The sequence below is a fragment of the Canis lupus genome, chromosome 3 (genome assembly GCF_048164855.1).
Source record: "Canis lupus baileyi chromosome 3, mCanLup2.hap1, whole genome shotgun sequence".
NCBI lineage: Eukaryota > Metazoa > Chordata > Mammalia > Carnivora > Canidae > Canis > Canis lupus.
Genome location: NC_132840.1, coordinates 48,245,813 through 48,317,749, shown reverse-complemented (window position 1 = coordinate 48,317,749; position 71,937 = coordinate 48,245,813). Strand labels below are relative to the sequence as shown.

Sequence of the window (71,937 nt, the reverse complement as noted above, 5' to 3'; positions counted from 1 at the left end):
TTTCACTCATATATGTGGAATTTAAGAAACAAAACAAATGATCATAGTGGGAAAAAAAGAGGCAAACCAAGAAACAGACTCTTAACTATAGAGAATAAACTGATGGTTACCAGAGGGGAGCCCAGTGGGGGGGCGATGGGTTAAACGGGTGATGGGGATTAAGGAGGAACTTGTTGTGACAAGCACCAGGTGTTGTATGTAAGTATTGAATCACTAAATTGTACACCTGAAACTAATATTACACTGTATGTTAACTAATTGGAATTGAAATAAAATTTTTTTAAAAAGTAAAGGCACCCAAATTAATAAGGAAGAAGTAAGACTGCTAAAATAAACTGCTAAAACTGATAAATGAATTCAGTAAAGTTGCAGACACACACACAAAAATCAAGGTACAGAAATCCATTGCATTTCTACATTATACACCAATAATGAAGCAGCAGAAAAAGAAATTAAGAAAACAATCTCATTTACAATTGCATCCAAAATAATAGGATATCTAAGAATAAAACTAACCAGAGGTGAAATGCCTGTACTCTGAAAATTATAAAACACTGATGAAAGAAATTGCATGTGACCCAAAGAAAAGGGAAGACATTCCATGCTCATGGATTGGAAGAACAAATATTGTTAAAATGTTGATACTTTCCAAAGCAATCTACACATTTAATGCAATCCCTGTCAAAATACCGACAGCATTTTTCACAAAACTAGAACAGGGGATCCCTGGGTGGCTCAGCGGTTTAGCACCTGCCTTTGGCCCAGGGCATGATCCTGGAGTCCCAGGATTGAGTCCCACGTTGGGCTCCCTGCATGGAGTCTGCTTCTCCCTCTGCCTGCCTCTCTCTCTCTCTGTGTCTCTCATGAATAAATAAATAAAATCTTAAAAAAAAACCTAGAAAAAAACAATTCTAAAACATGTATGGAACCACAAAAGACCCCGAATAGCCAAAGCAATCTCAAAAAGAAAAGAAAGGCTGGAGGCATCACAATTCTGGACTTCAAGCTATATTACAAAGTTGTAGTGATTAAAACAGTATGGTGTTGGCACAAAAATAGACACATAGATGAATAGAGCAGAAGAGATGACCCATAAATAAGCCCACAATTAAATGTTTAATGAATCTTTGACAAAGGGTAAAAGGATTATCCAGTAGGAAAAAGACAGTCCCTTCAACAAATGGTATTAGAAAAACTAGACAGCAACATGCAAAAGAATGAAACTAGGCCACTTTCTTATAACATTCACAAAAATAAAGTCAAAATGGATTAAATGCCTAAGTGTGAGACCCGAAACCATAAAAATCCTAGAAGAGAAAACAGGCAGTAATCTCTTTGACATCAGCTGCCACAACTTTTTTCTAGATATGTTTCCTGAGTCAAGGAAAACAAAAGCAAAAACAAAACAAAACAAAACTTGGAAACCATCAATAACATTAAAAAGTAACCTATAGGACGGGAGAAGATATTTGCAAATGACATATCCACTAAAGGGTTAGTGTGCAAAACATAGAAAGAACTTATAAAACTCAACGCACGAAACCCAAATAATCCAACTGAACTCCATGCCTTTTAAAGAAGCTGAGAGAAGAAAGAGAGCAAAAATATATTTATCACTTTTGTCATAATGAACTTCTATTTATCTTTTCTGCTTATCTTCATTTGTTCTTGTAAATTCAAGTTACCATCTGTAGTCATTTCCTTTTGCCACTCACATCTGTTAGAATCAAAAACAAATGGTGACCAGCCTTGAAAATCCCCTGAGCAGACAAAACCACTTCAGTCATACAAACAAAGCTTAATTTAGCTTATTATGCAAGACTAACTTGACCAGGGTCACTTCTTGCTAATGCCTCTGGAAATCATAAGTAAAACGTCAACAGTTTCCCAAGATTGATATGAGGTAACCACACTGACCAATTCCCTATCATTTAAGAAAATTCTAATTTTAAGGGCACCTAGGTTGGCTCAATGGTTGAGCGTCTATGTTTGGCTGAGGTCATGATCCCAGGGTCCTGGGATTGAGTCCCACATCGATCTCCCTGCAGGGAGCCTGCTTCTCCCTCTGCCTGTGTCTCTGCCTCTCTCTGTGTCTCCCACGAACAAATAAATAAAATCTTTTTTTAAAAATTCTAATTTTATAACCAATCATTGGAAGAACAAAGCACTCCTTTCTCACTATATAAGCTGCTTTATCACCTGAGCCTCATTCCATCTTTTGGTCTGTGTGCACCTGGCTTACAAACTGTCTTTTGGTGTGTGCACAATAAACATTTGCTCATTACTACTCCGGTGATTCATGGTTTTACTTCTGATGTTTCTGAACTTTTGACGCATTTGCCAATAACTGATGGCAAACATATCACATTTTTATATGTTATACGCCCAAGAGTATATTATATACATATATACAACTGCTTTATACAGTTGCTCTCTAAATAAGCTAAGACGTGAAAGGAGAAAAATGTGCGTTTATACTAATATAACTACATAATCACCTTTACTTTTGCTCTTTGCTTTTTCATGTGGATCTGAATTTACTATTTGGGATCACTTGCTTTCAACCTAAAGAATTTCCTTTAGAATTTCTTGTAAGTTTAGTCTGCTAATAACAAATTCTTAGTTTTTGTTTATATAGTAATGTCTTATTTCAGTCTCACTTTTGTAAGAAGCTTTTATATATATAGGGTTCATGGTTGACAGTTGTTTTCTTACACACTTTGAATGTTATCCCACTGCTTTCTAGTATTGTTTCCCCGGAAGAAGTTAGCTGCTAATCTTCTTGAGGTTCTCCTATATGTGATGTGTCTTTTTTCTCTTGCTGCTTTCAAGATTTTCTCTGTCTTTTGCTTTCAACATTTTTACAACAATATGTCTGTTTGCAGACCTCTTTTCATTTATCCTACTTTGAGTTTGTTGAGTCTACTGAATGTGGTTCCCTCCCCTCTCCCAAGAAATTTGGGGAGTTTTAGCCATCATTTCTCAAACAAGTTTTTAAAAATCCTCTTTCTCTTTCTCCTCTCTTCTGGTATTCCCATTATGTGTATGCTGATGTACTTAACAGTGTCCCACAGTTTTCTGAGGGTCTGTTTATTTTTCTTCTTTCTCTTCTCTTCTTCCTCCTCCTTCTTCTTTAAGATTTATTTATTTTATTAGGGGTGGTAGTGGAAGGGGAAGGGCAGAGAGAGAGGGAGAAACTCAGACTCTGCTGAGTGTGGAGCCTTGGCGCAGGGTCTATCCTAAAACCCTGAGATCATGACCCTGAGATCAGCTGAAACCAAGAGTTGGCACTGAATTGACTCAGCCACCCAGGCACCCCTCTTCTTTCTTTTTTCCCCTCTCTGTTCTTTGGAATGCACAATCTCTATGGACCTACATTCAAGTTCACAAATCTGCCAGTTCAAATATACTGTTGAGCAACCCTAGTGAATTTTTAATTTCAGTTATCGTCCTTTAAATGCTAGGGTATCCATTTGATCCCTTTTTTTTAAACAATTTATATCTCTTTGTTTATGTTCTCTATTTGATAAAGTACTGTTATTGTGCCTTCCTTTACTTCTTGAACATATGTATAATGACTTACTTGAAGGCTTTATCTGTTAAAACCAACATCTGGTCTTATCCACTGGCAGTTTCTGTGCCTGCTTTTTTTATTCTCCTGGTATATGGGTCACACTTTCCAGTTTCTTTGCATGTCTCATAATATGTTTTTTTACCCTGAACATTTTGGATAATATATTGTAGCAACTCTGGGTGCTGGTCCTTTTGCTGGGCATGTTATTGTTATTTGCTTGTTTTTTCATTTAGTGGCTGGCTGGATCATTTTTGTAGACTCTATTTCCATCCCTGCAGTGTTAAGCTTGTGATGTTGCTTCTCAAGGGGCACAGTCTTGGACATTCTTGCTCCCAGACACCTTGGAATGACACTGGTTTGGGCAGGGCTCTCTTTGTCTCTTTTCCTAACTACATCCAGCTGTTAAAGTGCACTAATTGAGTGCTGATTCTTCTATTGTTTCAATAATAACCTGAGGTCATAAATTGCTCCACAGACCAAACCCATCAAATTCCCACTCCTTCAATGCATATTTGTGAAAGTCAGTGTTGGAGATCTGTCTGACCCCAGGTGGACTCCTCCCAGCTCTCTCATTCCTTGGTTCTCTTGGACAAACCTTCCAGCTTACAGTTTAGCTTATATATCCAGTGATTTTACCCATCTCCTTCCAATTGCCTTTCACCACTTCATCCACTGCTGGGAGCCCCCTCAGCCTTGCACTTCACATTCTATTGCAGTGAAGTCAATTATTCTGGGAAGAGCTTAGAATTTTTCTGCTTTATGGCCTGATTCTCCCCGTAGGCAAAAATCTCTGAGCCCGGGTCTGGAGCTTAGAGTGAAGGCAATAACTCACATATGTCTAAGTGACATCCCCACAGGATGCACTGAGCATTCAGTGAAAGGCCAGGGGCAGGATGAGGGTTAGGGTAGGGAGTAGACTTGAGTCTTCTTGGCTTGCCTCTCCAAATGTGGAAGCACCACCTTACAAACTCAGATAATGATAATCAGGACCTGATATTCTTGGTGGCACTGAGCCCAAGGTAGAGCTTCTGTCCCATCAGTGGGGCGGAAGGAAGAAAGGAGCCCCCATCTCTTGGCCACACTTGCATAGAATGCGGTTTCAAAGCAGGTAGCTGGGGATAAGAGGAGAAAGTCTGGGTCTTGCCTTTTGGAAACATAGCCTTCTGATTGGAAGCTGGGGTTAGAAGGAGCCCTGTGTTGTTGGCTGACCCAATCTAGAGTGGGTTTTCCATTTTACTGAGCTGGGACAGCATAGGAAGTGAGGGAGTCCTGATTCAAACACCACTAACACTTAGCATTCTTACTGAACTCTAGCAGATTTTCTTGAACCATTTTTTTTTCATTTTCTCTATATCCCTAGACCATTTCTAAAGACTTCAAATGGCTGTGCTTTTACAATTTTCACTAGCTTCACTAGAAAGTGGGTTCACAGAGTTCCTTACACTATCATGTCTGTTACTTCACTCTTCACATACCTTTTCTCCTTTTTGTTCTGAGAAATGCTTTATGCTGCTTTCTTATGGAACCAAACCACACACCTCTTGCTCTCATACCCCTTCAACTGGTGGGTTATCTGTGACTGTCACCCATACACTAGCCAGTGTGTCCTGGCTGGAGTTCATCAAATGACTGTTCCCTACAGTGGGGACAACCCAAACCCTATGATCCTGGAAAATACACAGGGATCCATATGAATTTTACAGTCTGCCTTTCCATTTTTGCAAAGAAGACCAATGAAATTTTGAAAGAAATTGCATTGGATCAACATCCTATTAGGGAGTAAGGTCATCTTAACATTAAGTGTTCCACTCCATGATTCCACTCCATTTATTAGGTCTTCTTTAATTTCTTTCAGAAACATTTAATACTTTTTTTTTAATTTTTATTTATTTATGATAGTCACAGAGAGAGAGAGAGAGGCAGAGACACAGGCAGAGGGAGAAGCAGGCTCCATGCACCGGGAGCCCGACGTGGGATTCGATCCCGGGTCTCCAGGATCGCGCCCTGGGCCAAAGGCAGGCGCCAAACCGCTGCGCCACCCAGGGATCCCAACATTTAATACTTTTTAGTGTATGAGTTTTGCACCTCCCTGGTTAAATTTATTCCTTTTTAAAAATTTATTCCTATATATTTCATTCTTTCTAATATTATTGCAAGTGCAGTTGTTTTCTTAACTAATTTCTTTTGAGGATTATTTCTTGTTAGCGTATAGAAATACAACTGACTTTTCTTTGTTGACCTTGTACTTGTATTATACATCTTTGTTATATTTATTAGATTTAATAGTCTTTCTGTGAATTCACTAAGTTTTTCTATAAATAAGTTCATGTTATCTGCAAGTAGCAATAATTTTACCTATTACTTTCCTATATGGATAGTTATAATTTATTGAACTTACCTAATTGCTCTGTCTAGAACCTCCCAATAGAACATTGAAAGGAGTGGCAAAAATAAGTATATTTGTCTTGTTCCTGATCTTAGAGGAAAAGCTTTCTTTCTTTCAGCTTGATTATGTTAGTTTTGGGTTTTTCATTAATGCCTGTATCAGGTGGAGGGTATTCCTTTCTATTATAGTTTGTGGCATGTTTTTATCATGAAAGTGTGTTGGAGTTTATCAAATGTGTTTTTGCATCAATTGAAATGACCATATTTTTAAAACCTTCATTCTATTAATATGGTGTATTACATGGATTAATTTTCATATGTGAACCACCCTTGCATTTCTGGGATAAATATCACTGGTCACAATATATAGTTCTATTAATGTGCTGCTGGATTTGGTTTGCTAGTTTTTTGGTGAGTACTTTTTGCATCTATATTCATAAGGGATATTTGCTTGCAGTTTTATTTTCTTATGATGCCTTTGTATCAGATTATCATAAAATGAGGATGTGTTTCCTAATACCCTATGTTATTCAAAGAATTTGAGAAAAATTGGTGTCAATTCCCCTATAATTTTTTGGTTTTATTCAACAAAGCAGCCACTGGATCTTGGACTCCTCTGTCCATTAACATAGATTTATTTTTTTAAAGATTTTATTTATTTATTCATGAGAGACACACACAGAGAGAGAGAGAGAGAGAGAAGAGAGAGAGGCAGTGACACAGGCAGAGGGAGAAGCAAGCTCCCCGTGGAGAGCCTTATGTGGGACTCGATCCCAGATCCTGAGATCATGCCCTGGGCCAAAGGCAGATGCTCAACCGCTGAGCCACCCAGGCGTCCCAACATAGATTTCTTAAAAAAAAAAAAAAAAATTAAATTAAATTTGCCAACATGCAGTATATCACATTAATATAAATTTCTTTTTTTTTTTAATATAAATTTCTAACTTGTTTTATACATCTGTCTCTTAAATCATCCAGGAAAAAAAAAGATAAACCAAAATACAATCATTGCTTTTTATTTTACCCCTTTTTTTTAACCTTCCCCAGTGTTATTTTTTTCTTCAAATGACTTTGAGTTAGTCTAATTTCCTTTTTTTTCTTCAGACTGAAGGACTCATAGCATTTCTTGTGGGGCTGTCTACTAGTGACAAACTCCTTCACGTTTTGTTTACCTGAGAATGCCTTAATTTCTCCTTTTTGAAGGATATTTTTTACCAGATGTGGAATTCTTGGTTGACACATTTTACTTTCAGCACTTTAAATGTCTTTCCACTGCCCTTTGGTTTCTGTGGTCTCTGATGAGAAATTAAACGTCAATATTATTGAGGATCTTTCCCACGTGATGGATGAGTCACTTTCTCTTGCTGCTCTACAGATTTACTCTTTGGCTTTGGCTTTTGACAGTTTGATTATAATATATCTTAGTGTGGATTTCTTTGAGTTTATCCTTCTCAGAATTTGTTAAGATTCTAAGATGTGTAGATTTATGGGGTTTACTAAATTTGTGAGTTTGGCCACTGTTTCTTCACATATTTTCTCTGCTCCTTTCTCCCTTTCTTCTTCTGGGAATCCCATTGTTTGTACATTGGTGCTTGCGAGTCTCTTAGGGCTCTGTTCATTTCTCTTCATTCTTTTTCTTTCTGCACCTCAAACTGGATAATTTCAATTGAACTATCAAGTTCACTGATTCTTTCTCCTGCCTGAAAGGAGAAACTTGATATTGAAATTATATCAATAATTGATAATTGAAATATTAAACTTGATATTGAAATACTATACTAAATTTTTAAAAAATATTTTATCTATTTATTTAGTTATTTGAGAGAGAGAGAGAGAGAGAGATAGCAAGAGAGAGCACAAGCAGTGGGGAGAGGGAGAAGCAGGCTCCCCACTGAGCAGGGAACCTGACTCAGGGCTCAATTCCAGGACCCTGAAATCATGACCTGGGACCCAGGTGTCCCAGTAAATCTTTTTTAAAGTAGGCTCCACACCCCTCATGAAGCCCAGTGCAGGACTTGAAGTCATGACATTGAAATCAAGATCTGAGATGGGATCAAGAGTCAGATACTTAACCAGCTGACCCAACCAGCTGCCCCTGTATTGAATTTTTAGATTTAAATTATTGTACTTTCATGTCCAAAATTTCTAGTCCTTTTTAAAATGTTTATTCATTTATTGATATTCTCTATTTATTATTTCTTTTATATTTTTTGTCCTTGATTTCATTTAGCCCTTTGAACATATTTAAGACAAATAATCTAAAATCTTTGTCTAGTAAGTCCAATGTTTGTGCTTCCTCAAAGACAATTTCTGTTAAAAAAAAATTTCTTGGGGATCCCTGGGTGGCTCAGTGATTTGGTGCCTGCCTTTGGCCCAGGGCGTGATCCTGGAGTCCCGGGGTCGAGTTCCGCGTCGGGCTCCTGGCATGGAGCCTGCTTCTCCTTCTGCTTGTGTCTCTGAGGCAGAAAGAGAAGCAGGCTTCCTGTGGGGAGCCCGATGTAGGACTCAATCCCAGGATCCTGGGATCACACCCTGAGCCCAAGGTGGGCGCCCAGCCACTGAGCCACCCAGGCATCCTTGTTATATGCAGTTTTTGACATGTCTATTCCTTTAACTTTGTGGTCAGTTAGTTGGTTGACAGGGATTTCCTTAAACATATGGAGAGAAATGAGGAGAAAGAAAACACTTTCCCTGTGTTTAACAGATTGGCTCTGTGTTGAGGCACTCTTTCAAAGCTTAGCCAGGCTGTCTACAATTCTGACTTAGTCTTTACTTCTTAACGGTAAGCCTAAAGATCAACTAGAAGTGATATGGTTTTCTCAGATCTTTCCTGAGTCACTCAAAGCCATCATTACCCCAAATATCTGACTGCCCATCTTTTCCTCCCACCCTTCTGGTATTAAGTATTATCCTGTGCTGTAGGCAGCAGCAATTTGTTCACTTGTATTTCAATGTTTTTGAGGGATACCCTTCTGTATAATCACTTGCATACCCTTAGAGAGTTCTAAGTTAGGGATATAAAGGCAAGCCTCTTCAGACATGTCAAAATTTATTTAGAAGACAAGCACAATTTATTTAGAAGATTTTTGTGGACTGAATTTCAGGCCCCTAAAATACATATATTAAATTCTTAGACACATGATGTGATGAGCACTGGATGTTATACACAACTGATAAATTATTGAAAATTACACCTGAAGCTAATGATGTTATATGTTAGCAAATTGAATTTAAATTTAAAAATAATAAATAAATAAACAAATAAATAAATACATTCTTAGCCCCTAGTGCCTCAGAATATGACTGTAATTGGAGATAGAGTCTTTAAAGGATAAGACTAAATGAGGTGTGGAGGCAGAGGCAGCTAACCCAATATGATTGGTATCCATATAGTAAGAGGAGATTAGGAAGGTAAAATACCATAAAACTGTCTTACCATATTTCAGGAAACTTCTCCTATTTAAGCCATTGTTTTGTTGTGCTAGGCCTTTGACTATTTTCCACAGTCCAGCAAAGTTGGTTTTGACTACTTCTGCCCACTTGTTGTTTGTTGGTAGGTTGGGTTGGTATGTCTATAGAGGGATCAGCCCCTGGAGGCTCTTAAACTGTCATTTTCTTTCCTGGTTCTGCTAATTTTCCTCATTGTTTTTCTTTTTTCTTCATCAGAGTGGATAATTTCAAGTGACCGGTCTTCAAGTCTGCTGGTTCTTTTATACTCAAACTGGAGTTGAATTCACTCTGGTGAATTTTTAATTTCAGTTATTGTACTATTTAGCTCCAAAATTTCTATGTGAATCTTGTGTGTGTGTGTGAATCTTTTTTTAAAGAAAAAATTTTATTTAAATTCCAGTTAGTTAACATACAGTGTAATATTAGTTTCATATGTACGATATGGTGATTCAACACTTCCATACATCACCCCAAATCATCACCACAAATGCCCTCCTTAATCCTCATCACCTATTTATCCCTTCCCACCACCCACCTCCCCTCTGGTAACCACCAGTTGATTGTCCATAGTTAAGAGCCTGTTTCTTGATTTGCCTCTCTCCTTCTCCCCTCTGCTCATTTGTTTCTTAAATTACATGTATGAGTGAAATCATATAGTATTTGTCTTTCTCTGGTTGACTTATTTTGCTGAACATAATACTAACTCCATCCACATCATTATAAATGGCAAGATTTCATTCTTTTTTATGACTGAGTAATATTACATTACATATATATATACATCTTCTTCATCCATTCATCAGTAGGTGGATACTTGGGATGTTTCCATAATTTGGCTATTGTAAATAATGCTGCTATAAACATCTGAGTGCATGTATCTCTTTGAATTAATATTTTTGTATTCTTTAAGTAGATACCCAGTTGTTTAATTGCTGACTTGTAAGGTAATCTTTGAGAAAGCAGGACAAAATATCCAATGGGAAAAGGAATGTCTCTTCAATAAATAGTGTTGGGGAAACTGGACAGCTACAAGTAAAAGAATGAAACCAGACCACTTTCTTACTCTAAAATAAATTCAAGGGGATCCCTGGGTGGCTCAGCGGTTTAGCGCCTTTAATAATTTCTACCTCTTTATTGATATTTTCTACTTCTTGAGACATTACTTTCCTGGTTTCCTTTTATTCTTTTTCAATGGTTTCTTTTAGCTCTTTGAGCATATTTAAGACAATTTATTTGAAGGCTTTTTATAGTTAGGTCCAATATCTGTGTTTCTTCAATAATAATTTATTTTTTCCTATAAAACCATCATACTTTCTTAGATCTTTGTAATTTTTTGCTGATCATTAGACATTTGACTATTACAGTAGGTAACTCTGGAAATCAGATTTTCCCCATCCTCAGGATTTGTTCTTGCTGTTGTTACATGTTATAGTTGATTGTTTTGTTTAATAACTTTTCAAATTATTTTTGTAAACATTGTATTTTTTTGTCACATGTGGTCAATGAAATCTCTTTCCTTTAGCTCAGTTAATTGTCAGCTAGTGATTTGACAGATATTTCCTCTAATCTCTGCATCCAACACAAGCCTTAACACTGTGTTTGTTATCACTGTGTGATGTATTTATTCCCTGCCTTGTGACGTGCAGTTGGGACCATATAGAAGAGCAAGCTGAAGGGAAGTCACCTATGGGGAAGTCACTGTGAACACTGCTCAGCGTCGTGTGGTGTAAGACTGTTGTTTGTGACATATGTTGAAACACTTTACAGAAACCAGGGGCATGATTGACTCAGTAGTGATGACTTTGTGAAAACTTTTCTTTGGCAGTGTATGCTGTGTGTACACCATTTTTAGTGATGTATGTTGAAGCTGCATTCAACAAGAAGCGAGTGCTCTTTTTCTGTGCAGTGACATCTTTTTGAAACACTTTACTTAGCACTGTATCATGCATGTATACTTTCTTTAGTGACATATGTTGAAACATTATGTTTTATGGAGCATACTATGCCTCATGTGAAAACGTTTAGCCTTGTGTGTTGTATGTTATCTTGTCTATAGTGACATATGTTTAAAATCTAAGTTTAGCAGACCTAGAGATGTATGGTTTGATGAGTATTAGGATGTCTGTGTTTAGCACTGTGTGATGCACCAATTTTTTCTTTTTGACACCTGTTGAAACCTTGTGTTTAACAGGCCTACTTATGTAATTAATTGAATAACACGTTAAGTGTGTGACCAAATGAATATAATGATATCACTTTTTAACACTGTGCCTAGTGCTGTGTTATGCATGTACTAGTTTCTTTATTGATGTATATTGGAATATCTAACAGAGCTAGGTGAACAACTGATTTAATGTAGAGACCTCTCTGTGAAAACTTTGTTAGCACTGTGTAAAGAATGTACTCATTTCTTTTGTGTCATATATTGAGCCTCTGTGTTACCAGAAGTAGGTGTATGTGTGATTCAGTTTAGTGACATCTCTGACAACCACTGTGTTTAGGTTTGTATGTGTAACACACTCCTGTTTTGTGACATGCATTAAGAATTTGTGATTAACAGAGTTAGGTGCATGACTGATTCAGCATAATGATTTGTCTATGAAGTATTGTCTAGCCCTTGTGGTATATGCATGCATTTCTTCATTGACAAACTTCATTTAAACAAAATAGGTGGGGGTGATTGATTTAGTGTCGTGAGACCTCTGGATGATTTTTGTCTAGCACTTGTGTCATGCACATATTTTTTATTTGGTAACCTATTTCTAAACTCTGGGTTTTACAGGACTAATTTCATGGTTGATCCAGTAATGTGATGTCTGTGAAAAATCATGTTTGGCAATATGTGGCACATGCATTTCTTTCTTTTATGACATATTTCTGACCTCTGGTTTCAAAGCTCTGTGTGCATGATTGAGCGATGTCTGAAGCACTGTGGTTAGCAATCAATGGTGTATCTGTTTCTTTAGTGACATGTTGAAATGAGGTTTATTAGTTGTAGGTGCGTGATAGATTATGTTCAGCAATGCCTTTGTTTCACACAGAATTTCAACATATGTCACTAAAGAAAGGGGTGCTTGCACATTACAGTACTATACACACTCTTTCAAAGAGACCTCACTCTACTGACTCAATCATGCTCTTGGTAGAGTTAAATCAGAGTTTAAAAATATGTGATGGGGCACCCGGGGGTGGGGGTGGGGTGGTTCAGTTGGTGAAGTGTCTGCCTTCGGCTCAAGTCATAATCTCAGGGTCCTGGGATAAAGCCCTGCGTTTGGCTCCCTGCTCAGTGGGGAGTCTGCTTCTTCCTCTGCTCCTCCCCCCCACCCACCCCTGACTCATGTTCTTTCTCTCTCAAATAAATAAATAAAATGGTTTAAAAAAATAAAACATTTGTCACTAAAATCAGGGTATGTGGACCACAAAGTGCTAAAGAGTATTACAAACACACATTTCTATACGGACTCAAGCAACCTCAGTTAAATTGCTGCTTCAAGGGGTACCTGGGTGGCTCAGTCAGTTAAGCATCTGCCTTCAACTCAGGTCATGATTCCAGAGACCTGAGATCGAGCCCTGCATAGACCCCCACATCAATCCCCACATTGGGCTTCCTGCTTGGCAGGGAGTTTGCTTCTCCTTCTACCCCTCCCCCGGTCATGTTCTCACTTGCTCTCTGAAATAAATAAATAAATAAAATCTTTTTTTAAAAATGCACCTTCAGGGGATCCCTGGGTGGATCGGTGGTTTGGCGCCTGCCTTTGGCCCAGGACATGGTCCTGGGGTCCCGGGATCAGGTCCCACATCGGGCTCCCTGCATGGAGCCTGATTCTCCCTCTCCTCTCTCTCTCTCTTTCTCATGAATAAATAAATGAAATCTTAAAAAAAATGCACCTTCAGGGATTCCTGGGTGGCTTAGCAGTTGAGAGTTTACCTTTGGCTCAGGGAGTGATCCCGGGGTCCTGTACTGGACTCCTTGCAGGAGCCTGCTTTTCCCTCTGCCTATGTCTCTGCCTTCTCTCTGTGTGTCTGTCATGAATAAATAAAATCTTTTTTAAAAAATGCACCTTTAACATAGGTCATTAAAAAGTAGTACTTGCGTCACATATTCCTAAACAGTGTTTCATACAGACACAGATCATCCATGGAGAGCTGTGAAATGTGAGTTTCAATATATGACACTAAAGAAAGAATTCTTTGCAACCACTCAGTACTAAACACTATGTGTCACAGAGCACCATACTGAATCAATCATGTATCAAGGTAGACTAAACACAGTGTTTCAACTTATGTCACTAAAGATAAAATTATATGCACCACATAGTGTCGGCACCATATGGACTCAATATGGTGATTCCATATTGATTCTATATCAGTATCAGTGCTAATATATGCACTGAGCTCTTTTAACACAGAGTTTCATTATGTCGCCCTAAAGAAAGAAGCCCACATACCACAAAAGGCTAAACTCAGAGATATCATATGTTAAGTAAATAATAACACAGAGCTATGTTAATACAACACACAACAACTGTTTATAAAGAAAGGACTTCAAGCCCCACAGTCTTAAGCATAAAGTTATTCACAAAGATGCTGCTGTACGGTGGAAAACATGTACTTGATGTGTAAAAGCAGAGTTTTATTATATGTTATCAAAGAAAGGAACACATGCACCATATAATCCTACACACAGTGTGACATAAGTATATCACTGTACTGAACCAATCACATTCCCAGTTCTAATAACACAGAATTTCAACATTTTTCAATAAAGAATGAGCACAGTTCTACACAGCAAAGGAAATCATCAGTGAAATGAAGAAGCAACCTGACAAATAGGAGAAAGTATTTGCAAACCACTCTTATCTGATAAGGGGTTAAAATCCAATATATGTAAGGAATTCGTACAACTCAACAGAAAAAAAAAATCAAATCAATTTTTAAAAAATGGGCAAAGGATCAGAATAGACATTTTCCCAAAGAAGATATACAGATGGCCAATAGGTACATGAAAACGTGCTCAACATCACTAATCATCAGGGAAATGCAAATCAAACCCCCAATGAGATACCACTTCATACCTGTTAGAATGGCTAGAATCAAAAAGACAAGATATAAGTGTTGATGAAGATGTAGAGAAAAGGGAAACCTTGTACACTGTTGGTAGGAATGTTGATTGGTGCAGCTGCTATGGAAAACAGTATGGAGGCTCCTCAAAAAATTAAAAATAGAAAATACCATATGATCCAGCAATTCTACTTCTGGATATTTATTTGAAGGAAACAAACCACTAACTCAAAAAGATATCTGTGTACTCATGTTCATTGAGACATTATTTATAATAGCCAAGATATGGAAACAACCTAAGTGTCCACTGATGGATGAATGGATAAAGAAAATGTCACACACACACACACACACACACACACACACACACTGGAGTATTATTAAGCAATAACAAAGGAAATCTTGCCATTTCCAACAACATAGATGGACCTTGAGGGCATTATTATTTTTTTGCTTTTTAAAACTTTATTTCAACATAACTATGCTTACAGAAATATACTCATATTGGTTAATAGAATGCAATTTAAGTTTAACTTATCCTACAAAATTTGGCCCAGAAACTTGGTACTTGGTTTAAGCTTAAAAAAAAAAAAAAAAAAAAAAGATTTGCAATCTGGTTTCTTTTTCATATATTACAAATATATATATAAAATATTCTCCCATCAAATACTGCTAAAGCAGGCAGCAAGAAGCTTGAGAAGTTAACCATTGGTTTCTCTGAAAAATAACATGATTGCACTGTAAAAGTTTATAAAATTGAGGGCATTATTCTAAGTGGTGTAGATCGGAGAAAGCCAAATACTGTGTGATCTCACTTATATGCGGAATCCTAAAATACACATACAAACACACACAACAAAAAAACAAAACCTGAGCCTGTAGACACAGAGAACAGATTGATAATTGCCATGGTAGGAAATGGGTGGTAGGAAATGGACAAAATGGGGGAAGGTGGTCATCTGTACAGTTCCCTATTAAAAACAAATAAGCCTTGGAGATGTCATGTGCAGCATGGTAACTATAGTTAATGTACTGTGTTGTATATTTGGAAGTTGCTAAGAGAATAGATCTTAAAAATTCTCATCACAAGAAAAACATCGTAACTGTGAGGTATTGGATGTTAACTAGATTCATTGTGGTGGTAATTTCACAATATATATAAATATAGAATCATTATGTTTCAGGTATAATGTCACATGTTAATTATATCTCAATTTTTATTTTTTTAAAAAAGATTTTATTTATTTGAGAGAGAGAGAGAGCAAAAGAGAGAGCATGGGGCGGGGGGTAGGGGGGCAGAGGGAGAAGTAAACTTCTTGCTGAGCAGGGAGCCTGATGTGGGGCTTGATCCTGAGACTCCGGATCATGACCTGAACGAATTGGAGGCAGGTGCTTAACCGACTGAGCCACCCAGGCACCCCTATATCTCAATTTTTAAAAAGACTTTATTTATTCATTCATGAGAGACACATAGAGAGAGACAGAGATGCAGGCAGAGGGAGAAGCAGGGTCCCTGCAGGGAGCCCGATGCGGAACTCGATCCCAAGACCCTGGGAAGACAACGTGAGCTGAAGGCAGACGCTCAACCACTGAGCCACCTAGGGGCCCCTATATTTCAATTTTTAAAAAAGAACCAAAAACAAGAGAATAAGCAGAGGCAGCACACAGTGCTAAATACAGTGCTTTACCAAAACTGTACTGATTCAATCATGCACCCTGTTCTGTTAGATGCAGAGTTGTTTTTTTTAAAGATTTTATTTATTTATGAGAGACACAAAGAGAGAGAGAGAGAGAGAGAGAGAGAAGCAGGCTCCATGCAGGGAGCCCGATGTGGGACTCGATCCCGGGACTCCAGGGGAGTCCTGGGCTGAAGGCAGGCGCTAAACCACTGAGCCACCCAGGCTGCCCTAGATGCAGAGTTTTATTGCTTATGTAGTCTCATACTACATACTAAGTAAGAGTATTTAGTTAGATGTTACTAAAAACAGAGTAACCCACCACTCTCTGCAAAATACAATGTTTTACACATCTACCTCTCCTGAAACAATCATGGGAATAGGTAAACAGTGTGTCAACATACATCACTAAAGAAAGTTGGACCTGCATGATACAGTATCAAACAGGGTTTGTAAGAGACATCATTAGGCTGAATTTATTACAAAGGTAGCTTGTTGAACACAGGTTTCAACACATGGCCTGAAGCAAAAGAGTACATATGCTAAACGTTTTGCGTGACATCACTGTTCTGAGTCGACCATGCACCTAGCTCCCATGAGTATAGTTTCCACACACATCGGTAAGAGAGGAAGGAGCACCCGCACCACCCAGGGCTAACCAGAACCTCACAGAGATATCACGACCCTAAGTCAATCTCTCACAAAGCTCTTTCAAACACTGAGGGCCAACATGTATCACAAGTGACAAAATACATGAATCACACCATGTTAAACACCGTGGATATCACTATATTTTAATCATTTATGCACATAGTCCTTCAAACACAGGGCATCGGAATTTATTACAAAAAATGGAGTGCATGCACAACTACATGCTAATGTCACTAAAGAGGAGTAAATGATGCAGAAATTCTTTTTTAAAAAATATTTTGTTTCTTTATTTGAGAGAGAGAGCAAGAGAGTGCAAGCAGAGGGAGGACCAGAGGAGGAAGGAGAGGGAGGGGGAGAGAGGGGGAAAGAATCTCAGGCAGATTCTGTGCTCAGGGTAGAGCCCCATGTGGGCTCAGTCTCATGACGCTGAGATCATGACCCCAGCCAAAACCAAGAGTTGGACTCTCAACCAACTGAACCACCCAGGCAGCCCTGATGCATAAATTCTTAATCACAATGGTTCAAAGAGATGTCACCATGACAAAGAAAACATGCACCTCATTCTGGCAAGGCAGAGTTTCTACAGATGGCACCCAATAAAGAGGGCATGTATGGCAGAGAACTGTGTCATAGTCTTCTCTGTACTGAATCAAGTCACACATAGAGTTTCGATAAATGGCAATAAAGATGTGAGTACACACACTAGGTCACACACATTGTTTTCCACAGACATCTATGTATGGAATCAGTCACCACCTACCATAGTTATATGAAGAGTTTCAACACATGTCACTAGATCAAGCAAATCAATCTACACAGGGCTCAACAGAATGCACCAATGGAGGGGCAGCTGGGTGGTTCAATGGTTGAGTATCTGCCTTTGGCTTAGGGCGTGATCCTGGGGTCTTGGGATCGAGTCCTATATCAGACTCCCCAGAGGGAGCCTGCTTCTCCCTCTGCCTTTGTCTCTGCCTCTCTCTGTGTCTCTCTGTCTCTCATATCATGAATAAATAAATAAATAAATAAATAAATAAATAAATAAATAAAAATCTAAAATAATGCAGCATGCAGACATTATACACGGAATCATTCAGGCACCCAGCTCTGTTATAAAAAGTTTCCACTTAGGTCACTAAAGAAAGGAGTATTTGCACCATACAGTGCAAAACACACTTTCCACAGAGATGTCACTCTAAGGTATAAATCACATACTTTGGGCTGTTATTCCAGTGTCAACATCTGTCACTTGGTGACATGCCCCACCTACTGCTGAGCAGTTTCTCACAGAGACTTCACTTTCCAGAATCAATCATGTACCAAAGCTATTTTTAAAACACTTTAAGCACATGCTGCAAAGGTACACATCCAACATACAATGCTAAACACAGCAGGTGTGTCCATGATTCAGTACAGAGCCATCTCTGTGACACACTGTGATTAGTGCTATGTGGCACGTGAGCTTTTCTTTAGTGACATATGTTGAAACTCTGTATGTACAAGACAGAGGCATGAATCATTCAGTTTGGTGATGCCTCTGTGAAATACTGCATTTAGAACAGCATGGTGCATCTGCTCCTTTCCCGTGACTTGCTGAAACTCTCTTTTTAGCAAAAATAGGTGTGTGATGAATTTAGCATACTGAGGTCACTGTAAAACTGTGTGTTTAGCACTGCGTGGTGCATATATTCCTATTTTAGTGACCTATGGTGAAAGTCGGTGTTCAGTAAAACTTGGTACATGATTGAATCCTTATCAAAATGTCTCTGAAATTGTGTCATTAGTACAGTGTGGTGTGTGTTCTGTTTTCTTTAGTGATATATGTTGAAAAATTGTACTTATCCAAGCTAGGTGTGTGACAGATTGAGTGGAGTGATTTCTCTCTGAAACAGTGTTTGGCACTGAGTGCTGCTTGTACATCTTTGAGATGTTTTAAAACTCTGAATTTAAATGGTAGTCGCATAATGGATTCGTTTCATGGTTTCTCCATGAAATACGTTTTAATCAATGTTTGGTGAATGTATTCTTTTCTTTAATAACATATGTGAAAACTGTGCTTATTATAACTAGGTTTTTTTTATTTTTTTATTTTTTTATATAACTAGGTTTTTTATTCACTATCATGATATGTCTCTGAAACTGTTTAGCAATGTGTAGTGCATGATATTTGTATGAACTGTGTTTGACAGAGTAAGGGGCATGATTGATTCATTGTAACGATGATATCTCTGTGAAGCAATGCCATTATCACTGTATAGTGCATATACTTTTTTTAGTGATATATGTTGAAACTATTTTACTGAGCTATTTGCATAAGTGAATAATCATAATGCTATATCTGTGAAACACCGTATTTAGAAGTACAGGGATCGTGAAATTCATTCTTCTGTGATACATCTATAAACACTGAGTTAAGGGCCACCTGGGTGGCTCAGTCGGTTGAGTGTCTGCTTTTAGCTCAGGTCATGATCCTGAAGTCCTGGGATCGAGCCCTATGTTGAGCTCCCTGTTTAGGCAGAGTCTGCTTCTCCCTCTCCCTCTGACCGCCCCCCCCCATTCATGTTCTTGGGTGTTCTCTCTCTCAAATGAAAAAATGTAAAAATCTTTTTAAAAAAACCCCAAATACTGCATTGAGCAGAGTTAAGTGCAAAAAAGAAGCTCAGTGTTATCTCGGAGAAATATTGTCTTCAGAAGTGCACAGTTCAGGGGATTTCTGGGTGGTACAGTTGGTTAAATATCCAACTCATGGTTTTGGCTCAGGGTCGTGATCTCAGGGTCATGAGATTGAGCCCTGCGTGGGGCTCTGCACTCAGCTTAGAATCTGCTTGGATTTCTCCCTCCCTGTCCCTCTGCCTCTCCCCACCTGAGTACTTTCTCTCTCTCTCTCTCTCTCAAGTAAATGAGTACAGGGACGCCTGGGTGGCTCAGCGGTTGAGCACCTGCCCCTGGCTCAGGGTATGCTCTGCGGTCTCAGGATCAAGTCCCACATTGGGCTCCCTGCCTGGAGCCTCCTTCTCCCTCTGCCTACGTCTCTGCCTTTCTCTCTCTGTGTCTTTCATGAATAAATAAACAAAATCTTAAAAAAAATGAGTACTTTTTTTTACAGTATAGAATTACTGTAATTCATTCATTGGTTACCCATGTTTTAAAACTTTGTAAAGTCGAGCTAGGTGTGTGAGTGAATAAGTTTCTTGCTATCTCTGTGAAGCACTGTGTATAAAAGGGTGCAGTCCATGTATTTCACCCTCTAGTGTTAAATGTTTGAACTCTGTGTTTAACTGATCTAGGTGTGTGTGTGAACAAGCATAGTGTTATCTATGTGAAACACATCATTTAGAAATATGTGAATATGTACCTTATCCTTCTGTGACATGATTAAAGTCTGTTTACAGGATTAATTTGTGAGTAACTTGGGGTTGAGATGTGTGTGGTGATTACAATATGTTCTTTGGCTATAGTTTCACACTGTGTCTAACAGTGCTGAGCATGTGTGTGAAGGCACATAGTATCATCTCTGTGAAAAACTGTGTTTAAAAGCATGTGGTATGGTAACTCATTCTTCTATGGAAATGTTTAAACACAGTGTCTAGATTGTCAAATGCAAATCTGTTTAACTGAGCTGGTTGCATGAGTTCATGAGTATTGTTTTCTATATTAAAAACTAGGTTCGGGGATCCCTGGGTGGCTCAGTGGTTTAGCACCTGCCTTTGGCCCAGGGCGCAATCCTGGAGTCCCGGGATTGAGTCCCGCGTCAGGCTCCTGGCATGGAGCCTGCTTCTCCCTCCTCCTGTGTCTCTGCCTCTCTCTCTATGTCTATCATAAATAATAAATATTAAAAAAAAACTAGGTTCAAAAGGACACAATTCATGTATTTTATGGTTCAGTTTCACCTGTCTAGGTGCATGAATGAATGAACACAGTGTTATGTCTGTGAAATGGTAGGTTTAGAACATTGTGATTCATGGAATTCCATTCTTCTGTGATCTATCACTCCACTCTGTGTTTTACAAAACTAAGTATGAGGGTGAATGTGTTCAGTGTAATCTCCCTGAGACACTGTGTTTGGAAGCTTATAGATCATGTACTTCATTCTCTAATACATGATTAAACACTACTTAAGGGAACTATGGGAATATGTGAATATGCATAGTATTATCTCAGTGAAAAGCTGTATGGAGAAGTGTGCAGTTCAGGTAATCTGTTATTTTATGATATGTACTTGAACACAGGGTTTAACGAAGTAATTGGCAAGTATATGACAACACTTGTATGGTTCCAGTACTTTATTTTTATGGGACACAAGTTTCAACTATAAATTTAACTGAGACAAGTGGATGAGTAGATGAGTATGGTGTTATATGTGAAACACTGTCTTGAGAGTATAGTTCATGTACTCCATTCTTCAGTGATACATATTAATCACTGTTTTTAACAGAGATAGACACATGATGAATGAATATAGTGATACATCTTTGAAAAATCTATGTTTAGGAGTATGTGATTTATGTACTTCATTCATCCACAATACATGCTTAGATGCCTTTTAAACTGAACTAAGTACATTAGCAAACAAGCATAGCATCTCGTGAAACACCATAAAAGGGTGTTGTTCATTATGTCATTTAAAAAAAGATTTTAATTATTTATTTTAGAGAAAGAGAACACATAAGCAGGGGAGGGGAAGAGGGGGAAAGAGAGGGACAAACAGACTTGGCACTGAGCACAGAGCCTGACCCAAGGCTTGATCTCACAACCCTGAGATCATGACCTCAGCCAAAACCAAGAGTCTGGTGTTCAACCAACTGAGCCACCCAGGGATCTCTTACTTCATTTTAAGAAATACATGTTAAAATATTGTGTTTAAAAAGTCTATGTAGGTGAGAAAAATAGCAAATTAGGAAGCTGTAAGCTCTAGTGATCCTAAGTATGATTATCAGTCAATTTCTCACTGTAATCATGGGAGTCAGGACAGTTGGTGTATTTTAGGTACTAGAGGGGAAATTTTGTCATCTGAGAATTCTGTGCCCAGCAAAATCATCCTTCAAAAATAGAGGAGAGTGATTAGGACTAGCTAGCTGTACACTTAAAATGGTCAAGATGGTAGGGCTGCCTGGGTAGCTCAGTCAGTTGAGTGACTGACTCTTGGTTTTGGCTCAGGTCATGAACTCATGCCCCATACAAGGCTCCACACTCAGCAGGGAATCTGCTGGAGATTCTCTCCATCTCCCCTTCTCCCCACTCATGCTCTCTCTCTCTCTAAAAATAAATAAAATCTTTAAAAATGGTTAAGATGGTAAATTTTGTTACATGTATTTTATTGCAGTTTAAATTTTTTTAATTAAAAATTTTTAAATGAAGGAGAAATTATAACATTCCCAGATAAACAAAAGCTGAGGAACTTCATTAGAATGAGCCCTTCACTGCAAGAAATGTTAAAAGGAGTCCTTCTAGCTGAAATGAAAAAACACTAGACAGTAATTTGAAACTATATAAAGATATAAAGATCTCTGGTAAAGGCAAATACCTGGGCAAATATAAAAACCAATATTATAGGATGTCTGGGTGGCTCAGTCAGTTAGTCATCTGCCTTTGGCTCAGGTCATGATCTCAGGGTCTTGGAATTGGGCCCTGTGTCAGGCTCCCTAATTAGTGAGGAGTCTGCTTCTCCCTCTGCCTCTGCCCGTCCTGACCACTAGTGCTGTCTCTCTCAAATGAGTAAATCATTTTTAAGTATTATTTTTAAAACTCCATATTATAATAACTTTTTTCTTTTCTATGCAATTGAAAGACAAATACATAAAAATAGTTATAAATCTCTGTTAATGAGTACACAGTATATAAGTTGTAAGATGTGTAAGTATATTAGATGTAAGTTGTGATATCAATAACATAAAGAGCGGGGGTGGAGATTTCCTTATAATATCCTTAATGAAATTTTTGTATGCAATTGAATTTAAGTTGGTGTCACATTAAAATAGATTGTTATAACTTTATAAGTAATCCCCTTGGCAAAAACAAAGAAAATAGCTATAGAATATACACCAAAAAATGAAAAGGAAATTTAAATGTGTCACTAAAAAAAACTAAACACAAAATAAGGCAGAAATATAAGAAATGAGGAACAAAACATACTATAACACATTGAGAGAAAAAAATAACAAAATGAAAAAAGTAAATCTTTCCCTATCAGTAATTACTTTAAACGTAAATGGACTAAACTCACCAATAAAAAAGTAGAGATTGGCAGAATGGATTTTTTAAAAGATCCAATTATATACTGTTCCTAAAATACTCATTTTATTTTCAAGTTTTAAGTTCCAGTTAGTTAACATATACACAGTGTAGTATTAGTTTCAGGTGTAGTATTAAATAATTTGTCACTTACACACTTTATATCCCAAGTCAAAAACTGGAAATATGAGGACAGAAAAGATATTCCATGTAAATACTGACCAAAAGAAACTGAGTTGGCTATGCTAATATCAGACAAAACAGGCTTTAAATAAAAAAACTGTTCCTAGAGACAAATAAGGACATAATATGTTGATATATGAATCAATTTATCAAGAAGATATAACAATAATAAACATAAGTGCACCAAACATCAGAAAACCAAAACATATGAAGCAAATATTGACAGAATCAAAGGGAGAAACAAACAGTTCTATAATAGTTTGAGATCTTAATATACTACTTTCAACAATGGATATAACAACCATTAAAGAGATCAAGTAGGAAATATGGATTTGAAAAGCAATTATAAACCAATAAGACCTAACAGACATATCCAGAACACTCTACCCAACAATAGCAGAGCACACATTTTTCTCAAGTGCACAGGAAACATTTTTCAAGAAAGATCATATGTTAAGCTACAAAACAAGTCATAATAAATTTTAAAAGATTGAAATTATACAATGCATATTTTTGATTACATGGAATGAAAATATAAACAAACAATAGAAGGAAAATGAAGTTTTACAAACATAGAAATTAAACAACATGCTCTTAAGAGATTATTTTTAAGAAAAAAAGATTTTACTTATCCATTCATGAAAGACACACAGATTGAGGCAGATACACAAGACAGAGAAGCAGTCTCCATGCAGGGAGCCCGATGCGGGACTTGATCCCAGGACTCCAGGATCTCACCCAGGACCAAAGACAAGCCCTCAACCACTGAGCCACTCAGGTGTCCCAAACAACATGCTCTTAAACAATCAATGAATCAAAGAGGAAACCATAAAAGAATTTAGAAATATCTTGAAACAAATGAACATGAAAACAGTACATACCAGAACTTATAAAATGCAGCAAAAGCACTGGAAATAGGGAAATTTATAGATGTAAATGCTTACATTAAAAAAGAAAACAATTTTCAAATAAGTAATCTAAATTCTTACTTTAAGGAGTAAGGAAAAAAGAACAAATTAAGCCAAATGCTAGCAAAAGGAAGGAAATAGTAAAAATTAAACACAAATACAATAAAGGATAAAAAAAAAAAGAAACAGCGGATCCCTGGGTGGCGCAGCGGTTTGGCGCCTGCCTTTGGCCCAGGGCGCGATCCTGGAGACCCGGGATCGAGTCCCACGTCGGGCTCCCGGTGCATGGAGCCTGCTTCTCCCTCTGCCTATGTCTCTACCTCTCTCTCTCTCTCTGTGACTATCATAAATAAATAAAAATTAAAAAAAAACAGATAACATCAATGGGACCAAAGTTGGCTCTTTGAGAAGATCAACAAAATTAACAAATATTTAACTATGTTCAGGAAAAAATACAAATATTAAAAACATTTCATTCAGGAAATGAAAGTGGGAACACCACTACCAATTTTGCATAAATTAAAAGGATCATAAGAAAGTACTATGGACAATTCTACAACAACAAATTAGACAATCTCTAAGAAATGAACATATCCATAGAAATGCATAACCTTTATATTTCATAAAGAAATAGAAAATCTGAAGAGATCTATAACTAGTAAAAAGACTGATTCAATAATCAAAAGCCTCCCAAAAACAACAACAACAAAAAAAAGCCCAGGACCAGATAGTTCACTGGTGAATTCTGCCAAACATTTAAACAAGAATTAATACCAATCATCGAACTCTTCCAAAAACTGAAGAGGTGGGAATACTCCCTAACTCATTTATGAGGCAAATATTACTCTGATACTGATGACAGTGGAAAAAACTACAAGAAAATGAAACTACACACCAATATCTTTGATGAATATTGATGTAAAAATCCTCAACAAAATACCAGTGAATGGAATCCAACAGCATATTACAAGGATGGTATATCAAGACCAAATGGGATTTATTTCTGGAATGCAAGATAGGTTCAACATATAAAAATCAATCAATGTGACACATCACAGTAATAGAATGGAGGAAAAAACACATGTCCATCACAATTAAGGCAGAAAATGTATTTGACAAGATTCAGCACCCATTCATGATAAAAATACTCAACATACTAGGAATAGAAGCATAATTTCTCAAATAATAAAAATCATATGCCAATGGTGAAAAATTGAAAGCTTTTTACCTAAGGTCAGGAAAAAGACAAGGATGCCTAATTTTATCACTTCTATTTGACATAGTATCAGAAGTGCTAGTCAGAGTTATTAGGTAATAAATAAATGAAAAGCATCTAAATTGGAAAGGAAGAAATATAATGATTTCTGTTCTCAGATGACATGGTCTTATATGTTAAAAACCTCTCTAATTTAAAAAAAGATACTGTTAGAATTAATATGGCAAAGTCAACAAAATCAAGGACACAAAATAACACATAAAATCAGTAGCATTTCTGCACACTAACAACGAACAATCTGAAATGGTAATTAAGAAAGCAATTCCATTTACAATAGTATCAAGAAGAATAAAATACTTAGAAATAAACTTAACAAAAGTAGTAAAAGAGTTGTACACTGAAAACTACAAAAAACTGTTAAAGATATAAAAAAAGACAATAATAAATGGAAAGACATTCTATGTTCATGGATTGGAAGAGTTACTATAAAGATGTGAATACCATCCAAAGCAATCCAAAGATTCAATGCAATCCCTATCAAAATCTGAATGACATTTTTTTGTGAAAATATAAAAAGCCATCCTAAAGTTTATATCAGAATCTCAAGGAACCCCAAATAAACTAATACTGAAAGAAAAGAACAAAGTCGGAAGTTCACACTTCTTGATTTCCAAACTCGCTTCAAAGCTACAGGAACTAAATAGCATGGCACTGGTATAAAGACATATGGACAAATAGAATAGAAAGACCAGAAACAAAGTTTCATAGGTACAGTCAAACTGATTTTAAACAAGGGTGCCAGGATGATTCAATGGGAAATGGACAATCTTTTCAACAAATGGTGCTGGGACAACTGCATATCCACATGCAAAAAAAGGAGGTTGAATTTTTAAACTATATACAAAAATTAGCTCAAAATGGGTAAAAACCTAGATATAATAACAAAACTATAAAACTCTTAGAAGAAAACAGAAAGAAAAAGCTTCACAACATTGGATTTGGCAATAATTTATTGGCTTTAATACCCAAAGTACAAGCAATAAAAGAAAAAACATAAGTTTGACTTCATAAAAATGTAAAGCTTTTGTGCATCAAAGGATATCATCAACAGTGTGAAAAAGCAACCTACAGAAGCTCTCTCTCAAATGAATAAATAAAAATTCTTCAAAAAATAAAAAGGAACAAAATTCTCCTACATGCTATAATATAAATGAATATTGAAAACATTATGCTAGGTGAAATAACCCAGGTGCAAAGGATCAATTTCGTGTGATTCGACAAATTCACACAAACTGAAAACGCAATTATTTTTACCAGGGACCAGGGAAGGGGGGGACAGGAAGTTATTATCTACAGAATACAGAGTTTTAGTTTGGGATGATGAAACATTCTGGAGATGGGTGGTGATGATGGTTGTACAACAATGTGAATGTACTTAATGCCATTGCAATGTATACTAAACAATAATTAAAAGGACAAATTTGATGTTATGTATATACAATAAAAAAAAATCCGGGGGGTCCTTGGGTGGCTCAGTGGTTTGGCGCCTGCCTTTGGCCCAGGGCAAGATCCTGGAGTCCCGAGATTGAGTCCCGCATGGGGCTCCAGGCATGGAGCCTGTTTCTCCCTCTGCCTGTGTCTCTGCCTCTCTCTCTCTCTATCATAAATAAATAAATAAATAAAATAAATCTTAAAGAAAAAAGGGAGAGAAAAGAAAATCCCCTAGAATTCAGAAAGAACAGCATTTGAGCCACAGATGGTTTCTTCTCCTTCCCCTTTCATATCTCACCTTGATAAAAATTCCACTCCAGGTATGTAGCCAAGAATACAGGGTTTCCTCTCTCCTCAGCTCCCAATCAAGGGTTACCTTATCTCATAAGGAGGGTTGGGTCACAAGCATTGCTCCTCTCTCTAACTTCAAGTTGAAGTGGCTAAATTTCCTAATGAGTATGAATGAAAAGTCAGGACCTCTTTTCTTCCACGCAGTCCTCACCAACAGGATAAAGGCTCTAACCTTGGCTCTAACCTAGACATGCAAGCCAAGAGAGCAAGGGTCCTGATCACCTCTGTCCAGCTTGCTTGTAAGGCAAAGGCTCCATAATGAGAGAGGCATGCAGAGAACACCCTCATCTACCACCTACCCAAAACCCAGTAGTACTTCGGAGACCTTGCCCAAGGGAAAAAGCAGATCATAAGAAAAGAGTTCCAAAGCTATCCATAAAGTAATTGACTTTATTTGAAATAGTGGGAAAGATCAATCATAAAACACTCTCAAAAACAATAGCTCCTCTTAATTTAGGGCAACAAACTAAACCATAGGCCAGCCAGCTTATTAGCCAGAGAGAACTATGCAAAGAAACAACTAGGAAGAGCCCTCCTGGGGTCAGAACAAGCCACAGAGACCAACCTCAGAAATTAACCCACCAGAATTTTATTAGATTAGACTGCTGAGTGATTTGTGCCCCAGGACATTGTCAAAAACAATACAGCAATCACCTGATAATTAGTAGAGCCCTAAGGGCTGGGTATAATACAATATGAGTCACAGAGCTAAACAGAGAGATCAAGGGCATAGATAATGAACATGAGCACTGCCACTCCAGGGTGACTGCACACCCCCTCAATACTGAGCCCTCAGAGGAGTGACACCAAATGCTATGCACTGCAGCAGGCAGGATGGAGGGAATAGACTTCACTAAAATAGACTAGCCAAGTCACAAAACAAATAAACAAGCAAAAAAATTAAAATAAGCCACAGAGAAGAGGGAGAGAATCCTCATGCAGAATTAATGCAATGTATTACCTTAAATGTGCAAATTTCATTAAATTTCTTTATTAACAAGATATACAAGCAAGTAAGAAAGTGACCTCCTTACACAGAAAAAAAGACAGGCAACAGAAATTGTCTGTGAAAGACACCAGATATCATATTTAGCAAACAAGACCTCAAAGTAGCCATTACAAATATTTTTAATAGAAACCATGCTTAAAGAAGTTAAAGTATCAACTTCTAGCATGACAGAATGAGAAGCCCTACTGACCCACTCCCCAGTGAAATTGGTGAACATTACTTAACAATAAAAAAACCAACAATTCAAAGCCTATGAAAATGATTCTAAGGGCAAACAGCAAATGAAGAAATATATATTCAAGAAAACCTATGAACATATGGCAAGAAATGCGAGTCTACGGTGTTTGAACCAAGACCACACTCTCTTTCCCTCCCAACTCAGAGACTCTATTCCAGATGCAGCCAAGAATACAGGGCTTTCTTGCCATGGACCAAGAACAGAGTCCTTCTACCCCTAAATCCCAGCTAGAGGGCTCTCTTCCCAAGAGGTGTAAGACCAGTTTTTCTCATCCTGCCTCCAGCTAGCTACCTATTCCTGAGGTTAAGTTGCATATGAATGTAGTCAAGAGTTGGGGGCTGCCTTCTTCTGTCCAGATTCTACCCATGGAATGAGGGTTCTACCTTGGGCATAGTATACTGAAAATAATGGAGCACCAAACACCCTTTTCTCAGCTCATGAAGCAGTGGTTCCATGTCGAGGGAGGGAAACTGAAAGGACAAGTCTCTTGTCCTCCCAAACAGCTCCTTGAGTGGAAGTGTCACTCAGAGATTAAAGGACCATTGTGCCTACCCTTAACTTCCAGACCTCTGGTCAATAGATTTGGGAGGGCAGATCATAAAACTGGCAGCTCCTGTTCTCCTCTCAAATAAACTTGAGGCAGAGAAGTTAAAGGGATCTCATGAAAGATTACTCCCCACCCCCACCCCCCGGCCACGCCACTTTTCCTGCTTCTATTCTTGCTAGGACCTACACCCCTGCCTTATAGAACAGATAGTGTATGTTCTCCTTGCAAAAGTCAAGGAGTTAATTATTTTTTTGAAGTTTTCCACGATAAGTGGGTTCATCATGAATGTTTTCTAAGACCACTGATTCACCAAGACCCCTGGTTCCAGGATATGAGTGACTGATGAAGGATACCTAAACACTTGTCTTTGTTCCTAAATGCCTGAGAAGACATGTGCACTGGACCACAATCCTCAAAAACAACAAAACAAAACAAAGAAACAAAACCCATACCCCAAGCAAAGACAAGACTCATCCTTTTTTCCTTTCCAAGTCTCCTAGACATTCTGTCTGTATCTCACTCTATGTCTTCAATAAACTCTGCTCTCAGGGATCCCTGGGTGGTGCAGCAGTTTGGCGCCTGCCTTTGGCCCAGGGCGTGATCCTGGAGACCCGGGATCGAATCCCACATCGGGCTCCCGGTGCATGGAGCCTGCTTCTCCCTCTGCCTGTGTCTCTGCCTCTGCCTCTCTCTCTCTCTCTCTCTGTGACTATCATAAATAAATTAAAAAAAAATTTAAAAAAAACCTCTGCTCTCACTTCTCAGCTCACATTTGATTTCTATCCTGTGTGAAGCCAAGGATCCTCTTGACTAGTCCTGTGGGACCCCCTTTGGGTCCTTGAACCCAGCCAGCTTGCGTCAAACTGACTTGCAACAAAGCATGGAGAAGTTCAAACCTCACCATGCTCTCAAGAACAGTGGAAATTGTGTGGGAAGACAATTAGGTGGAGGTTAATGAATTTAATGGAGATTTAGGCTAAACTATAGGCTGGCTAGTTTGGAAGCAAGAACTGGGGAACATGTAGGAGGAGCCCTCCCAAGGTCAGAATAAATGTCAAACACTGGAAACTATTCTTTCAGTGGAGCCCAAATTTGATTGGATCAGTTTGTAGAACAATGTATGCCCTAAAGATATTGTTGAAAACAATAGAGCAATCAGCCAAAATTTAGTAAATTTAACAGCTAGATGGGGTTAGGAAAAAGGGGAAGAAATTCCTACCTACACAACTGTCATGCCAGGGTGATTGTGGGTCTATCCAAAGCTGCATATTTCTGAGGAGCAAGAGAAGAGGCTTAATGCTGTGTGTGTGGTGAGGAGGACACAATACACTATAAAAAAAAAAAAAATCCAGCTAGTAACTAAAAAATAAACAAGCAAATGATGATAAAAAGCCTCAGAGGAGGGAAGAGTAGTACCTGGTATTGTTCCAATAGATTATCTAAAATTTTTAGCTTCCAACAAAAATATTATGAGCCAAGAAAACAAGAAAGTATGACCCATACAGCAAAAAAAAGGAGGCAAGAAAAACTGCCTGTGAGAGTGACAAGATGTTGGATTTAATAGAAAAGGACTTCAAAGTAATAATTATAAATATGTTCATTGTGCTGTGGTGGCCACAGTTCAGTCACCAAAAGGCAGCTCTTGGCCTGTGCCACACCCTCAAGGTGACCAGCCAGGAGACAGTGGCCCAGATCAAGGCTCATGTAGCCTCACTGAAGGGCATCACTCCAGAAGATCAAATTGTGCTCCTGGCAGTCACAGCCCTAGAGACAAGGCTACACTAGGTGGGTGTGGAGTGGAGGCTCTGACCATCCTGGAATTAGCCAGCTGTGTGCTTGGTGCTATGGTTCCCTGGCTTATGCTGGGAAGGTAAGAGGGCAGATTCCCAAGATAGCCAAACAGGAAAAAATGAAGAAGACAGGCTGAGCCATGTGGTCGATGCAGTACAAGTGGTGCTTTGTCAATGTTGTGTCTACCTTTGGCAAGAGGAAGGGCTCCGATGCCAACTCTTAAGTCCATTGTAATTCTGGCTTTCCCCAATAAGGCCACTTAGTTCAGTTAAAAGAAAAAGTTCTTGTAGCTAAAAAGTTAATGATTAAAGAAGTAAAGGAAGTATGATGACAATGTTGCATCAAATAAAAAATATCAGTGAAGTGAGAATTTTTTTAAAGATTTATTTATTTATTTTTATTTATGATAGACACAGAGAGAGAGAGAAAGAGGCAGAGACACAGGAGGAGGAGAAGCAGGCTCCATGCCGGGAGCCTGACGCGGGACTCAATCCCAGGACTCCAGGATCGCGCCCTGGGCCAAGGGCAGGCGCCAAACCGATGAGCCACCCAGGGATCCCCGAAGTGAGAAATTTTTTAAAAATCTTGCTGTCAATAATTTATTTTTTTGTGATTTTTCCAGGGTTTTTTTTTTTAGTTATAATTGATACACAGCACCATATAAGTTTAGTGTGTATAGCAGAATGACTTGCCTTAACATATATTGTGAAACAATTAAGATAGAAATTATTTTCAAAAAAACTGAAGAGAGGGACACCTGGGTGGCTCAGGGGTTGAGCAACTGCCTTCGGCTCAGGTCATGATCCCAGGATCCAGGATCAAGTCCCAAATCAGGCTCTCCACAGGGAGTCTGCTTCTCCTTCTGCCTATGTCTCTGCCTCTCTCTCTGTGTCTTTCATGAATAAATAAATAAAATCTAAAACAAACAAACAAAAAACCCCAAAAAAACTGAAGAAAGATTCTAAGGTTGGAAATCCAACAAGTGAGATTAAGGGTCACCTGGGTGGCTTGGTCAGTTAAGCATCTGACTCTTGATTTCAGCTCAGATCATGATCTCAGGGTTGTGAGATAGAGCCCAGTGTTGTCTCCACACTGGGCATGGAACCTGCTTAAATTCTCTCTCCCTCCTCTTCTGTCCCTCCCCACTGCTCATATTCACTCCCTTTCTCTAAGGAAAAAAAATTTCATTACATGGACTCAATAGTATATTTGAACTGGTAGGAGAGTTAATGATCTGAAAGATAGATTGAGAGAAATTTTTTTTTAAAGATTTATTTATTTATTCATTCAGAGACAGCGAGAGAGAGGCAGAGACACAGGCAGAGGGAGAAGCAGGCTCCATGCAGGAAGCCCGATGTGGGACTCGATCCTGGGTCTCCAGGATCACACCCTGGGCTGCAGTCGGTGCTAAACTGCTGCACCACTGGGGCTGCCCAGATTGAGAGAAATTATGGAAGCTGAAGAAAAGGGAGAAAACAAGAATGAAAAAAATGAACAAAATCTCAAAGAACTTTGGAACAACATGAAATGCAGAGTTGAGAAAGGAGCAAAAAGATATTTGAAAAAATATAGGCTGAAAACTTCCAAAATTTATTTTCAATAAACTAACTTCCAGGAAGCTCAAAGAAGTAAAGAAAGGTTTGGAGAAACGGCTCACCAAATAGGGAATAAGAGCAAAGAAACAGAAAAAAAAAAAAAAAAAATATATATATATATATATATATGAATCAAATGGGAAATTCTGGAGTTAAAAATACAATGAGCAGGGGGCCTGGGCGGTCCAATCAGGTGAGCAGCTGATTCTTGGTTTTGGCTCAGGTCATAATCTTGAGGTCTTGAGATTGATCCCTGCATCCAGCTCTGTGCTCATTGTGGAGTCTGCTTCAGGATTTTCTCTCTCCCTCTGCCCCTCCCTCCATGAGCTTATGTGCATGCACGCATGCATGCATGTTCTCTCTCTCTCTCTCTCTCTCTCAAATAAATAAATCTTAAAAAAAAAAGTACAATGAACAAAATGAAAATTTGATTAGAGGGGCTCAACAGCTAATATGATATGAACTAGCAGAATAAAGAACCAGCAAACTTGAAGATAGAGCAATAGAGATTATGCAACTGAAGAACAAAGAGGAAGATAGAACGGATAGAAATAAACAATAGAAATAAACAGACCCTTCAAGAAGTATGGGATATGCTTAAGTACACCAACATACATATAATGGGAGTGCCTGAAGAAAGGAGAAAGGAACAAAAAAATAATGACTTAAAAAAAAAAAAAGTCCCTAATTTGCCAGAAAGCATTAATCTTCATATCCAAGAAGCTCAATGAACTCCAAATAAGATAAGTACAAAGAGATCCACAGTCAGACAAACCAGTAAAAATGCTTAAGGACCAAGGGGAAACCTTGAGAACAGTCAGAGAATGACTCATCACATACAAGGAACTCTGATATAACTTCTCATCAGAAATAATGGAGGCCAGAAGGCAGTGAGATAACATACTCGAAGTGCTGAAAGAAAAAAAAAATTGTCAACCAAGATTCTTATATCCAGCAAAACTAAAAACTACCTTTTTTTTTAGTTTACTTATTTATTTTAGAGAGAAGAGAGAGTGCACATTAGTCAGGGGAGGGGTAGAGGGAGAGAGAGAACCTTAAGCAGGCTCCATGGCTAGCTCAGAGCCCAATGCAAGGCTCAATCTCATGACCCTGAGATCATGAGCTGAACTGAAATCACCAGTTGGACACTAAACCAACTGAGCCACCCAGGTATCCCTAAAAACTATCTTTCAAGAAGGAAGACAAAGTAAAGATACTCCCAGAAAATTTAAAAAATGAAAGAATCATTGCTAACAGATCCATCTCAAAGACATACAAAGAGTGTTCTTCAGGCTGAAAGCAACTAAACTCAGATGAAAATTTGTACACACAGGGAGAAAGAGAGAGAACTGATAAAGGAATTTGTAATCATAAAAAATTACATAAATGCATATTTAATCTTCTCTTTTCCCTTAACTGATTCACAAATTAAGATTTAAGTTGATGATCAAAATTTAAGAGCTAAAACCATAAAATGTTTAGGAGAAAACAGACATAAATTTTCATGAATTTGGATTTAGCAATGGATTCCCATATGTAATGCCAAAAGCACAAGCAACAAAAGAAAAACAGATAAATTGGACTCCATTAAAATTACAAATGTCTGTGCATCAAAGGACACCATTTCGAAAGTGAAATGGACAGGGGTGCCTGGGGGGCCCAGTAGGTTAGGCATCTAACTCTTGATTTTGGATCAGGTCATGATCACTTTTATTTTTTTTTAAGATTTTATTTATTTTTTCAAGAGAGACAGAAAGAGAGGGGCAGAGACACACACAGAGGGAGAAACAGGTTCCCTGCAGGGAGCCCAATGCGGGACTCCATTCTGGAACTCCAGGATCACACCCTGAGCCAAAGGCAGATGCTCAACTACTGAGCCACCCAGGCATCCCTCAGGTCATGATCTTAAGGTTGTCAGATCAAGCCCCGCCTTGAGCTCTGTGCTGAGCATGAAGCCTCCTTGGGATTCTCCCTCTCCCTCTCCCTTTGCCCCTTCCCATGGCTCTCTCTCCCTCTCTTTAAAAAAAAAGTGAAAGAACAACCTATAGTATAAGAAAAAATATTTGAAAATCATGTATTTGATAAAAGTCTAGTATCCATAATATACAAAGAACTCCTAAAATTCAACAAAAAATGCAAATGATCTGATTAAAAAAAAAAAAAAACAAAGAATTTGAATAGAGACTTCTCCAAAGAAGATATGGAAATGGCTAATAAACCTATGTAAAGATTCTCAACATCATTAATCATTAGGGGAATGCAAATCAAGACCACAATGAGGGGCACCTGGGTGGCTCACAGTTTAAGCATCTGCCTTTGGCTCAGGTCATGATCGCATAGTCTCGGAATTGAGCCTCGTATCAGGCTCCCTGCTCAGCCAGGAGTCTGCTTCTCCCTCTGCACCCTCAACCTGCATGTGCTCTCTCTGTCTCACTCTCTCAAATAAATAAATAACGTCTTAAAAAAAGAAAAGACCACAATGAAACATCATTTCACATCCATTAGAATGACCATTATTAAACAAAACAACAGTGTTGCCAAGGATGTGGAATGTGGCACTGTAACCCTTGTGCCCTGCTGGTGGGAATGGAGAGTACTGTAGCTACTATGGAAGACAGTATGGTGGTTCAGAATATTAAATATAAAATTGAGGTATGATCCAGAAACTCTGCTTTTGATTATATAACCAAAAGAAATGAAGGCAGGCACTTAAAGACGTAACTATACACCATGTTCATAGCAGCATTATGCCAGCAGCCAAAAGGTGGAGAAACAAATAGGGTATATACATACAATGGAATATTATTAGGCCATAACAGGATTTAAATTTTGATACATGCTACAACATGGATGAACCTTGAGAAAAGTATACTAAATAAAATAAGCCAGACACAAAAGAGCCAATACTGTTTGATTCCCCTTATATGAGTCACCTAGAATAGTCAAATTCATAAAGACAGACAGTAAGATAGTGGTTACCAGGGGCAGTGAGGAGAGAGAGATGAGAAGATGATTTAATGGGTCTGAAGTTTCAGTTTGAGATAGTGAAGAAAGTTCTGGGGACAGATGGTGGTGAGGGCTGCACAACAATATGAACGTACCTCATGCCACAGAATCTGTACACTGAAAAATAATTAAAATGGTAAATTTTTTTAATTTATTTTTTATTGGTGTTCAATTTACTAACATACAGAATAACCCCCAGTGCCCGTCACCCATTCACTCCCACCCCCCGCCCTCCTCCTCTTCTACCACCCCTAGTTCGTTTCCCAGAGTTAGCAGTCTTTACGTTCTGTCTCCCTTTCTGATATTTCCCACACATTTCTTCTCCCTTCCCTTATATTCCCTTTCACTATTATTTATATTCCCCAAATGAATGAGAACATAATGTTTGTCCTTCTCCGACTGACTTACTTCACTCAGCTAAAATGGTAAATTTTATGTATATCTTACCACAGGAAAAATAAATAAAAAAATTTTTAACTGAAAAAAGTGTTAAAGGGTGCTGGGTGAATTGTGACTTGCATTTCATCACTGGGTCACAAGTAAAGGATAACGGGGCTGGGAAAGGAGGAAGCCTCTGGTGTGACTCTCTCTCTTCTGCTGAGGGAAGATGGGTTACAGACAGGGTTTAGCCCCTGGAAGAAGGTGGGGTCTGCCCACCTGTTCCTTTAAAAAAAAAAAAAGTTGCGTCCTTGTGTAATTAGTGGATAATCTGTAGATTCCAGAAGGAGTTGATCATATAGACATTAAAGCTAATGGCAATACTTTCATCCACAGTAGGTGTGAGAGGAAGGGTGGGGAGGCTGGCTGAGTTCCACAAGAGATGGAAGGGGAACAGGTCTGTGAGCTCCTCTCCCACATCTGGCGGCTGAGTCTGTCCTGGGCTAGCCTGGCCCATTTAGGTGGCCAAAGGAGCCACGGTGGTGGCTGTGGCACATGGGGCCCGGCCTGGCAAGTAGCCGTTGGTAAACCCTTAAGACTTGTGGCCAGCACAGCCTGCCCTACCTCCACTGCCTGGAACGAGCTGCCAGCTGACCCACTCTACCCAGCTCACGCCAAGGAAGAAGTAGCAGGGACCAGGGGCAGTGGGCAGGGCTGAGGGCAGACAGTGGGGCTCCTGGCCCACCACAGTCCTCTTACAGGGCCTGAATTAATTTGGTCCCCTGGGAAGATTCGCATTTCTGAAGCCCAAATCTTGAGTTGTGGTTGGAATCATTTATGAGAGTAAGGAGTAAAAATGGTAACATTTGTTATCTTTTTGTTAGGTTTTGGCCTCTTTTTATGATTCCTCACACCAGCCCCCTTTGAAATAGAATGCTTCTATTTGAATATGGGGAAACTGAGTCTGGGGAGAAATAGTGTGCAGAACAAGGGTACACAGCAGGTAAGGAGCACAGCCAGAACCCTGGCCAAGCCCACTCCACAGCGCTTGTGCTCTTGGCTATATTCAATTTCTCAATGTCCTTCAGCCCTTCAGGAACATGGAACATACATGTAGTTGACCAAGTTGGGTTTTTTACTGGCTGGTAGGAAGGAGAATGTACACCATGGCAACCTATTACAGGATTTGGGCAGTAGGTGGATGATTTGAAGGGTCCAAGGAAGCCAGGGATTTGTTCCAGATCAAATGCTATTAGAAAGCAAGGACCAGTCTTACCACTGGGCACTTTGTGGATGGCACAGTGACCTTATTTGCATCTGTTCTTAGACCAAATTATGAAGCGCCTTTGTTTTGTTTCATTTTACCCTGGTCTCAGAGTAACCTCTGAGGCTGATAGTCTTTGAAGTTTCATATGTCCAACAGAACAAAATGGCCTGGCTGTGAGCCTCAGACATGCTCATGATCACATTGAGATGTAGCTATGAATATTAGATCAATTCCAGATGTCAGGCACTGCTTTTTTCCCTCTCAGTTTCTCTTTTGGCCAAGGACAGATGACGTCAGGCTGCAGGACATTAATTCATGATGTCTAGATTCTTACTTTTGTCAAGATGTTGATTAAGAACAGAAGCATGTGCATTACACATACTCTGTAGCTGACCCAAGGTTAATCTCTGTTTTTCTTTCTGTTGTAGGATGAGTTGTCGGATCACCTGAGGTGACAATGACTGCTCAGTAGTCCATTTAAAACTCTGGATGGGATATATACATCAACTGTAAAATAGGCAAGGAACACAAAATGACTATCAATGCTTGAAAGGGGTCTCAAATTGAATAGGTCCCACAATTTGATGGATCTGTTTCAGAGTCGGGTCCATTTTTTTTTTTTTTAGCTTTAATCACAGACCATTCCATATGCCCCATAACACTTATGTATGTGTGACAAGATGTGCTATAGCATTAGCACCCCCCTGGCTGGCTAAGAGTGAGTCAAAGGCTATACGATTGCCATGACTACTTCAGCTAATGCATTTAGATTCATTTGTTAAGTATTTAGAACAGAAGTGTCATCTTTGATGACTTCTGTGAAGGTTAGAGAAGTTTGCACACCTTTTCTAGTTATTTGATTCCCTTTGTGGGAGTTGTATTTTGTGGACTATCCAGGGAAAGGGCACCAATAATCCCTTCTGGAAGTTTTTAAGAATAATCTGTGTTTCTTTTGTTTTACGAGCTTCTGGATGACCTTTTTTTTTTTTGAAAAAAAAAAGGATTTTATTTATTTTTAAAGAGAGAATGTGCGCAAAAGAAGGAGCAGAGCAGGAAGGAGAGGGAGAAGAAAGAATCTCAAGCTCTTGTGCAGAGCTCCACATGCAGCTTGATCTCATGACCCTGAGATCATGACCTGAGCTGAAACCAAGAGTTGAATGCTTAACTAACTGAGCCACCCAGCCACCCCTGGATGTCCTTTTGAGGACACATGATTGACTGGAGTGGTGGTAGTTTTAAATATTTGGATAAATCTAACAATTACTCAGGTTGTACAGGATGTTAGAATACTGTAGAATAAAACCTGATGTCTATATGAGGAATAAATATCTTAGTAGAGTCTACATTATGTTGGGAGCATAAATATAATTTATTATAATAGAAATGAGTGAATTAGACTGTGTTTCTAGATTCATGGTCCCTTGAGTCTTCACTGATACCAATACAGTATTTTGAATTGGCCTTTTACTTAGTGCACCTAAGCAGGTTTTGTGGAGGTTTTTTTTTTTTTTTCCCCAGAAATCTGATTTGGAATTTGTAGACTGAATAATTACTGGCACTCATGCAGGGCTGGGAAGAGATCCAGCATGGAAAGGGCTTGTAATACATGGGACTAGATATTGTCTTCCTTGAAAGGCTGTTGTACTTTGTTCTGGAACACAGCTAAGCTACTAGGGATCCATTTGGTCCTTTCAAGCTGTTTGTTAGCAGAAAATCCCACAGTTTATGAAGGAATTCAATGACATTTGGGACCTGACAATGTAAAAGTCACAATGTCCAGTATTCAATTAAAAATCAGTAGGCCATGGATGCCTGGGTGGCTCAGTTGGTTAAACACCTAACTTCAGCTTTTGGGCTGTGATCTCAGGGTCCTAGGATCAGGATCAGGCTCCATGCTCAACAGGGAGTCTATTTGTCCCTCTCTGTTTGCCCCTCCCCCCATGCTCTCATAAATAAATAAATAAATAGATAGATAGATAGATAGATAGATAGATAGATAAATATCTTTAAAAATAAATTAGTAGTCCTTACTCAAAAAGGGGAAAAATCCTGTCATGGGCTATAACTTGGATGAACCTTAAGGATGTTATGCTAAATAGAATAAGCATGTCAGAAGAGGACAAATATATGATTCCACTCATATGAGGTCCCCAGAGTAGTCAAATTCATAGAGACAGAAAAGTAGAGTGGTGGTTTCATGGGCTGGGGAGAGTTATTTTTTAAGGGGGACAGAGTTTCAGCTTTAGAGTTTGAATGGTGGTGATAGTGACACAATAATGTGAATGTACACAATGCCACTGAACTGCACACTTAGAAAATGGTTACAATGGTAAATTTTGTGTTAACTATATAGGCATGGAGAGAAGCAGGAAGCAGAAAGACATTACCCATAATCAAGGGAAAATCTATCAGTAGAATCAGATCTCTAAGTGACAGAGATGATGGAATTAATAGAAAAAGACATAGAAAAAAGTTATCATAAATATGCTCTGTGTGCTCAAGAATGCAGAGGATCAGGAGTTAAACAGAAGACATTTTAAAAACAAAGACTAGATGTAATTTCCAGCAGAGTAGATATTATAAAGATCAGAGAGGAAAATATCGAGGCAGAATGAAAAGAGGGGGTAGAAAAGAACATCAGGGGCTTGTGGGACAATATCAAATGGTCTACTGTATATGTCACTGAGGTCTTAGAATGAGAAGAGGCAGAAAAAAACTTTAAATAATAACGTCCTGAAATTTTCCAAACTTGACGGAAACCAACAGATTCAGACTCAATAAACCCTAAGCAAAGGAAACAAAGACAACCACACAAAAGTACATCCTATTAATTGTTAAGTCTTTTTAGTAACTAGATGGAAATGAGACCACCAAGGCAAGCGAGGGTCCAAGAACAGATTTTATTGCAGGCACCCTCGGGCGAGGTTCCACGACTCACGGGGGAAAGAGACCGAGTCGAGGAAGTCGCGCCAAGACAAGGTGGTAGGGGTTTACATAACGTTGTAAGGCAGAACGGTTTCCTATTGGTTGGCAAAGGAAGGATTGCAATTCGACCAGTCAAAGGTGACTTCCTCCTCTGGGGTTTGAAGGGCATTGGGTTCGGTTGGGGAAGTCCAAAGGAGAGGTGTAAGGGTCTGCTCAAGCTGTCGTCCCAAGTGGAGGTGGTGACAGGAACCTCAGCCATTTTGGCGTATCCGCCATCTTGAGGAGTTTCCCTTCCCGCCTGGCCCCAACATTAATAATTATTTTATTTTTTTAAGAGTTTATTTATTTCAGAAAGAGAGTGTGTGTGTGTGTGTGTGTGCGAGCAGGGGGAGGGGCAGGGGCAAAGCAACTCAAGTGGACTGTGCTGAGCATGGAGGCTGGCTTCAGGCTCAGACTCTCCACCCTTGATCATGATCTGAGCCAAAACCAAGAGCTGGAAGCCCAACCAAGTAAGCCACCCAGATGCCCCATGGTAATAATTACTTTAAATGTAAATGGCTTAAATAATGCAAACAAAAGGCAGATATTATCAGACTGGGTAGAAAAGCAAGACCCAAAATATCCTCTCTATAAGAAACACAGTTTAAATATAAAGACACAGCTGGTTGAAAGTGAAAGAATGAAAAAGACATACCAGGCAAGCACTAAATAAAACACACCTGGAGTAGCTGTATCAGTATCAGACAAAGCAGATCACAAAAGGACTTTAGCCAGGATGCTAGAGAAACATTCATAATCCTGCATTCAAAGAAGATATGACATTCCTGAATGTGCATACACCTAAATAACAGGACTTCAAAATACATGCAGCAAAAATTGATAGAATTGCCTGGAGAAATAGACCACCATTTATATATAGTATATTGATATTTATAAATAATCCACCATTATAGTTAAAGACTTTAACATTCTTCTCTCAGTAGTTGATAACTGAGTAGATAAAATCAGTATGACATAGAAGGTTTAGTAATGCTGTAAACCATGTTGACCTAATTACCATTTTTTAAAAGACTCCACCCAATAACAAAAGAGTTCTTTTCCACTGTTCCTCTTTTTCTGTGGTCCCTCCCTGACTGAGGAACAGGCGTTCTTACTTTTTTTTCCCAATTCCCCTGTAAACCCACAGGGGAAATGCCCGCTGTGCATGTGGAAGCCTACCATATTCTGTGCTCCGATGCAGTGTTTGTGGAGCTCCCCAGACAAAAGGCTGACTCGGTTACCCTGTGCCTTTTAAAAGAGAAGGTGAGTGACAAAGTGGCACTCTCACACCATGCAGGAAAAGCACCTGGGCTGAAACAGATCCATGCACTACTTTGGGGCCTTGGGAATTAGGATACTGGTCTAATTGGAGATGTATAACTGATAAAAATAGCTTACCAAAAGGATGTGCCTTGGCCATGTGTAAAACAATATCCTTTTTCAAGGGCTCAATCAGACGAAATCAAACCAGATATTTAAAAAATTAGAAAATAAGCCATCATTTTTAAAAGGGACACTCACCCTGTCATATGCCCACACTTCCAGCAGGCAAGGAAGGTGAACTTGAGATAAAGGGTTGACCCCTGTAGGGATTTGTACCAGATCTTAGAGAGGTGAATGAGTTTGTCCTTTCATTAAGCCCTGTGGTCCCTGACCCTGCAACTTTTCTGACTTTGATTCTGTCGCCTGCAAAGGTTTTCTCTACATTCTGCTCTTTTCTTTCTTTTTTTTCCATGTCCCTCTAACTAATGAGCTCAAATTCCCATTTGCTTTTACCTTTGAAGGAGTCCAATGTGTTTATAGCAAAGGATTCCTCAGGAGTTTCAGGACTCCTACTTGTCTAGCCGTGTTAGGGAAATCTGTCTCGCTGAGTGATCTATAATTATCTATATGTGGATGATCTGCTGGTAGCTTCAGAAACTAAAGGGTAATGCAAAACTGATACTTTGGCCTCTTACAATTCCTCACCTCACAGGAACATAAGGCCTCACTAGACGAACTGCAATATTGCCAGACTGGGGTCAAATATTTACAGCATTTGTCCACAAAGTGTTAGAATGTAGGAGCTGGCCAATTTTGCAGATGAAATAGCCTACAACAACAACAATAACAACAACAACTTAGACAATCTGGAGGAGTAGTAGGATATTTTCCACAGTGGATTCCAGCTTTTGCAGAGTGGGCAAATCCTCTGATAGACCAACTGATTGATAATACTCTGGACCTTGGTGTTTGATCCTTAGAATCTGGAGGACACTTTTGAGCAACTGAAATTGGCTGTGGTCCCGCTGTAAGCGGTGAGGATTCCAAATTTTGAAAAACCCTTCCACATGACTTACCATGGAAAAAAAGGCACTGGCTGCTAGCAGAATTTAACTCAAAAACTGGCATTTGACTCTAGACCAATAGCATTATTTCTCAGTTCTTCTGGATGCCTCCAAGCTGTGGTGGAAGCAGCCACCCTTATTGAAAGGGCTCAAGCCTTTCTCTGGGTCATCTGACTTTTTAGCATGTCTCATGCCATCTTTCAAATGTGGAAGACTCAGCATTGCAGGTGTGTCATCAGATTAGCTCTGAGCAAGTGACACAACCCAACTCCCATGTTGTGCTTGCGGGACATGACTTCGGAAACCCTGCTACTCTCTTACCTGATCAAACAGACAGCCTGTACTGTACAATGGCAAGAGTTGGACATTAGGCCCTGATATAATTTATCGGTCGTTCCATTTCAAAATTCAGATTTGATCATGTTTCCTGTTGGGTCACTTTCAGAGACAAAAATGGCCAAGACAAGACTTCCTGTACTGTGATGGCTGCTCGTCAAACCTCAGAAGTTTAGGCTTTGCCTGAAATTAAATCTACATGAGTTGAGTTAGCTGCTAGCAGTTACTAGGACCATGATTCTCAGTTGAGCACTTAAGCAAACCTACATGCTAATAGTAGATATCTGTTTAGGGTCTGTCAAGCAACAGAGAAAACTTGGAAAAATAGGGGATCCTTGAGTAAGCTGGGAACTAAAATATCTCATGGAAAATTAGAGTGGAGTTGTCAGAGACTTTGCAACTCATATATCAGCAATCAGTTGTCAGCTTCTAAAGGAGATGATTTTGCTCAGAGAGCTGCTGAAGCCCCTGTTAAAATGTCGACCCCAACCTTAGATGTCCCATTTTTTAAAAGATTTTATTTATTTATTCATGGGAGAGAAAGAGAGAGAGAGAGAGGCAGAGAGAGAAGAAGGCTCCATGCAGGGAGCCCAACGTGGGACTCGATCCTGGGTCTCCAGGATCAGGCCCTGGGCTGAAGGTGGCACTAAACCACTGAGCCACCCAGGCTGCCCAGATATCCCATTTTTAATGCAAATAATTTCTACTCATTTTCAAAGACATGCTTCATGAAAGGAAATGGACAGGTATGTTGAGAAAAGGGCTAAAAATCATTCAATTGGTCTCTGGGATTCCACTAAAAAATAATCCCTGTACCATACTTCCCTTCTGCTTGGTTAGTAATGTGCCATCAACAAAATCATCCAAGTCAATCATCTGAGAGGGATTTTAAAGGCACTAGACTCTTACCATGACTACGAAACAGATGACATTATCCAAAATATATCGGAGATGCTCTGGGCTGTCAGGAGAATTCTTTCTGGGCCACTGCCAACATAAGCATAGGAGGCACTGGGGACAGCTCAATCCCATAGAATTCACACCTGTGGAAAGTAAGAGATTTTTGTCTCATTATGGTGTATGGGGATGTGCGGGTGGCCTGATGCCCACTGTCATTCAGGAGTTATGCAAATCATGCTAGAATACATCCTGTTCTCTCCGCACTTTGGACAATTAGAGTGGATGGTGAATCCAATTCTGAAAACTTCATTCAGGAGTCTACCAGGTGGAAATGGCTAGGGTTTACCACCACCCTTGTTAAAAAAGAGAGTGACCCTTCCGGAAAGCACAGTGTCTCTCCCTTTGAACTTAGGAACTTAGGTCTGACAGGCCTATGCATTGGGGTCTGAGACCATATTCTGTGCCCAGTTTAGTTGAATCGTCTCATAAACATGTTCAATACTTAAAAGGGCTTCTCTCCCTAGAAAGTGTGAGACATCACAGGACCTGGAAGGACCCATTGGAGGAGGTCTACCACCCCTCTCTGCTGGAGGATTTCATGTACATAAAGGTGTTCCAGAGGACAGATGCCTCTCGCCACACTGGGAGGAACCCTTTCAAGAGTTTAGATGTGGCTATCAAAGTGAAAGAAAAATCCAGTTTGATTTATGCTTCTAATGTTAAGTCAGCATTTCAGAAAGAAAGGACTGAGGTTCCCACAAGGACTTGAAACAAGTTTTCTAAAATCACTGATATTGGTACTGAGCTCCATAAAAAAGAGCTTTTTTTTTTTTTTAAAGAAAAGAACTTTTCTAGTGAAATTATTATTATGATCATAAACAGCCCTGCTGTCTTATTCACAGTAGTGATTATCTCAATTACTTTAATACTCACAATTTATTAGAAACAGGGACACCTGGGTATTCAGTGGTTAACTCTCTGTCTTCAGCTCAGGTTGTGATCCTGAGATCCGGGATCGAGTCCCACACCGGGCTCCATGTGGGGAGCCTACTTCTCCCTCTGTCTGTGTCTCTGCCTCTCCCTCTGTCTCTCATGAATAAATAAATAAATCTTAAAAAAAAATTTACTAGAAACAAACATGTTATTTGGAACATGGCTATTTCTTTTGAAATGGTTTCCACGATTACATGTTTCTGATCAGCTCCATATTGTATTCCCAGGAGAGACACGGTCTGGACATACAAGTCCAACAACCTATTATCAGCAAAATGAGGTTGGGACCATTGTCATGAATAATTGTTGATAATGCTAAAGTAAAAGGAACTAATAATATTAATCTTGATACTATTCAAGAAAAAAATTGTTCATGACACTTAGAGAACCATAAGGGACCATAAGGAACCATAAGACTTTATTCAAGATCATGCTGATAGGTGTTAGAGACCTCTTCAAAGGCGGTCTTGCAGTGGGGGAAGAGATTGGGCTCAGCTCCAAACACAACAAGGAATGATGGAAATTGGTAACCAAGGAGTGGGGTGGGGTGGGGGAGGTCATGGGATGGAAAATTGCCAAGAGGAAGCATCAGGGGTCAGGGCAGGGTGGGGGGGTTCTGACTATACTGACCTAATAGGAGTCTTGCTGAAGGCAAGCCAGGGTGATCAAACATTGCCTGGAAGTGATGGTGAGGAACACCATCAGATATCCAAGCCAATCAGATACCAAGGGTGGGGAGTTCTGGCTAAACTGACTTAGCAGGCTGCTTGCTAAAAGTGGGCAACACAGAGAAACATGGAAGCCAGAGAGTCAGGGCCTAGGTGAGAAGTGAGTCCAGAAGATCTGGTGTAGAGTTTGGTTAAGTTGGTCCTTAAGACTTAGAACAACTATCTCCATGGACACTGCAAATGATCTGTACTATTCCAAGGGTCCCTCACAAGAAGCTTTTGCTACTAGATTATGGCCATGTCTTGGATCTGGGAAATATTGTTTAGGATGACAGAAAAATGACTAAAGGACCTAAATTATCATGTAAGTGTAAGTTTACTCATGCAATTGATGGTAACTCAGGACAAATGTATTGGCCTTATGAGAAAAACTCTTAAAATGTTAGATTATCAGTCTCTGGAGTTATGCTGTTCCTTACACTAAGAGGGATTAAGACTTTATGAGCAGCTACAAAATAATACTCAAATAGTTAATTCTGTGAGAGGGTAAACAATAAAATCAACACATAGTTTGTAAAATCAATGTATGCTGGAGGAGAATTTTTACACAATGTTTATCAACAGGATTTGAGACACAAAACCCACTCCCACAAATGGCATCTTGGCATATAGAGCATTTGAATCTGAAGGAATTTGAGAAATGAGAGGTTCAGGAAGGGCTTTCTGACCTTCTCCCTGAAATAGGTCATGAAACTCTCATGTGAGAGGTGCCCTCCTTATACCCAGAGGAAAGGAACAACCTTATCTCTGAAGATGAAAGGGGGGGAGGAATCAGAATGAACAGGCCTTGCTTAGTTTCCCCTTCTATCACACTTTTCCACAACTTTCCACTCGTCATCAAACCTGGCATAAAAACACTCAGGCATAACCACTTCCTCAGGTCTTCATTTCCTTGTGAAGACTCTCATGCTACACAAAACTTATATTAAATAAATTTTTATGCCTTTTCTTATTAATCTGTTTTTTTGCTATAAGTGCCCTAGCCAAGAATTTAAAAGGGTATGTTTAAAAAAGAATTCAACTGAGTAAATTTTTAAGATCTTATTGGGTTTATTCAATGATTCATAAATTGAGCAGCATCCAATCTAGCAGATAAAAAGGAGTACAAGGAGCTGTATGCAACACATGACATTTATAGGCAGAAGGGAGCAGGAACAAGGGTGTTATACAGGCAGAAAAGCAGGTTGCTTATTGCAAGGTCCTTTTCTTCTAGGGGATTGCCAAGGGTCTATCAGCCAGATGGCCTAACTAGTACTGATCAAGTAATTCCTGATCAGTTTGAAGTTCAATTTCTGGAAAAGCTGAAACTCTAATTAAGTCTCAGCTTGGACATGGACTTAGCATAAGCAACTCCATTTTGCACCTGTTGTCTTGTTTTTAATGCTTTTTTATTTTATTTTGTTTTTAGAGAGATGAAGAGAGAGAGCATGTATGAGCAGGGGGCAGGGCGCAGACAGAAGGAGAGAGAGAATCTTAAGCAGACTTCAAGTTCACAGTGGAGCCCAATGCAGGGCTCAATCTCATGACCCTGAGATCATGACCTAAGCCAATATCAAGAGTCAGAAGCTTAATCAACTGAGCCACCCAGGTGACCCTGCTGTCTTGTTTTTAACAAGTAAAAGGAAAGGATATTTTTTCCTCCTTTACATAATCAAGAATTTGCTTTAAATAAATGTCTATTGTTGGTATACATATTTGAAGATTTTTCCTCAAGTCCATATTGTACTGAACTTTCTAACTCATCCCAAGGTGACTCTGATAGTTACTTTGCCTTTGCATTTTACCATAGAAGTGCTGAATATTTCAATGGCTGCAAAATGCTGACAGAAAGGTAGAAAGAGCAACAGAAATTGTTAGAAATTATAGTGTTATGTTAAAATAGTGACAAGAGGGAAAAATTGCAAGGGTAAATAGAAATAAGATTGAATTTCCTTTCTAAAAGGAAAAAGGTCTTTTCTCCCCCTCCTTTTCTTAGAACATTCCTAGAGAAAACTTGCATTTGTAAAGAATCCCTCTGTCTTTTTGATATGCATGCAAACTTATTAAAGGCTAAATAAGCTTCTTGGCAGAATTAAAACCCAGGAAAATTTTTTAGCAGCGCGTGGGAGCCATGTATTTTCAATGTCAACATCAAGATAGTGCCCCATCTCCCTGTCACTGTGGGAATCCAGACGAGGCACCTCTAGTACCTTCTCCTCATGGAGGTATGAGAATTCTCCTTTTTCCTTCAGAAAGAGGCCGTTAATGAGCACAGATGGCCACCCCAGTGATCAGGTCAATGCAGAGTAAACTTTGAAAGTACATACAGCGAATGGGACGGTTAGGTCCTTGCACCTGAAAAGTGCTCATACCTGAGAACAGCGTTGTATCTGCTTGGCTACATGAAAGTGGTGGGATTTCTTTTCTGTCTTAATAATTTTATTTAATAATTTTACTTAAAGGAGCAGATAACTTGTGACACAGCCCAGTAGGGGTTAATACTCGGTAATACAACTATTCCTTTTTCGGCATTCATAGGGAGAGTTTCCTAGGTGGGCAGATTTTTATTTTTATTTTTAAGATTTTATTTATTTATTCATGAGAGACATGAGAGAGTCAGAGACATAGGCAGGGGGAGAAGCAGGCTCCTCACTGGGAGCCCAATACGGGACTCGATCACAGGACCAGGATTACAACCTGGGCCACAGGCAGACGCTCAACCACTGAGCCATCCAGGCATCCTCAGATTTTTATTTTTAAAAATGTTTTCCTCAACAGGGCAAGAATCTGCCTTCCATGTTACTGTGGGGGACTGTTTTACCAAATGTTTTTTTGTGACATAAAATGGATCCAGCAGTATGTTTCCATACTGCCCACCACCTAGCCAGTGATGTTTCCAGTTTTCACGTCCATCTCAAGGAGCAAATTTTTGTGTTAGAGTAGGATAGATTATGATGTAGTGATAAGTAAACCTAAATATCTCATTGACTTAATGCAATTTTAAAAAAGATTTTATTTATTTGAGAGTGAGCAATTGAACAAGCAGGAGTGGGGGAGGGGCAGAGAGAGAGGGAGAAGCAAACTCCCTGCTGAGCAGGGAGCCCAATGCAAGGGCTCTATCCCAGGACCCCGGGATCATGATCTGAGCTGAAAGCAAATGTTTGGCTGACTGAGCCACCTGGGGGGGCCCTGCAAGTTAAGTTTCTTCCTTGCTCAGGGTATTGGTTTAGTGGAGGTCAGGGGAGTTAAGGGGGCTCTGCTCCATGCAGTCAAGAGGCTGTTGTTACAACAGACTTAGGTAGCTTACAAACAACAAATATTTATTTCTCACTGTTCTGGAGATTCAGAAGTTCAACATCATGATGGCGGCAGATTTGATGTGGTGCCTGGTGAGAGTCTCCTTCCTGCTTCATAGATGGCTGTATACTCACATGGTGCCAAGGGACCAGCGATCTCTCTGGGACTCTTTTATAAGAGCACTGATCCCCTTCCTGAGGACTCCACCCTTATGACTGATCATCTCCCAAATGTCCCACCTCCTAGCACCATCACATGGTGGATTAGGATTGTAACATATGAATAAGGTGGGGGGTGGGGTACAGGCTACAACAGGACCTAGGAATGCAGGTTCTTTCACATGGTACTCTCCAACAGGACCACTGGTCTCAGAAGCAAGAACTGCAAGCCGAATTGCCAGATCTCTAACCCAGAAACTTGTCACCTGAGAATCTTGGAGTCTGTGACCTTCGACAAGTCATAGAAGAGAAATCAGCCACAGGCTTCAGCCCCTGCTAGAACCTTGAGGACAGAGTCATGTGGGCTCTTGTGAATTCCAGAACTGATGTTGGAAGCCCAGGAAGATCCTTAATTGGGTTTGGGACCCAGCAGCCCAGTCATGGAGTCTGGAGAGACTTGTGGGATGAGGGCTCACCTAAGCAAGGAATCTGACATCAGAAACCTTAGGTTCAAGGCTTGGCTTACATCTGACTAGTCATGTCCCTGAGTGTCCATAGAAATGGGTACCCTACAGGAACACCTGGGTGGCTCAGTTGGTTAAGCGGCTGCCTTCAGCTCATGTCATGGTCCCAGCGTCCTGGGATCGAGTCCCGCATCGGGCTCCCTGCTCAGCAAGGAGTCCACCTCTCCCTCTCCCTCTGCCCTTCCCCCTGATCACGTTCTCTTGTGCTCGCTCTCTCTCAAGTAAATAAATAAAATCTTAAAAGAAAAAAAAAAAAAGGAAATTGGTACCCTACAGGCTGCATGAGATGGTTTCAAGACTTTAAGGAAGGTGATACTTGGGAAGATGCTTTGAAAGTACAAAGCACAAGACAAATACTACTTAATATGACTCATCCTGCTTCTGCAGAGCACATCCTCCACTTGGCCAACAGCTCAATTGCATTCAAAGATCAGGGTGGAGTAGCTCACTGCAGTTCCTTCCAGCACTGTAAGGTGGGATTCTAGCTAGACAAAATCCTCCCTCAGGGACTCCTTGGAGGCCCCCTCCAAGGTTCTAAGGCTGCCAGTCCCAAAATCTGGGAGGTTTTGTAGCTCATGGATCCACCACGTGATGATGGAAGGACCCAAAAAATGCTTCCAGGAAGCTTTTCTCGGCAAACACGGGACAAAGTCTGGACCCTATGCCCCACCTCTGGCCCAGCTCCAAAAGTTAGAATCCTCCTTAGCCCTCTGTCTTCACCCCACCTGTCCTCAGCCCTGACTTTGGGATTTCTCTGCATCATTATTTTATCCCTTACTTGCTAACTGAAGCTCCTACTGTGGGGCCATGTGTCCCAGACTATGGCCTTCAGCCTCAGTACCCCAACACTGGACGAGAGGGGGAGAAACCACCAAAGAGAAGCATCTTGGTTTCAGCACATCTGACCTTAAAAAAAAAAATGTCTTCTAATGTCTGTGGGGGAACACCAGCTGGGGTGATCAGGAGTCTGGAGCGTCCCTGCTTCTGCCATAGGCCAGCTGGGGAGCATTAGCTGAGATTTCCCCTCTCTGGGTTTGCATCTATAAAAGGCAGGTCTGGACACAGTGGCCACTGCTGTAATTCTGAGATAGGGAGCTGAGGGACAGGAGAAGCAGCAGGTGAATGTCCAGCTGGCTGACTCCCATGGGGATGGGCCTGGGCTCCTCCTTCCTCCGAGGCTTTAGCAAGGACTCCCCATCTATGCCTCCACTCTCTCCTTCTGCCAGGACAGACACCTGGTGACAATCTGTTCGCAGGGTCATCCATCTGAGGCAGGAGAGACTAGGGGAGCAGGACCCCAAGCCCTAGTGGAAGGTGGCTGTGCCTTTGGCCATTAGCCTGAGCCCTCCTGCAACCCCTACGTGGGACTTGGACTCTCAGCTCCCAGATCCCTTGAATATCAGCCTCCCTCTTCTTGTCCACAGGTCACCACGATGGAGTGCTTGGTTCACCTCCCCCACCCCTCTGCTCCAAAGCCCTCTGGGAGTTGAATTCAAGTACTATTTGAATAATTTACTGGGAAGCTGACACTCAAGCACACATATTTTATTTTCATAGAATGCACCCATGAATACTTTACAGTGTAATAGCCTAGAAGTCTTCCAGCAGGATTTTCCTGTCCCACGGAAGGGCGCTGGGCCCTCTGGGCTCCTTGGGGTCGGGAGGGGCGCTGCACCCAGGTCTCAGGCAGACACATGTTCAGGAAAGAGGGCGTGTTCGTGTTCGGGATGGAAGGTGTCCCTTGTGGGACTTTCACCGACTTACAAGCGCCATCTGGTTTAGCTCAGAGTGCAATTACTGGTGATTTCTTTGGCATCTAACCCATTGCTGGGACAGCATTCCAGAAACAACGTGGGCACTCTGCTGTCTGAGCAGGCTCGACAAAGAACACAACTGTGAGGGAACATCTACAGAGGCCCCATCCAAAGTGTACACATGGAGTCCTGGGGCTGCAGAGGGTGGGGGAGGCCACCATTATCCTCCTGGGGCAGCTTTGGGGAGAGTCATTAGAGCAGGCGGCTCCCCTCTGGGGTTCAGGCCACTGTCCACCATACCTGGACTCTTTGGTTTTGCCTGGCGGCTCCTCCTTCCCTCTCTCCCCCCAGCCCCTCATTTGTGCTCCCTGACTCTGAGCACCGAGGTCACTCAACCTGGGACTTCTCCCATCTGTGAAGGGACAGATCCTCTCTACCCACGGGAGACTTCCAGAATGGTGCCTGCTCAGCCTTCCTACAATCCAGGGTCATCAGGGGAAATAAGCCAGGGTGGGGAGGGTGGAGACTCGCTGTTGGTGGGAGACTCCGGGGTCAGGCTGATCTGGGGACCATGGCAGGTTAGCAGTGGTGTGCAACCAGAAACAGGCCCTACACTCTATCCACTGCCCCCAGACGCTGCCTCCTGGACCGGGCGGCCCCCCTCCATCCAGGAGCCACCTGGATAGTCCAGCCCAGCCAGCCACCCAGACACCGGCGTTCAACCAGGGCAGTGGGGCGCTCCACACCACCCCCAAGCCCTCCCCTCCCACACCTCCTTCCCTCCCACCTGGCATCTCTCCTCCCTTCGGTCTGGTCTCCTGGGCGCCGTTACTCCTCCTGCAGCAGGGGCTCCCGGTCCCCCTCCTGCACCCTGTCGTCCTCCTCCTTCTCCATGCAGCCCACGGTGGCCGCCAGCCCAGCGCCCACGCCGCCCCCGACCACGGCGGCCCCCGTGGCCCCCACCGCGGCCCCCGCCGCCACCATCCCGGCCTCGGCGGCCAGCGCGGCCGCTGCCATGCCCGCGCCCACCACGCCGCCCGCCAGGCCCATGAGCCCCGCGCCCACGGCGCCGCCCACGGCAGCCAGGTGGCCGCAGAAGCGCATGGTGTAGGAGTCCATGAAGACCTTGGCCTCGGCCTGCAGCTCGGCCTCCAGCGCCTCCAGGGTCTGCTCCCTGCCCTGGCACAGCAGGGCCGCCCCGTGGCGGGCCAGGATGGCGTCCTTCTGCGTGGACAGCAGGTTGCGCATGGTGTCGGGCAGCACCCGGAGCGCAGAGAAGATGCGCTTGGTGGCCACGTCCTGCGGCGGGAGAACGCGCGGCGCTCAGCGCCCGCCCAGCCCGCAGCCCCCGCCCTACCCCGCCGGCGCCCTCACCTGCTGCCGCACGTACTCCTCGAACTCCTTCTTGGCGGCCTCCACCGTCCTCAGGTCGTGCAGCTGGGCGGCCATCTGTCCACGGCAAAGCCAGGCTGCCTCCCTCCGCCCGCCCCCGCCCTCGTGGGCCACCCAGGGCGCACGCACCCGGCCCCCCAGGCCCTCCACGGGCGCCCCCTGTACCTCATCCGCGGAGGCGAACCCAGGCCCCGTCCTCCCCATCCAGCCCGACAGGTTCTGCGGAGACAGCAGGGGAGGGGTCAGGGTGGGGGGCGCCGGGGGTGGGGAGGGATGGGGGTGCAGGTGGGGGGCGCACCTTGATTTCCTGAGCTAACTGCTGCCCCGTGAGCAGGCGTCTGTCCCCCCTGGCCACGGGGCGGCCCTCGCTCCAGTACCCCTGGCAGCGGCTCTTGGCGTGCTGGGGGGCGGCGCTCAGCACATCGGCCACGTAGGCGGAGAGGTGCCCCAAATCGTCATCTGTGTCTGAGGAAGAGATTCCTCATGCTGAGGAGACCGGGGGCTGAGCAGGATCGGGCTTTGGGAGGAGAAAGGGTGTCAGAGGCAGGGCGCAGCTCGCTAGGGCAGGGGGGGCCGAGGAGGGCAAGCTGTGGAGGCCTTGCTCCGGGGGACACTCACCGCCTGGGCTGCCCTGGCCTCTGGTGGCCCACTGCCGCGCCGGGGTGGGCAGGAGGTAACAGCGGGCTCGCCTCCCTTGGAGCAGCTCCTGAACCTTGGGGTACTTGCCAGAGGATTTCTGGGGGATGGAAGGGGGGACCTCTGAGTTAGGGACCAGACTCCTGTTCCTGGCTCGCCTGCAGGCCCCCTCCCGCCCCCTCTCACCTTCTGCCCAGTTCCCCCCACCTGCCCCTTCTGCCCCTCTGTCTGTACCCCTCACCTGGATCATGTCACCCACGCGGCCCAGCCCTGCCTTGCTGGAGTAGGATGAGTCCCGAACTAAGAGATCCAGGTGCTGGAAGAGAAGGGGTCCTGACACCAGCAGCCGTGGGGGTGTGAAGGTCTGGAGTGACAGGTCCAGAAACGGGTGTCTCACCTGGATTGGCACCATCCCATAATGCCTGCCCATCACCTCGGCCACATGGACGAACATCTGGGGATGAGGCACCAAGGGTCATGGCTGGGTCACTCCAAGGACTCTGGCTCTCTCCCTTCTGGGCTGGCTAGGGGGGCCCCCTTCCTGCCCCTCCCTACCCTCCCCACCCTCCCCATCCCCCACACTCCCAGCTCTAGGACTCCCCTGCCTCCCCCAACCAGGCCCTCAAACCCACCAGCCCAGCTCCAGGTCATGAACTCCTAGGCCAGAACTAGAAGGCACCCAATTAGGGCTGGTCCAGTCCCTTGGCCTTATGGTCACGGCAGGGATAAGGTGGCACCCCAAGACCAAATTTTCTCCTCACCTCCAGATATTCCAGGTCTGTATCCTTCAGCTCCGGGGAGGTATTGAGGATCTGGAACCAAGGAGAACAAGATGGAAGAGGGTCTGCAAAGGCAAAGAGATACTGGGAAGACCCCGGTGAGGAAGGAGCTCACAGGCTGACTGTGGAGCTGGGACCTGGGAGACACCTGCCTGGGGGCCTCCGCAGCCTGCAGGGCCTGGGCTGCCCATGAGGGACAGCAGGCAGCCCGGGAGTGGGCCTGCTGACCTTCAGCTGCTCCTGGGGACCTTAGACTTCCCTTTGGAACAAACTGTGTTCCCACCTTCACTGACTGGGGGCATCCCTCCCCTGCAGGGGCAACCCCAGAACCTGTGGGGACCCCAGACACACAAGTCTGTGAGATCAGGGTCACCGTCCCAAGCACTCCCAGGGCCAGCCCAGACTGACATGTGCCCTTCTGGAGAAAGCTAAGCTGGAGCAGGGCCCATGGGGTGGGGCACCAGGTCACAGCGCCCTCACCTGGTAGGAGCTCAGCATCGTGGTGAGGGCACAGAGCTTAGTCCGCGTTTCTCTGCTCAGCTCAGGGCTCATGGCATCCCCTGTGTCCACCAGGAACACGGCCACCTGTATGGGGGGAGGGGCAGGAGGGAGATGAACCACGGGGTCAGGCCTGCCTCACTCCTCCACGTGCTCCCCCCAGCCCTGCCTTTGCCCACCCCCGTCTTCCAGTCCTGCCCCCAAAGCTTTCTTTCTCCATTCCCTTCCCCTTCATCTCTGCTCTCTGCATGTCCCAGCCTCTCCACCCCCCACCCCTGCCGCAATCTTCACCTCCTCTGCCTTTTATGTCCCTCACCTTCCTCCCCTCCTTCCCCAGCAGGAAAGGGTGGCTCCACATCCATATGCCCCTGGTAAGGCTATTGGCACCCCACCTGAACCCCTGCAGGGACCCTCCTCTCGGCCAGCCGCCCTCCCCTGACTCCTGCAAGGCAGAAAAGAGAGCATCAGTTGGTCCATCCGGCCCCCATTCCCCTCCCAAAGCCAGGCTGAGGCCCCTGACCTGCCCCTCCCCAGCCCCCTGCCCCAGCCCTGCCCTCACCAGGCTTGGCAGGCCCCGGAGCAAGTGGTTGAGAAGGAAGGTCTTCCCTGAGTGCTGCTCCCCCAGGACAGCAAGGAGGCAGACAGGGGTGTCCCTGGCCAGGGGGTGCTTCAGGCAGCGGTTGATGGCTCCCATCCTCAAGATGAGGCCTCCAGAGGCATTGATTCGCACCAGCAGCAGTGGCTCTGCTCTCACAGCACAGGTCTCCTGCGTCAGGAGAAAGAAGGTTCCCTGAGCATCCAGGTCATGCAAGTGGGTCCCCAAGTGTGGTGTGCATCTGACACCATCCCATAATAAGACTGTGTTCCCCCAAACTGTGTGCCCCACCCTGACATCCTAGAATAGAGCCAAAGCCACCGGTCCCATCTTGGATCAGACCTGGGTTGCTCCACACCCCACACCCCACACCGAGGCCTGGTCCCTGGACCTGCAGCACGGCGGGCAGAGGCCTCTGCGGCAGGAGCTTCATCTTCTCCCCCAGACTCCGGAGGCCCCTCTTCTGCTTGCATATCTTCCGGCACTCTGGACAGCAGGGCGGCTCACAGCCCGGGACGCGGTGTGTGCTGAAGCACCGCGTACAGAAGTCATGGCCACAGTCCAGCGAGATGGGTTCCCGCAGCCTTTCCAGGCAGATGGAGCAGGCGGGGAGCTCCCGGGGCACCGCGGGCCGGGACCCCAGGCCCAGCTCCAGCTTGGGGAATGGCGTGTGGGACCTGGGAGGCAGAGCGGGCTGTTGGGAGCAGCATGTGGGGTGCAGGAATACGGGCTAGGAGTGTGGGGGGCAGGGTGCTCCCGGAGAGGGCATGCTCTGCCCATCCCTCACTTGCACCCCAGAGCCTGGGGCCCGGGGGTGGGGGCAGCAGAGCAGTGGTGACAGGGCTCTCGACAGGCAGAAGCTGCCACGCGGCCGCCGTGCATCCATGGGCAAGCTCCTGCACTGACTGATCTGGGCCCCCGTTTCCGAACGGCCCAGAGGAGAGGCAGCAGCCGTGCTCCCGGGCCGTGTGGGGCGCTCCCTGCCCGGTGCCAGGCGCGAATGCTCATGAAAGCCCTCTCCCACAGCCTTCCACTGCCAGGGCTCCCACAGGGGGCCGGAGCCCCAGGGGTGGTACCTGCACACACACCGTGGGGCCGGGAGGAGAGGGCGGGAGCCTGCCCGTGTGGGGCAGTGGGCTCTGCTTCTCCCAAGATGCCTTCCGCTTTCCCTCCTGGAGCTGGATTTGGTCTCAGGCAGTGCCCACCGGATTCTCCCCGGCCCCCCCCAGCCCGGCACCCAGCTTCGGGCCTCCCCTGGGGCAGCCTGCGGGAGGCTGGTGGCCGCGGCGCCTTGGAGCAGTCCTGCGGGCAGGCCCTGCCACTTACCAACTGTTGCGACTGCTTCCCATGAAGCTCCGTTTTCTCTCCTTGGAGACAAAATTGAGGGGGGGGATAAAACATTATCTAGAAGAGAATCCAGATTTCTGTCTTCCTCCTGGGTTTCAGTGGCCCCCATCCCCTCTCCGCAGACCCATCCCTCGTCCCCAGATGGCCCCTTCCCCTCCCCGCCCTCCCCCCAAATCTCAGGACCCAAGACTTGCCTGCTTGCCAAGCCGGTGACAAAAGGAGATGATTGACAAGGCGGACCTCGGCATGGGGGGCTGGGAGTGAGGAGAGGTCTGCAGGCAGAGACAGGAGGAGGCCCGAGCAGGGACACTGGGCTGCAGCAAGGATGGCTTTCCTCCTGGAAGGGCTGGCTGAGCTGTGGCAGGTGGAGGGGGTGGGGGATGGTCTCCCCAGAGGAGCCGACCCAGACTCGTCAGCGCTGGAAAATAGATGTGACAGTCGGGAAAGAGGAGGCTGCCTCTGGACTCACCCCAGGGGGAGGAGACAGGACTGCGGGAACCAGGGCTCCGGAGGAGGGAGGGACCGAGCCAGGCCCAGAATCCCTGGCAGAGGCTGGGATGCAGGCAGCCGAGATGGTGAGTCGCCATGGAGACGGAAGGGAAAGATAAGGACAGGGAGGGGGAGGAGGGATGGAGAGAGAGGAGCCGTATGGGTGCCGGGCAGAGACGGAACCATGGGCAGGCACTGTCCCTACTGGCCCAGCCAGGGTCCTCCCAGGGCCACCGGCACGGTGTGCAGGAGAGGTGTGGGAGACGGAGGACGGCACCGCCGGAGCTGACCTGGAGAGGGGCGGGGAGCCTCCCTCCCTTCCCTGGAGGAACATTCTGCTGCACGCCCGCCGCGAGTGGGGCTCCAGGATGCCAGCATATCGCACGTGGCCCTGCGCATCCCCTCCACCCAGCTTTTCCCAGCCCCCCTGACTTCTCTGACATTGGCTGTGTGTCCCTGGGTCTCTTCCCCTTCCACTGGCTTTCACCCTGCTTCGAGCTTGTGACTGTCACCTCTGGACCTTCTAACCGCTTCTTAACTGGGCTCCTCCCATCTGCTCCCCAGTGCACAGTCAGCATAATCCCCCACCCCACCCCACCCCCCACACCGGCCATGGCTCCCTCCTACCATCAGATCAAAATTCCAAGCCACCTGGCCTGCGTCTGTGGGCCTGAAACTTCCTCTCCAGGCTTGGCCCTCCTTCACCCTTCTCTGCTTTCTGCACCTTGACTCCATGTTCCCCCTGCCTGCAGCGGGGCGCCCCCTCCTTCCTCCTGAGAGACCCTTGCAGGCCCAGCTCAGATGCCATCCCCTTCCGGAGCCTCCTTGCCTCCCCTTCCCTTCCCGACTGGAGGTGATCTTGCCCTCAGGTGGCTCATGGTCAGAACACCTGATTCTGATTGGTTCCGAGAGGCCGAGGCTCTGGAGCCAGACTGCTCCGGGCTTGATTCCCAGCTGCCCTATATGAGCCAGGGCCCCTGGGTGCTTCCCTTTGCTCTTTTGAGCTCTGAGGGGTCAAGTACATTCAGAAAGCCACTTGCCCAAGGGAAGTTCTTCTTAAGCCTTAGGTGCTAGGATGCAGAGGAGTGGGGGGGGGGGGATGGATTCACCTGGAGGGGTCCAGTAGAGGCCTCCGCCCGCAGCAGGCAGGGCTGGATATCACTCACTGCTCAATCTGGTCTTTCCCACCTGGAAACATGAGAACACTGGCCAGCTCTGGTCACTCTGGCTTGCAGTGTGGATGACGGATTAGAAGGACAGGGCTGGAGGTGGGTGGGGAAGGCCGGCTACAAAGCCTGGGGCCCCCACCCAGCACTGTGAGCTACCCGCCCCGCAGAGGGCAAGGCCGAGGGAAAACCATTGCATCCTCAGCTTGAGAGCCTCCTGCTCCTGGAGAAAGGCCCGGAGCCCGTCCCTTTGCTCTTACAATCCCTCACTGGTATCTGGGGCTTGGAGGGGAGCCCCCTGCCCAGGGAGGCCGGCTGTGGGGGTGAGGTGTGGATGGCCCCATTCTATCCACGAGGCTCGTAGGCCTGTGAAAGTGTCTACAGTCTCTGAGAAGGATTGAAACCTGATGGGAGCCTGAGAATCTCTGAACTACAAGAAGAAAAACATCAAATCAAACGTAATACCTTCTGAGTTTGCACCTGCTCTCCTCTACATGGTGTCGACTGGTAAACTCAGGTTGAAGTTCATCATCTGGGAAGCCAGATTCAAATCATGAGTGCCACTGGTCAACAAGTGTTTACTGACCATCCGCTACGTGCTGAGCACCAAGCTGGAGCCTGGGATAGTCTCTATGTGTTTCTGAACAATAACAAGTGATTTGTTCTTACCAAATTCAACATTGGAAAGATTATACAAATCCTCTTTAAAAAATTCAGGGCAGGGGGACCTGGGTGGCTCAGCGGTTGAGCATCTGCCTGTGGCTCAGGTCATGACCCTGGGGTCCTGGGATCGAGTCCCACCTCAGGCTCCTACTTCAGGGAGCCTACTTCTCTTTCCCCTTCTGCCTGCCACTTCCCCTGCTTGTGCTCTCTCTCTCTCTCTCTCTCTCTCTCTCTCTGTCAAATAAATAAATAAAACCTAAAAAGAAAATTTTCTTTTCAGGGCAAAAAATTTCAATTCCATGTGGGTTATGGGCAACATTTGTTTTGGCCTATCTGCTCTGACTGGGAGGGAGATTTCCCCAAGGTCAAAGTTCCAGAGCCTGACAGGTAAGCCCAGGAGGGGATACTAACAGGTGGGCCCAGTGCCCCTGCCACGGACCACTGTGTCTGGAAAGGAAAGGAGGAAACTCTGCTCTGCTCAGCTCCTTGTTTCCTAGCGGGTGAGGATACCATGTGGGTCCCCCACAGTACCCTCAACCCACCCTAGGGACTTATAGGGTCAGGAGAGGTCACACTGAGCCAGGCCTGGCCCCACAAGGTAGACAGGCCTCTGGGGAGGGCTCCTGGGAGCTGAGCCCACAGGAAGGGGCTGGGGCAGGAGGGTGGTTCTGGGTTTCAGGAGCTGGGGCTGTAGAGAGGGAGTGAGTTTGTTCCTTCATTCACCCAACAAACATTGTGGTTCCTCCCTCTCTGCGGGGCCTGCTCCCGGTGGCCCTGCTTAGGCTGCTGATCTCCTGACTTCTGGCTCCAGCTTCTGGCCTCAGAAGAGGTGAGAGGTAGAGAGTCACTTCCAGAAAAACCAGGAGTCAACAATACAGTCTCCCAGACTACGATGCTATTTGGGAAGGCTTCTGGGTCCCCTGATGTAGGCAGTAGCTTCTTCACACACACACACACACACACACACACACACACACACACACACATATATAAACACACACACACTTGCTTGCCTGTGCGCCAGGGCCTCGCACTGGTGCACACTTACATATGAGCTCAGACTTACTCGTATGTACACACAGGCAAGCCACACGATCCTACCCACACACATTGTTCACTCACCCCACGTGCATAAACTTCCCCTCAATAACACAACCTGTGTGAGAGGTACTATATTACTCTCATTTTACAGATGAAGAAACGGGCCAGGGAGGCTAAGTCACTTGCACAAGGTCACACAGCCATTGGTGGCAGAGCTGGAATCCAAACTCAGTCAGGCTCCTGCATTCAAGCTCTTAACCACTATGTTCTATGGTTTTCTGAGGCAGAAATCATGCAATTATAATAAGCCTGGAAAGCACTTTGTGGTCTTGCTGCGTCTTGGTGTGCAGTCATTTACTTCAAAGAAGGAAAGAAAATTGGCCTAGGCCTGGTCTAGGTGGAGATTGGAATTAGGAATGTGGCAACTGGTTCTGACCCCAGCTTGCTAATTGTCTCTGGGCCTCAGTTTCTTGATGTGTAAGTGGAAGAGGGCTCAATGAGACCAGAGGTCCCTTCTTTTGGAGAGTTCTGCTTCCTCTCCTGCCTCCCTGGCCTGAAACTTCCAGAAGGCGTGGGGCAGGCTGGCACTCACCAGGAAGCCTGGCACAATAGGCAGCAGTGAGCACTGGATCTCTCCCCTTCTGGACTCCCTCCTCTGTGCTCCTAGGAACCACCTGGATTCCCCGAGCACTGTCAGCGAGGTGCAGGCCACGTGGGGGATCACCACACTACCCTCCCCATTGCTGTGGTGCTGGTGGAGGGGCTGGGGCTGGGCCTTTTCTGGGAAGATCCAGCCCTTTCTACCCCCTGGCCTCTGCCCAGCTGCCCCACAGCACTTCCTACTGGGTGACTGGCTGAGAGAAAGTGAAGAAAACAAGCCCACGACTGGGGCTGAGGTGACATCCTTCCATCTGTCTCCACTCTGAACCCAGGTACACTGTTCTCCACCCCCACCCCCAAGCCGCTCCTGGCCCCCTTCCCTCTCCACCCACCCACAGCCTGAGCCTCAGCTTACCTCACCAGCCCCGCATCCCTGCCCTCTGTCTCCATGCAAAGAGCTCTCTCTGGTTGCCAAGGCAAGAATCTGTCACTCCTTGTCTTCCACTTCTCCTACAGCTTCTTCCTCCTCCACAGTCTCTCCAGCAGACTTGTGTGCCACTCCTGGACTGGGAAGTCCATGAAGGTCTCTACTGCAGGTGTTCCCAGGAGAGCCCAGAGACCCTGATCATTGAGTACTATGTGTGTACTGACTCCACCCAATGTGTCCCAGAGGCCTGCCAGGTGAGTGAGGAGTCCAGTCACCCAACCATCCATGTATCCATCCACCCATCCATCCATCCATCCATCCATCCATCCATCCATCCATCCTCCATTCCTCCAACCTTCCATTAGGCATGCACTGATTATCTACCCATTCATTATCCACTTATTTACTCATCTACCCAGTCAGCCACACACTCATGCATTATCCATCATTAATTCTTTCACATATGCACAATTCATTTCCTATATTCTTTCACCCACCCATTCCCCAGATACTCATCCATACATCTTCCCATTCATGCACATATGCATGATTTCCTCCATTTACCCACTCATCCACTCCTGTACCCACCTGCCCCTCCATCTATCTATCCCCCCACCCATTTGCCCCATCCATCCACCCACCTGCTCCCCAACCACCCACCTACCCACTCATCCATCTTTTGGCCAACACTCAACCTTGTGTCTATCCATCCAATCATCCATTCTTCATCCAGTCTATCCACCCATATTGCAAAAATATATTAAGCACTCTATGCCAGGCATCATGCTGGCCCTGAGAGTACACTGATGGACCTCATGGTGCATCTAGTATAGTGGGTGAGGCAGAGAAATCATTAGACAAGTCCTGGGTGATAAGCTCTTTGACAAGGGTGAGCAAGAGGTGAGCCAGGAGGACCAAACAAAAGCAGATCACATAGATCTGTACATCTAGGAAGGCATCTTCCATGAGGCAATGCCCAAGCTAAGTCTGAAGGATGAACACAAGTTGGCCTGCAAAGCTATGAGAGTGAGATGACAACATTTCTGGCAGGGACGCCAGCACCTGCAAGGATCCAGAAGTGCAACATAAAGAGCCTAGCTTATGTAGCTTGTGAAGCAAGGAGAGGCAAGGGGAACAGGGGCCAAGGCACACAGGGGCATGCTACACGCCACCCCCCCCCCCATCTTTTGGCATCATTCCTCATGCCCTGTCCCACAGGGCTCTCTTGCAGGACTCAGGAACCCATTATCCTGTCAAGCCAATAGCCCCTGGGTGCTGTTGGGTATGATGAGCCAGGGAGGGCAGGTGCTACAGAATCCCCAACTGCTCTGGTGCACATGCCAGCACGGCTGCCTCCATGCCCTTGCTCTCACCCTGTGTGAGCCTGGCCCCCTGTGTGAGCATCACAGACCTGGCCCATGCAGCTGGGCTCAGGGGTCAGGCCTCCTTTAGCTGAAGGACAGCAGTGGGACAAGAGCCAGACCAGAGACAGTGGGGTTGAAAGGACGTGCCAGCTCCCCCAGCACCTGTCATACTTGGCTGGCATCTGCTAGTTTTGAATAAGGATCAAGATAAGGCCAAGCATGGTGGAGAGAAAACAAGGTATCCGCTACATGGACAGCCCCTCCCAGGATCCGTCAGTCCCCTTTTGGCACAGGTGGCCCCAGCCCTGCCCTGAGACACACCCTTGGATTGCAAGGTCCATTGCAGGCCACAGCCCAGATGCCCAAAACCCTGATGACATGGGGGAGGCTGCCGCCAGCTCAGGCAGGAGGCCACATGTTCCCCATCCAACTGATGGCCATGCTTACAAGTGGCTTCTGGCTTCGACCTCTGTGTTCAGAGCTGGAAGGAGCAACAGTCAGCAGGAAAGGACACCAAGGCCAGTCCCTGAACTCTACAGCTGGGCAGGAGACCGTCCTGATGCTTGAGAGGCCAGGCCCACGTGTAGCTGTTCATGATCCTGACCCTTAAGTCTGGCCGCCCCCTCTTCTGCTTGCCAGCTTCTGGAACCTCATGTCAGCAGCTAGAGGAAAGTCTGGGCTCCCCAACCTCCTCAAAGCTCCCATCATCAATTTGATCCTAGGCTTCCTGAAATAATTTTCAGATTTAAAAAAAAATCCAACATTTGCTTAAGCAATTTAGGATCTACAACATGTTGCCACATGAGATGCCTCAATTGACTCCCCACCGCAACACAGTGATTATTAGCCCCATTTTTGGGATGGAAAACAGGTTCAGAAGGCTGAGGAGACCTTCAGTGCCAGCCCTGGCAGGAGGAAGCAGGCTCCCCAATCCCCAGGCCTGTGGTACCCCTTCAACTGGCCCACCAGGTCCTGTGTCCTGTACTGTGTCCAGAGGGTCTCTCCACGTCCCACCTCCACACCTTTGCCTCTGCCTCTCCCCAGCCTGGGACACCCTCGCCATTCTCACCCAGGTTCTCACTGGCTCAGGCTTCCTGCAGGGAACCTTCCCTACCCTTTTCTCTCCTTCCCTTTGTTCCTCAAAGTTAGAAAATGCCTCCTATGTGCCAAACAAGCATGAAGCTGGACACAGGAGGTACAAGTGGCCAATGGGGTCCCTGCCCCCAAGGAGCTCAGAGGCCAGGCTCAAACAAGCAGACAGGCAGCTGCCCGTCACTGTGGTCAGTGCTGATACAGAAGCCCTGGGAACGGTGTGAGACTGTTCTCTCCCAGACGTGGGGGCCACTGAGACTCATTGTTGCAGGATGGGTGGGAGGTAACCCCTGAAAGATACTGGGGAAGGAAGGGGATTCAGGCCATGTGCAAAGGCCAGGATGGGTGGCATAGCATGGACTCTGGAGTCCGAGCAGATGCAGGGTGAGGGCATCCAGAGTGCAGTCAGCAGAGCTCAGGTTGTAGAGCACCGTGTAGACCCTCCACTTCCGTGGCCATGGGAAGCATATATGACTTTAAGCAGGTGGCATGTGATCAGATCTGCGTCCCTGACCCATTACTTTGCCTGAATGGACTGGAGGAGACTGCTTACGGTTCTGGACAGCGACTTCTCTAAAGCACAGTATGTAACTAGTCCTCCAGCCAGCCCTCTAGTGACAGACCTCAGGGGCATATCACGAACGTCTTGCTGTCACATGCAGTGCTGTAATGATTGTTCCTGTTCTGACACCACTTCCCGCCTGGAAGATCTGATCTGAGGATGTCCTTACCAACGCAGCGCTTCATCACACATTCTGGTCTTTGCCAACTGCAGCTGCACATGTTGAAAGACGCTTCTTGTAGTCCACTCGGCATTTCTAGTTTGCTTCAGAGTTTTGAGGCTAGCCATCTGTCTTGTTGACACAAACAGGGGTTTTTTTTTTCTTTTAAAGGGGAAGATTTAAAGCATCCTAAATATCCAGTTAAAAATAAATAGTTGATGATTATATAACTAAACTTAACCCAGGGTTACTTAAGTGAAGCTATTGTTGATTGCTGGGCACCCAAAGGCCTGTCCCTTGGACTGAGTTCATTCCTAATTAGAATCCAAGCTGTAACTGGGGTGCTGGGGTGGCTCAGTGGATTAAGCGTCTGAATTCTGATTTCGGCTCAGGTCACGATCTTAGGGTGCTGAGATTGAACCCCATGTCCGTCTCTGGGCTGGGCATGGAGCCTGCTTGAGTTCCTCTCTGGTTCTCTCTCTCCCCCTCAGCCCCTCACACCACCCCCCTGCACGTTTGCACTTTATCTCTCTCAAAAAAAAAAAAAAGAAAAAAGATAAGAAAAGAAAAGAAAAGAAAAGAAAGAAAAGAAAGAAAAGAAAAGAAAAGAAAAGAAAAGAAAAGAAAAGAAAAGAAAAGAAAAGAAAGAAACAAAAAGAGGGGCACCTGAGTGGCTCAGTGGTTGAGCATCTGCCTTTGGCTCAGGTTGTGATCCCGGGGTCCTGGGGTTGAGTTCGTCATTGGGCTCCCCACAAGGAGCCTGCTTCTCCCTCTGCCTGTGTCTCTGCCTGTCTCATGAATAAATAAAATCTTTAAAAATAAATAAAAAGAAACAACAAAATACAAAGAAGTAAAAAGAACTGAAGCTGTTACTGACTTTCTTGTAGGAGACATAGGAGGGTATGTGGCACCTGCTGGATGCCAGCCATGGGCCCTTGCTTGCAGCAGACTGAGCCTGGCCTCAGGGGCTCACCCTGAGGCCCACCTGGCATAGCTGGCAGCAACACCCGAGGCCTCTGCTGTGTGGGCGATGGGCAGAGAAGGTCCCACAAGGAGCAACGCACTTCAAGCGGACCTTTGGAAAAGAGAAAACGAAGTGAGAAGGGACAATGGGGACTGTAGGCAGAGGAATCCTTGCAGGATTCCTGTCACTCTCTAGTTTGAGAGGTTAGTAACATATTAACTAATGAAGTGATGTCAAAACAGGAAGTTGATGCATATTTTTAAAATTTAGAGTGGATGCTTTGAGCAACAAAAAATTTATTCGGTCTAAATGTGAGGCTCTCAGGAACTGGCCTGTGATAGGTCCTGTATGACTCTCTTGGGGCAGCCATAAAGCACCACAGAAAAGTGGTGGAGAGTAAGACACAGAAATTAATTTTCTGACAACTCTGCAGGCTGGAAGGCCAAGATCAAGTTATCAGCAGGGTTGGTTTTTTCTGAGGCCTCTCTCCTTGACCTGTAGACGGCCGCCTTCTCCTTGGGTCCTCATATGGCTTCTCCTTGTGAGTGTCTGTGTCTCAATTTCCTTTTCTTGTAAGGACACCAGTCATTGGATGATGGGTTACCCCAGTGACTTCATTTTACCTTAATTATCTATTTAAAGGCTCCATCTCTGGGGCACCTGGGTGGCTCAGTCAGAAAAGCATGCAACTCTTAGTCTCAGGGTGGTGAGTTCAAACCCCATGTTGGGTGTAGAGATAATTTAAATAAATAAACTTTAAAAAAATAAATAAAAAGGTCTATCGCCATTCAAAAAAGATAGAAAATTACATATATTTTTTAAACCCAGAAAAAATGAAAAAAAACCTCCACCTCCAAATGTCACATTCTGAGACACTGGAGATTAATACCCAACTATAAATTTTGAGGGAACACAGTTCAGCTCATAACAGGCCTCCAAGTGGATAACTAGCATGTGAAGGTGGAGAGGGTGAGGAAAGAAGCCTGGAGGGGCTGGCAAGAGCCAGAAAGGCCCTGGCTGCTATCAGGCTAAGGAAACTAGACTCTGTCCCCTAAAAATAAAACTGGGAACCAGAAGAGCGGAGTTTTCAGTAGAGCATTTGGAGCCTCATTCTGGCAGCTGGTGTGGAAAATCAGGAGAGAGAAGCAGGGAGCCAGTCTGTGGGGGTTGGCAGGAGGGGCAGGAGGCACCTAGAGACTAGAGCCACCTCTTGTTACTCCTCACAACCCCCTGACCATGAGGATTAACCCTTCCCCCATTTTACAGATGAAGAAACTGAGGCTTGGAGGGGTTAAATAACTTCCTCAACATTCATGTCAGTTCCTTCACTGAAGTTTCAGCAGCTGAAACAGACAGGACTGGGGTGGCCCAACAGACATTTACTGAGTGTAATGAAAAAGTAGAGAAGCCAAAATTAAAATATTAAGAAATAGAAAGGTGTGCTGCAAAGGCGGGGTCAAGCGGGATATAGTTGGGGAGCACTAATTGATGTGGGGGACAGCGGGAGAGGAAGAGGGAGGTGACAGTGGTGATGCCAGGAGCCCCACAAGCGCCTTTCTGGAGGTTTGCACTGGCTGGCAGGAGTCCTTGGTTGCTGGCAGCCAACCCACCCTCCTGCATCATCCCCCCAAAATCAGATTCTAGACTTGGCTCCAGACCCCTCCGCTCCCCTGCACCACCCCCTTTCCGACTCCCATGCCGCCTACCCAGGTCTGGAGCATCCAGGCGGTCAGCCAAGAAGCCGAGAGTTGTAGCCAGCTGGCCCCTGAGAAGCAAACTTCCCATCACAGACTCTGCCCAGCTGGCCCCAGATCCCCCAGCGCCTTGCAGCTGGACTTAGGCAGACAGCCAGGCTGGATAGAGCCGGGGGCCAGCTGTGGTCCAGACCTCTGTGTATAGACCTCACTGGCCAGCTGGCCTAAACCTTTCTTCAGCTGGACCAGACCAGCAGAGTTGTGGGGGACTCTGGGTAGCACCCAGGTTTTGGCATCAAACAGGCCTCAGTTCAGATCACGGTTCCACCCAGCATCCTGGGCCAAATCACTCCCCTCACTCAAGCTCAGTTTCCCAGCAGTAAAACTGAAGATAATAACTGCTCCTGTGCAGGGTTATTGCAGAGAGTGCAACATGCAGTTGGTGCTCAGTAAATGCTAGCTATTAATTAGCCTTGGAAGCAAGCCTGTTGGCTGACCTCACTGTGCCCACATCTCCCCCCACTAACTTGCTTTCTGACAATGAGTCTGGGGGCAAACGAGCAGGAGTTCCGCCTCTGCCTGCCTTCAAACCCTGATCAGACAACCTGGGCTTCTCCACCCGACCCGAGGTCCCAGTGCTAGAGAGGAGAAATGCTGTCAGTTGAGAGGCCTGAACAGACTTGGGAGTGATCCACAGAGCCCAGGCCACAGGCCACCCCCCAACCCATCCACTCACAGTGGCCAAGGGGAGCAGAGGACTGTCCTGAGAAGCCCACTCCCTCCCTGCCTCTCACCAATCCACCCTCCGCCCCAGTCAGCCCAGGGTTTTTAAGGAATGTAAGTAAAAATGAGCCCTTCCAGAGACCAGGGAGCCTGCGGAGCTGCTAGAAATGTTTCATCTAGGTGGTGGTGAGCGGGTGTACATGTCTGTGAAGATAGGTCTGCTGCACTGCATGGAAGTCACACCTCATTGTAATTTGTTTAAGGGACTTCTACTTGCAGGAAGATGGGTTAGATACCCGTCTTCTTATTCCTGTGCAAAATACAAGAAACTGTGGACATTAGCTACTGTTCAAGAACAAAAATTCAACTATGTAGATTGAAATATCTAAATGGCTCTATTCAACAATTTGCCCATAACCAATAGAAGGGTACTCCAAGTTGTTGCACAAAATGGAAGGCGGTAATGGGTGGGACAGGCTGTTACTAGCAAAGGAAAAGATTGTTTCAGGCAAAGTCACCTTCTCTTAAGGGAAGGCAGGGGGTCTTCTCAGGCAGATTACCTCCCTAGTGCTGACCAGAAAGTTCCAAACTGATTGGTTTAAAATTCTACTCCTGGGAGAGGCTGCAACTGCAATTAGGTTAGGTATTCTTGGTGGGGCTTAACATAGTGACTCCATTTTGGCTCTGTGGTTTCTTTTTAACAATACACAAAAGAGACTCTGAAAGGTAGAGAAAAGAAAGTAGACAGGCTGGGCACCTGAAAACCCAAGGAACAACACAAAGGTGCATGCCCTGGGTTTTCTTTTTGTCTTACTGTCACAGACTGGGAGTTGAGGAACAAGCAATCTGGAAATGGCAGTGGGTGCAAACAAACAAAAAAAGCCTCCCCAAACCCTGTCTCTCTAGCCAAAGCCCCAGGAAAGGGACAACTTGGCGAGACAGGGAACTTTTAGACAATAAATACTCCAGCCAGACAACACAGAAAAGATGGAGCCCCACCCCCACTCACACCAGCAACAGTTGGGTGGAGGGCCCAGACATCCTACCTCACCTGGTTAGTGTCAGAGAAGGCCAAGTAGGGAGGCTTGACTTTCCTCTCAGCCAGTAACAAGTGCGCTCCCCCACCACCACGAAGTGTTAGTAGAGACCACATGGGGAGCCGAAGCTCTGAACCACCCAGCAGTCACAGGGAGCCCCTGCTGGGGTATCAACGAGGCAGAAAGAGAAACCTGGACTTCTCCCTTTATGTGGCATACTGAGGCAGTGCCCCTCTTTCCCTGCCAGAGGGGTGTCTGAGAAAGCCAGCTGAGATAGGTTTAAATAGGACCCAGTGTTTCATAGCATAATCAGAAAATTTCCAGCTTTCATTTGAAAATCACTCCTCATACTGATGCAGGCTGGCTGGGTCCAAGGACCCAGAGGGGGTCTGCAGGACCAGCCAAGAGGGTCCTTGGCTTTGCACAGGCTAGAAATCAAACATGAACCAAGAGAAAATGAGAACAGAGTCTATTAAAGTTGTAAAGAGAGTGCAGATACAGACATAGCGTCTGGGAGACTCAGAAAGGAAAAAAGAGTGAGTCTTTTTATTGAGGATGGTGGTCTGGGGCACATGTCCTCTCAGTAATCCAGGAACAAAGATAAATGTTTAGGTGTTCTCCATAAGTCACTTCTAGATGAGTCAGTTGTCTTGGAAAACCATCATGACAACTTTGCCCGTCACTCCGTTGATGTTGTTTATTGTGTTGGAAGACTCCAAAGAAATCACTAACTCCTTGACCTTTACAAGGAGGATATACATTTTCTATTCTGTAAGGCCTGTATAAGGCAGGGGTGCAGATCCTAGTAAGAATAGGAGCTGGAAAAGGAGCAAAATAAAAATAAGCTTTTTTTTTTTTTTTTTTTTTAATGAGGTCCTTTCAATTTCTCTGTCTCAATACCAAACACCAGGAAAACCTCACAGTGAATGAAAAGACCAATCAATCGAGGCCAGAGGCCAACAGCAAGTTGATAGAGATGTTAGAACAACCCAACAAAGATTTTAAAGCAGGCATGACAAAATGCTTCAACAAGCAATTACAAACACACTTGAAACAATGAAAACATAGAAAACCTCACCAGAGTAAATAAATAAGTAAGTAAGTAAATAAATGCTATAAAGAAGAATCAGGGGGACCTGGGTGGCTCAGTCAGTTAAGTGGTTGCCTTTGGCTCAAGTCATGATATCAGGGGATTCAGTTCTGCATCTGGCTTCATACTCAGTGGGGAGCCTGCTTCTGCCTCTCCCTCTGCCCCTCCTCCACCCACCACTTACGTTCCCTGTCAAATAAATAAATAAAAATCTTAAGAAAAAAAAAGAATCAGATGGAAATCTTAGAACTGAAAAGTGCAGGATGCCTGGGTGGCTCAGCAATTGAGCATCTGCCTTCAGCTCAGGACGTGATCCCGGGATCCAGAATCTGGGATGGAGTCCCAAATCAGGTTCCCGGCAGGGAGCCTGCTTCTCCCTCTGCCTGTGTCTCTGCCTCTCTCTCTCTCTCTCTCTGTGTTTGTGTGTGTCTCTCTCATGAATAAATAAATAACTCTTTTTTAAAAACTGAAAAATACAACTGAAATATAAAGCTCAGTAGATGGTCTCCACAGCAGAATGGAGTGGACAGAGAGGAGAGAACCAGTGAACTGGAAGATAAAACAACAGAAATTACCCAAACTGACAACTTAAAGAAAAGAAGATGGGAAAAAAATGAACAGAGTCAGGGATCTGTGTAACTATAACCAAAGATCTAACATTTGTGTCACAAGAGTCCTAGGAGAGGAGAAGGAAGGAGTGGCAGCAGATACTCAAAGAAATAATGGCTAAAATCTTCCCAAATTGGGAAGACATAAGACAAGAGACATAAACCTACAGATTAAAGAAGAGGAGTGGGATCCCTGGGTGGTGCAGCGGTTTAGCACCTGCCTTTGGCCCAGGGCGCAGTCCTGGAGATCTGGGATCGAATCCCACGTCAGGCTCCCGGTGCATGGAGCCTGCTTCTCCCTCTGCCTATGTCTCTGCCTCTCTCTCTCTCTCTCTCTCTCTCTCTGTGTGTGACTATCATAAGTAAGTAAAAATTAAAAAAAAAAAAAAGAAGAAGAGGAGCAAACCCCAAACAAGGTAAACCCCCAAAATTCAGGGCAAGACACTTCATCATTAAACCTCTGAAAACTGAAGACAGAAAAATATTTAAAGCAGAGAAAAGCAACACACATACCTATAAGGGAAAAGAATTAATAGGACAGCAAATTTCTCTTCAAAACCCATGCAGACAGAAGGAAGTGGTACAATATTTTTTTCAGGAAGGAAAAGATCTCTAGGACCATGTGGTCTTACTAGAGAATTCTACCAAACTTTTAAAGGAGGATTAACATGAATTTTATACATCTCTCAGAAAAGTGGAAGGAGGAGGAACCATTTCTCAGTTTGTTTATAAAGCTAGTATTGCCCCATACCAAAACCAAAGACAGTTCTAAGAAAACAAATATCCAGGCCCATATACCTCATGAACAGATGCAAAGTTGTTAACAAAATATTAGCAAATAGAATTCAACAATATATAAAAAGAATTATTGACCATAACAAAGTAGAATTTATTCTAGGGATGAAAGATCAGTTCAATATTTGAAAATCAATCAGTACAATCCATCATACAAACAGACTAAAAATCATATTAATTGGTGCAGAAAAAGCATCTGACAAAATTCAACACCTGGTGAAACTCTGAGTTAAAAAGAAAAAAAAGCTCATGGTCCCTGGGTGGCAACCAAAGTAGTTGCTTTTGGTTCAGGTCGTGACCCTGGGGTCCTGGCATCAAGTCGCCCAGCTGGCTCCCAGCAGAGAGCCTGCTTCTCCCTCTGCCTATGTTTCTGCCTCTCTCTGTGTGTCTCTTGAATAAATAAATAAAATATTTTAAAAAGAAGAAAAAAGGTCTCAGAAAAATAGGCATGCAGGGAAAAAAATCCCTCCACTTCATAAAGAGTATCTATGAAAACCATACAGATAAAATTAAACATAATGGTGAAAGACTGAATGATTCCTTCCTAAGATCAAGAACTAGGCAAGAATGTCTGCTCTTACTACTCTCACTCAACATAGTGCTGGAAGTTCTAGCCAGTGCAATAAGGCAAGAAAAGGAAATTTAAAGGTGTATAGGTAGGAAAGGACAAAATGACAAAATAAACCTGTCCCTATTTGCAGATAATAGATGATATGACTGTATATGTAGAAAATCCCAAGGGGTCTATCAAAAAGAAAAAAAAAAAAAAGCCAAAAACCTAGAAGGAATAAATGAGTTCAGCAAGGTCAAAGGATATAAGAAAAACATACAAAAATCAATTATATTTCTGTATATTAGCAATGAACATGTGGAAATTAAAAGTACAATATTTTTTAGAATATTAGAGTACTTACAATCACTTTAAAAAGTACTTAAGCGTGACTTCAACAAACCCCTGCAGGATTTGTATGCTGAAACCTATATAACTCCAGTAAAAGAAATCAAAGGTCTAAACAAATGGAGAGACACATCATGTTTGCTGATTGGAAGACTCACCATAGTAAAGCTGTTGATCAGTTCTCCCCAGATTAACATCTAATTTTAGTGCAATTGCTATAAAAATCCCAGCAAGACATTTTTGTACACACAAATAAGGTTATTTGAAAACGTATATGGAAAGGCAGAGGGATTAGAATAGTGAAAAGAATTTTTGAAAATATAAAAATAAAGTTAGTTTATCCAATTTCAAG

At 43.7% G+C, this 71,937-nt stretch overlaps 1 protein-coding gene, 1 long non-coding RNA gene and 1 pseudogene across 4 annotated transcripts; 2 read left to right on the top strand and 1 right to left on the bottom strand.

Moving 5' to 3' along the window:
• Nucleotides 1-20,801: 20,801 nt before the first annotated feature.
• On the top strand, nucleotides 20,802-46,945 carry LOC140630539 (uncharacterized). Its single transcript, XR_012028275.1, has 3 exons — nucleotides 20,802-20,987; nucleotides 41,117-41,232; nucleotides 46,662-46,945. It is a non-coding gene; the product is annotated as an uncharacterized lncRNA (long non-coding RNA).
• Nucleotides 30,517-30,982, top strand: LOC140624261 (ubiquitin-like FUBI-ribosomal protein eS30 fusion protein; annotated as a pseudogene).
• Nucleotides 46,946-50,735: 3,790 nt separating the features above from the next.
• On the bottom strand, nucleotides 50,736-57,186 carry RNF112 (ring finger protein 112). 3 transcript variants are annotated; one of them, XM_072820935.1, is made up of 15 exons: nucleotides 56,992-57,186; nucleotides 56,407-56,630; nucleotides 56,192-56,232; nucleotides 55,257-55,542; nucleotides 54,830-55,036; nucleotides 54,587-54,712; nucleotides 54,253-54,357; nucleotides 53,755-53,805; nucleotides 53,391-53,447; nucleotides 53,235-53,309; nucleotides 52,976-53,093; nucleotides 52,656-52,822; nucleotides 52,523-52,576; nucleotides 52,340-52,414; nucleotides 50,736-52,264 (listed from the first exon to the last, which is right to left on the bottom strand). In XM_072820935.1, the coding sequence occupies exons 1-15, from the start codon at nucleotides 57,098-57,100 to the stop codon at nucleotides 51,794-51,796; spliced, it is 2,166 nt and encodes a 721-aa protein (XP_072677036.1). In that variant the 5' UTR covers nucleotides 57,101-57,186; the 3' UTR covers nucleotides 50,736-51,793. The 3 variants fall into 3 exon arrangements, with proteins under 3 accessions (XP_072677036.1, XP_072677035.1, XP_072677034.1); XM_072820934.1 differs by lacking the exon at nucleotides 56,992-57,186 and having other exon boundaries at nucleotides 52,656-52,816; nucleotides 56,407-56,906; XM_072820933.1 differs by lacking the exon at nucleotides 56,992-57,186 and having other exon boundaries at nucleotides 56,407-56,897.
• Between the last annotated feature and the right edge of the window lie 14,751 nt (nucleotides 57,187-71,937).

Bases quoted from the DNA above. Each gene is read 5' to 3' on its own strand.
- RNF112 (XM_072820933.1), bottom strand. From the start codon at position 56,799: ATGGCGACTCACCATCTCGGCTGCCTGCATCCCAGCCTCTGCCAGGGA. The intron at 55,037-55,256 runs GTCCAGGGACCA...CTCCTGACGCAG, and splicing joins CTCTGCCCGCCGTGCTGCAG to GAGACCTGTGCTGTGAGAGC. The intron at 52,415-52,522 runs GTACAGGGGGCG...TGCCGTGGACAG, and splicing joins GGTTCGCCTCCGCGGATGAG to ATGGCCGCCCAGCTGCACGA.